The sequence below is a fragment of the Anabrus simplex genome, chromosome 10 (genome assembly GCF_040414725.1).
Source record: "Anabrus simplex isolate iqAnaSimp1 chromosome 10, ASM4041472v1, whole genome shotgun sequence".
In the NCBI taxonomy this organism is placed as follows: Eukaryota; Metazoa; Arthropoda; class Insecta; order Orthoptera; family Tettigoniidae; genus Anabrus; species Anabrus simplex.
This window is the reverse complement of record NC_090274.1, coordinates 92,394,043-92,466,131: the sequence shown is the minus strand read 5'-3', so window position 1 is coordinate 92,466,131 and position 72,089 is coordinate 92,394,043. Positions and strand designations below refer to the sequence as shown.

Sequence of the window (72,089 nt, the reverse complement as noted above, 5' to 3'; positions counted from 1 at the left end):
TTGCCAAAGGCATTGCAGCTTTAGGAACTCTTGCCTGCGTGATTCCGCACGTGAGCTGCTAGATACGCTTTAATGCTGAAGTATTTCCTCTTCTGTGTGAACTGGTGAACTGTACGACTGCCTTTCTGGCTGACGATTTACCATAAAAATTGCATTAGTATGGCCTCTCGCCTGTGTGAGTCCGCACGTGCACTGCTAGGACGCTTTAATGCTGAAAGATTTGACACAGACACTCTACAAGTGTGGCTTCTTGTCCGAGTGAGTCCGCTCGTGAGCTGCTAAGTACGCTTTCATGCTGAATGATTTTCCACAGAAATTGCAGCAGTGGAGCTTCTCGCCTGCGTGAGTCCGTCTGTGGGCTGTTAGAATGCACTTCTGATTGAAGGTCTTCCTACAGACATTGCAGCAGTATGGCTTCTCGCCTGTGTGAGTCCGCATGTGGGCTGTTAGACTGCACTTCTGACTGAAAGTCTTCCTACAGACATTGCAGCAGTATGACTTCTCTCCTGTGTGAGTCCGCATGTGGGCTATTAGATTGCCCTTCCAACTGAAGGTCTTCCTACAGACATTGCAACAGTATGCCTTCTCTCCTGTGTGAGTCGGCCTGTGGGCTGTTAGACTGCTCTTCTGACTGAAGGTCTTCCTACAGACATTGCAGCAGTATGACTTCTCTCCTATGTGAGTCCGCATGTGGGCTGTTAGATTGCCCTTCCAACTGAAGGTCTTCCTACAGACATTGCAGCAGTATGACTTCTCTCCTGTGTGAGTCCGCATGTGGGCTGATAGATTGCCTTTCCAACTGAAGGTCTTCCTACAGACATTGCAGCAGTATGACTTCTCTCCTGTGTGAGTCCGCATGTGGCGTGTTAGACTGCACTTCTGACTGAAGGTCTTCCTACAGACATTGCAGCAGTATGGCTTCTCTCCTTTGTGAGTCCACATGTGGGCTGTTAGATTGCCCTTCCGACTGAAGGTCTTCCTACAGACATTGCAGCAGTATGGCTTCTCTCGTTTGTGAGTCCGCCTGTGGGCTGTTAGACTGCTCTTCTGACTGAAGGTCTTCCTACAGACATTGCAGCAGTATGGCATCTCGCCTGTGTGAGTTCGAATATGGTCTGTTAGACTGCTTTTATTGCTGAAGGACTTGCTGCAGATATTGCAAGAGTTTAGCTTCTCGCCTGTGTGAGTCCGGGTGTGGGTTGTCAGGTTGCTTTTCTGGCTGAAGGACTTGCTACAGACATTGCAACAGTATGGCTTCTCGCCTGTGTGAGTTCGAATATGGTCTGTTAGACTGCTTTTATTGCTGAAGGACTTGCTGCAGATATTGCAAAAGTTTAGCTTCTCGCCTGTGAGAGTCCGGTTGTGGGTTGTCAGGTTGCTTTTCTGGCTGAAGGACTTGCTACAGACATTGCAACAGTATGGCTTCTCGCCTGTGCAAGTCCACATCTGGGCTGTTAGATTCACTTTCTGACTCAGGGATTTTCCACAGACATTGCAACTGTGTGGCTTCTGGCTGAAGGATATGCCACGAGGACTGCTCCTGAAACAAGGTGCTCCACAATCCGGAGGTTGATGATCTGCGTAGCTCACCTCGGGTCTCGATCTACAGTGAAAAAATTAGAACGATGTTGCCAATAGATCAACCGTCAACTCCACTACAAGTCTTACACTAGCGAAATGCTCCTACTGAAGATTCCACTGACAGAGAGCTTGTTAATCATGAACATCCCATTCCTGGGGTTTAACGTGCTATGAGGTCAAATTCAGAGTGTAGTCGTAAATTCGAAAAGGTCTCACTTTTTACGAGAATGTGTTGAGTCTTTTGTCTCGAATCACGATATCACGCGCAAGAAACATCTGACGATTTAGGACCGTGTAATCTCATAGACAATTCCATTGACAGAATGCATGAGAATAAGTGGTACAGCCTGAAAGGAGAAACACAAACTCTGTAATCCGCCAAACATTTACCTATTGAAATTCGTATGTCTATTCTCGAACACGAAGGACAGAGTATGCTTTGGGGATTTCATCTTGTTCAAAAAGTACTCTGCGGTTTGTGGCAGGCGAGTAATATTTTTTGTAAAAAAGCCCTTGACTTTGAGGTTGTTCGAGAGAGAATCTCAATGTTGGAGATATTAATAAAGTTGAGAACATGGTTTTCCGACTGTCAGCAAGATCTACTGAACAATGGGAAATCATTTAGAAATATTAATTACAGTCGCACAAACATACGCATTGTATTTGTACATTGTTACCATATCATTGCCGCATTCTACTACGTCAGAGTGTGCAGTTAACTCTAAACACATAGCTTGGATGTGCAACCAAACACAGTCGACAGACATATAGACGGACGGTAGTAAGAACAAGGAAGTTCATACTTACTACCATGTACTACATCATTCTACGTCTTAGTTACTGTCTTTAACAGCAGCATGGAAACCACTAATCCAGATAAAATCCTCGAAAAGCTGAAAGATAACGTGCAGATTACAGCTTTCAGTTTCACCTCCAGATACTGCTGTGTTAGATATTATGATGGCGACAAGGAATATGGCTTTGGTAGCAGCGTTTTATAACAATTTTCTGATATAATGAAATATTTGAACCCAAATGCTGACTGTCACGCCCTTGACAAGAGTTCCTCTGCCGATAAAAGGAGCACAAAAATCAAGGCTTGAGCTAAAATTAAAGATTACAGGACATTGAACTGCACCGCAGTGGATATTCCTACTTTGTAAACGAAGGAAAGAGATTCCTTTTATTTCAAAAACCTCAAGGACAAAGTGATTATTTTTAGTGGAATGATAACATCGTTGGGCATCATCCTAGTTTGTGCATGTCTCCCCACCGCAGAGTAGTTCGAGATATTCTAGGAAAGAAGAGCCAGAAATACAAATTTCTTGGTTAAGGGTGAGATTCCCTTAAGCAGGCACGTAGGAAAAGGCGATCACGCAGGCCAAAATACATCGTAAGATGAAGTGATATTTCCCAATTCACATGGGCCGGTGGAAAGCATGACTTCCTCACAAGTAAAGTAGTAGGAGGCTCGACCACGTGGACAAATGAAACGGGGTCATTGATTCCAGATACGACAGACTAGACCACTTGAACACCACACAAAATATTAATATTGCCACCACAAGGCAACAGGGGGCAGAGAATACGACAGTGGTTTCAATGTCATACATATTGTTGCATATCATACCAAGCAAAAGGTACAATATTCTGTGGCAATTCTTCTTTACGTGATTATGTGATTTTTGTGACAAGTGAATTATCAGGTTCTCAATTAGTTTTTCATTCTGTATTGATGAATATACTCCAAGAACTATATTGAAATTCAAGTCACGAGCTTAGGAAAAGTATCCTTCCGCATGTGAGCACGTCCCCTGTTCCCCTTCCCGTCTCGTCACCGTTCTCCATCTCCGCCACAACCAGGTTATCATTAACGCCGTGCGTCCATCTGACAAGTACAGTACTTCATTCTGAAATAGTGAAGCATCAAACGAAATCACTTCCTTTCACACAGCTGTCCTTTGATTACGTCCCATACCTATTTATTCCTTTACTGACCATGTAAAATCTACAGATTACTGACGAATACCGAGGCAAGAGAAGCAAGGTTTATTTTTATTTCATAATGCAATTTGTGTGAGGCAATGGAGACTGTCAGTGTCAGTTTCTCACAGTTAAAAAGCTGAGTGGGATTGCGAAATACAATGCTTCCAGGAATGTTTGAAATATTGTAGTCTCGTCATTCGGAACCCATGATCCTCTCATGACAACATTTCTGCAGGTAGAGGGCGATTACGAATATAAAGTACACATTATTATTATTATTATTATTATTATTATTATTATTATTATTATTATTATTATTATTATCATCGAATACGCCAAGGATCATATTCCCATACCGTGTTAAGGCCCTTCCTGTTTTATTTACGGTGAGTGCAGAGCTGACACATCGATCTTTCGCTGGAGACTTGGATTTTCCGTGGAGTTTAAATTCCAAGCGAGCGGCGTAAACACTGTACACAAAAACGCCGATCAGCTGCGCGGTCTTCTTCACGTTTTCCACAGTCCACAGTGGATTCTAATCTCGTAGGCTACTGTAAACGTTTAAAACAATTTGGTTTATATTTTCTACAATATTTTTCTCCACTTTTGTTAGCTTCAAAGTATTTCACAGGGGACTCAAGCGTCACAGCATCACACACGACTTGCTCACAGCTGGCAGCCATTATGAATACTGAACAGTGAACACGCTGTTGCAGCCAGTATTGCCAACAGTTTTCTTGGATCCATCTTCAACATCACACATATTATGCAAACTTATCAGCAGTGGAATGAACTCGAACTGTTACGAGCTCAACTTCGCTTACCTTATGCATACTTCTCCGCTCCGATTTAGTGCACATTATATTGCGCTGCTTCACGAACTTTCAGCTTACAAGTCTGTCTCACCACTGCTTTGACTGTTGCCCCTCCACGCGCAATCACCGTGACGTCACCCGGTTGCAGTGTTTTCTCGAGCTCGCTTCGCTTCCGTATATATACTCGCCGCTTTCTCTTGTCCGGCGATCAGGTGTGATTGATATGTTGTAATCGGCAGTGAGAGCTTGAGCAGTGTACACGGCTGGACCGTGTGCATTTCAATTTTACTTCATTCTTCTTTACGTACTGGGTGAGCAGACTTTTATTATTATTATTGTCATCCATTCAATTTTGCCCTCTCTTTCTCCATATGGGCTTGGCTAATGCATGGATTTCGAACTCTAGTCCCTTCAGGACTCTACGAAATTTCGCTGTGCCAAACTATTGGCTTTAGACTTGTGGAGGAAATGTGAAGGAAGAAGTGTGCTGGACTAGCGATATTATGGTGACCTTCAACTTCTAAAGTGTTGTGTATGAACTTTGCCTTCCCTCGTTTTGAAGTGGGACTTGACAGCCTGATCATTTCCCTTTCCCTGCTGTTTGTTTCTTGGTTTTCTTTTCCCGTTCCTCTTTCCATTCTCCTTTTCGTCTCCCATTCGTATTTACTCATAATTTGCTAATGAAATTTGGTAACATTGTGCTCTGCCAATTTCGCACTGCGTCTGCTGTTTACATTTCGAATGTTCTAGTATCTTCCTGTCTTAAACAAGTGTGTGTTAGATTTTTGGGGGATATGATGTCGTTATATTGCGTACCATTTTAGGTACTGGAAAGTTCCCTTTAACTTGTATAATTTTTACTTGTTCCTTTTCAAAATTTCTTGCTGTTTTTTGCGCGGCATTCATGTGAACGTTGTCATATTGGAACTTGAATGTAATGAGAACATTAATTTATTCCTATAGCCCTTATCTCGTACCTGAGTATACCAAAGATTTATTGTGATTTGTGTGGTTACCCCTTTTAGTGCCTGTATGAACCAAAATAAGACCTGTCAATAACTTGTATGATTCCCTTTTACTATGGTGTATCAAATGGTCCAATTTTACTCTCTGTTGTGAAAACATTTGTTATCTCTTTTGAAGTTGTTTCAATATATATGTTCATCTTTTCTAAACCTGTGCTTTTGGGAGTTCTCATTTCTGTGTTGTCTTTCGTTTTGCTTAGTATGTACCTACCGCGGAAATTCCCCTTGGGAAAAGGCCCATAATCCTAATCGGCACATGACTTGGGATGTGATCTGCACTGATTGTGGTTATTCGAAGCATGACATTTGAATAGTGCCATTACTCCATTCTACACGTTTCCCTGCGCTCTGCTTTGCTAAGTTCTCTGTGCGGCATACCATCACATATTACTGGGAGTCTTTCGCTTCCTTCATATCGAACTTTCGTTGATATTTGCCTAGCGATTGCTGCAAGTACTTGGAAATACATACTCATATTTAATTATACCAATGTACCGCAACACATGGTAGCAGAGCGTGGTTCCTATTTTGACTGCCCTTATTCTCTTGTGTGCTTTCATTCATGGCTTGCTTTTCCGATAACTTCCCTTTAGGGGACGACTCTTCATTATTATCTTCTCCGCTACCACCAAATTTATCATTGCCCAACCCTTCCGTACCGAATTTAATTTCCTTTTCTTCTGCTTCGTCTTCTCCCTCCCTATACCCGTCTTCATCCAACCACACACCTGATTTTCAATCTGATGATACTAAAACTTCTGTTTTACTACATCACATGGCCCCACCACCTCCTCCTTATTCTCAACCCCCAGTACCTACTACCCCCTCTGTTGATAGTGCACTTAATGTACAAATCATTAAGCAGTCGTTATTACAAGTTCCCCAACTATTAGCAACAGATCCCCGAAATCTTACCATTTGGCTGTTTTCGGTTCGCAAGTTCTTAAACATAAAAGTTGCCTCTTTTCCCCAATTAATTGGCCTCCTGTCCACCAAAACTACGGGTTTTTTTCCAACTTTTGGTTGGATAATATGTCAAATTTTTCAAATTGGTATGAATTGAGACATGCGATACACAATTATTTTTTACCCCTAGAAGTCCATCACAAATTAAGTACCGAGTTCATCATACGCCACCAGCTACCCAACGAACCTGCGCACGACTATTTGGACTCTATCATCACTTATAGTGATGTTTTAAATATTTCATATAATACTTCCGAACTGATATCTATTTTTCAGTTTTATGCCGCCCCATCATTCCGCATGCTTTTTAATGTTCTTGCCCCCCCTGTTTCCCTCTTTCAACTCTACAATCTTGCTCAACAACATACCATACATTCTTTAGGGGATCGTTCCTACTATGCTTCCGTCTCTCCTCCACCTATTACTGCTTCTCCCTTACGTTCTTTTTTGTCTGCAGTACCCCCCTTAGTGTTCGTCCTCCCATAACCTGCTATCGCTGTAAATTAACGGGCCATATTGCCCGTCAATGTACTAATTTGCCTTCGGGAAACGCCCTTCACCCGCGTCCTTAGGCAGTAGGCGTTCACATAGGGAAAATCTGCTGCATTCCTCGCAGCTTACCTCCGTATCCGCATCTTCCCAATCCATTCATAATTCTATTTCTCTTTTACCCCCGAGTTGTCATGTTTGGCTTACTGTTAATAACCTTCCTTCTGTTGCGCTCCTCGATTCTGGGGCGGCAGTGTCACTTATTAGTTCCCGATTTTATAAAGATTTACTTCACAATAATCCTCATTTGAAATATCTTCCATCTCCCCTTCGATTTCTTTCAGTTTCTAATCAACCCTTGCAAATTTTGGGTAGTATCTTGTTACATATTAAACTACAGCACCTTTCTTGGCCTTTCACTTTTCAGATTGTTGAGGACTTGTCATTCCCGGTTATCTTAGGATATGATTTTTTTCGCATACTGGTCTTCTTCTCGATTCCGCCCAGTCTAAAGTTTTTTTTCCTTTTCGGACAAGTTTGTTCCGTTGATTAACATCTCTGATTTTCCTTTTCGTTCACATTCCCTACTTCCTGCTATTAACTCTATTCATTCCGACCAGGTTCAAGCTTTGCTCACTGAGTTATCTCACGTTATTACCCCTAATTTGGGTACGGTTAAGAATTTTTTGCACATATTGATCTAGTGGATTCTACTCCTGTCCGCTCTTCTCCTTATTTCCTTAGCCCTCCTCGGATGAACGCTTTAAATCAGTTGATTCAGATAATGCTTAAAGACAATACTATTATTCCATCATCTTCCGATTATGCCTCACCCGCCTTTGTGGTGGATAAGCCTGATGGTTCTGCGAGGTTTATTGTTGATTACAGGAAGCTCAATGCGAAAATCGTCTACGACGCCTATCCGATGCCTACATTAAATTCGGCATTCCAACATTTTTCCGGTTCCAAATTTTTCTCAATTTTCGACCTCAATTCTGCCTACAATCAGCTTCCCTTAGATGACCTCAGTTCTCGGTATACGGCGTTCATTACTCCTAATGGGCTCTATCAATTTAAAAAAGTTCCTTTTGGCCTTAATCTAGGCTCCCAAATAATGCAGCGTTTTGTGGACTCCCTTTTTGCGGACATTAAGTATAAGTATCTTTTTCCTTTCGTTGATGATATCTTAGTTTTTTCTCCTTATTTTGAATCGCATTTGTCTCATGTACGCGAAGTCCTTACTCGTCTTCGCAATGTCGGTCTCACCGTTAATCCCTCTAAAGTTTTGATCGCCCAAACCTCGATTAAATTTCTCGGCCACATATTGAGCTCTGATGGTATTGCTGTTGATCCTGACCGTGTCTCCGCCATTAATAAGATACCCCCTCCTACTAACTTGAAACATTTACGATCCTTTTTGGGAATGGTCGGCTTCTACGCCAAGTACATCCCTAATTTTTCATCCATTGCTGATCCATTGAATAAACTCAACAGGAAAGGGGTGAAATTTCACCGGTCCCCTCAGCAACAAATGGCCTTTGATCTTCTTAAATCGAAATTATCCCATGCTCCCCTCTTACAAATTCCGGACTTTAATCTTACCTTTGAACTATCCACTGATGCCTCGGACATTGCCATTGGCGCTGTCCTTCAACAAACTGTTAATGACCGTACGCTTCCTGTTGCCTATTTTAGCCGCCTGTTATCCCCTGTTGAACAAAACTATTCTACTTACGAAAAAGAAGCCCTGGCTCCTATTCTCTCAATAGAACACTTTTCTGAATACCTCGACCATCGTGAATTCATTGTCAGCACTGATAACCAGGCTCTTTCTTGGCTACTACATAATGCCCCAAAAATTGGTCGTACTGGTCGTTGGTTACTCCGCCTGTCTCGTTTCAAATTCTCCTTAAAATTCGTTTCCGGTTATAATAATTCTGTCGCCGATGCTCTTTCCCGTCTCTTTGATGACCACCAGCTTCAACCCTCCGAACTTGATTCCCTTCCCATTAACTCTGTTATTTCCGTCTCTTCTTTAACTAACTTTCCCCTCTCTTTTCAATCTTGCTTGCACCATCAACAGCTTGACCCGTACTGTCAACAAATTTCTCAAGAAATTACTTCTCCTAATTATTCTGGCCCATTTCGGGTCCATCACCAACTCCTTCTTTTTAAACCTACCCCTAAAGCTACTCCTCGCCTGGTTCTTCCTTCCACTCTCCGATTTCAATATTTTCATGATTCGCCTATGGGCGGCCACTCTGGGAGAGCTAAGACCTACGCTCGCCTTGCCTCCCAATTTTTTTGGCCGCAAATGCGTAAAGACATTTTTTCGTGGGTTCGATCTTGCCCTTCTTGTCAGAAACATAAACCGTTAAATCACCTTCCTTACGGCTCCTATGCCGCCTCTCCTGCTACTTACTCGTCTGAAAAGTATTACATTGACATTGTTGGGCCTATTGTCAAATCCTCTAAATCCAATTCATATATTTTTACTCTGTTAGATGGTTTTTCTAAATTTCTTATTGTTCGTCCTTTGAGAAATATCTCCTCACAAATTGTTATCAATCTTTTGTTCAATTATGTCTTTCCTATCACTGGTCTCCCTAAAGTTCTCATTTCTGATAATGCTTCGATTTTCACCTCTAGACAGTTCTATAATTTTTGTTTTTCTCTCGGCATAAAAAAAGTTTGCACTTCCCCGTATCACTCTCAGGCAAATATCATTGAACGCTACCACCGTAACCTGAAAACGTTTCTATCTATTTTCCACTCCCACAACCAGAAATCATGGGACACCGAACTTCCTTCTTTTGTTCTGGCCCTCAACTCCACCATTAATTCCTCTACTGGTTGTACTCCGGCTAAACTCTTTCTCGGCCGTGAATTGAATACCCCTCTTGCTCTAACGTGGGATCTACCCTCGCTTTTGGACGCCCCCTCCGATTGTCTTAATCATTCCCAATTGTATTCCGCTTATCAAAAGCTCCTTCAGGCCAGCAAAGTTCATAAGAAACTGTGTAATTCTCGTGTCCTACCTTCTAAATTTAAATTGTTTGATTTAGTTCTTCTTCAAAATCACCCCCTCAGCTCTACACCTCAGAATATTTCTGCTAAACTCTCCCCTCGTTGGATGGGTCCCTTCCGTATTCTTTCTTTTCCCTCGCCTAATACCGCTCAGCTCCAGTCTGTGGAATCCCCTACTGACCTCCGAAAGGCTCATTTCTCTCGACTAAAGCCGTTCCATACCTAATCCCTATATTCCCTTTTTTTTGGTAGGGCGGGAGATGGGTATTGATCAGCTCTGTTATCACTGTTTTTATCTCCTTGGTTCTACGGTATTATTTTGCTGTCTATCACTCTCCTTCCTTCATATTTCTTGTTTGTTTTTTCTTTTTGCCTCTGCTCACCCAGCTCACCTCCCACTGCCTAAATTTTCATGCCTGATCCTCCCCCTCTTATAACTAAGTTTTTTTGTTTGTTTGTTATCCCTTCGGGATATATTATTGATAAATATTGTAATTTTCTATTGTCAAATTGTCATGCAGAGCACTAGATAATCATGTTTTATTACTAAAATTATCCGGTTCGTTCCCTTGCCCTCTCCTCCCCCCTCGTCCTTTTCCCCCTTTTCTTCCCTTATCCTCTCTTGTTACTTATTCTCTTTATTTTTTCTTTCCTATTATGCTGCATCATCCTGCCTGTCCCTGAGATGGCGCCTCCTTGGGACTTCGTGGGACCTGCCGCTTCTCCTGTCTTCATCTTTACGTTTCGTCGGTTCTGCTTCTTCGGCTGTCGTCGTTTCTACCGTAGTCGGATCTCCGTCACTCTTCATCTTCGTCCGCATCGTTTTGGATCACCTGTACTGCTTTCACCACCCTCAGCTCTCATCGTGCCGTCTCGTCAACTTTGGACACCAATCCTTCGGATTTCTTCTGGTGGTGGGAGTATGTTACGAGCTCAACTTCGCTTACCTTATGCATACTTCTTCGCTCCGATTTAGTGCACATTATATTGCGCTGCTTCACGAACTTTCAGCTTACAAGTCTGTCTCACCACTGCTTTGACTGTTGCCCCTCCACGCGCAATCACCGTGACGTCACCCGGTTGCAGTGTTTTCTCGAGCTCGCTTCGCTTCCGTATATATACTCGCCGCTTTCTCTTGTCCGGCGATCAGGTGTGATTGATATGTTGTAATCGGCAGTGAGAGCTTGAGCAGTGTACACGGCTGGACCGTGTGCATTTCAATTTTGCTTCATTCTTCTTTACGTACTGGGTGAGCAGACTTTTATTATTATTATTATTGTCATCCATTCAATTTTGCCCTCTCCATATGGGCTTGGCTAATGCATGGATTTCGAACTCTAGTCCCTTCAGGACTCTACGAAATTTCGCTGTGCCAAACTATTGGCTTTAGACTTGTGGAGGAAATGTGAAGGAAGAAGTGTGCTGGACTAGCGATATTATGGTGACCTTCAACTTCTAAAGTGTTGTGTATGAACTTGGCCTTCCCTCGTTTTGAAGTGGGACTTGACAGCCTGATCATTTCCCTTTTCCTGCTGTTTGTTTCTTGGTTTTCTTTTCCTGTTGCTCTTTCCATTCTCCTTTTCGTCTCCCATTCGCATTTTCTCATAATTTGCTAATGAAATTTGGTAACATTGTGCTCTGCCAATTTCGCACTGCGTCTGCTGTTTACATTTCGAATGTTCTAGTATCTTCCTGTCTTAAACAAGTGTGTGTTAGATTTTTGGGGGATATGATGTCGTTATATTGCGTACCATTTTAGGTACTGGAAAGTTCCCTTTAACTTGTATAATTTTTACTTGTTCCTTTTCAAAATTTCTTGCTGTTTCTTGCGCGGCATTCATGTGAACGTTGTCATATTGGAACTTGAATGTAATGAGAACATTAATATATTCCTATAGCCCTTATCTCGTACCTGAGTATACCAAAGATTTATTGTGATTTGTGTGGTTACCCTTTTTAGTGCCTGTATGAACCAAAATAAGACCTGTCAATAACTTGTATGATTCCCTTTTTCTATGGTGTATCAAATGGTCCAATTTTACTCTCTGTTGTGAAAACATAAGTCGAACAGGTAACAAAAGCACGTTGATAATCGATAATGTGATTATCGATACTTAGCGGTCGAATTTCGAACACTGCATCTCGTATTACCAGCTACTATCGAAAGTCAAACAAAGCCGATTTGACCGCAGAAGCGAAGCCAAGCGCGGATATTCAAAATCCGTACAATAACGTTGTTCATGCGTACAACCGTAAAACACACTCAAAATCCGTACTTTTTACGAAAAAAACGGAATAATTGGCAGGTATGCAATATGACCCAATCGATATTCCCATTTTTTTCATGTGACAGTTTGCTGAACACACAGCAATACTGGCTGTTGAATCCAATAATTTATCCTTGCAATCCCGTCACCAAAACCAATTTAAATGAAATCGAACAATGTCTCAATCTCTGACAAATCAAAATTAATGTCAGCAAAAAATGTAATTTTTTTTCCTAATCGTAAATGTACATGCCGTGCCACTAACAAACCCTTTCTAACCTTAAATAATCAACCCCTTGCTGCAATGACCACACTTACCTACCTAGGCATAACGTTTCAATGTAATTTTCAATGGAATGTACATTTGGACAAAATTTATAAAAAGGCATCCCACAGGATTCACCTCCTCACCTGGCTATTAGGTCAAACCTGGGGATAAAAAGCCATACAAATCACTCCTCCTACCAAGCATCACTTCCCGCTTCTGAGTCAGACCATAGATACATTTAAACTCAAAATGAAATTATTGAAATATACAGATCACACATCTCAGGGAGGGGTTCCCCTTGTTATTTTTTTCCTCAGAAATAATGACAACATGGCTTATTCACATGGAGAAGAATAAACTACTAATTTTTTGTCATCGATTGTATACTGAAATTTGAAATATATAAAAATGTATCTAAGTAAAAATAGAAAATAAATATATTTCATATTGTTTCACACCGAGAAAAACAATGTTTCCTGTTCTCTTATTATATTTGTAGTGATTCAATACTTTAACAAAACTATTCTTATTTCTGACAACGTATTTTACAAAAGCAGAAGAGTTTTTTAATTTACTTCCATAAAACATGTGAAATTAGCGAACAACCATAACTGAAACAAATATCTGTAAATGCAATTGGCCAAAGAGTCCGTGTGTTAGACTGATGGCTCGCTCCCGTAGTGGGCAGAATGAAATAACTATTAAACTGAAAAGACTGGTTCATCTCTCTTTGCCTCTCTCTGTCTTTAGCAAAATATCTACCATGAAACAACCCACCCCGGGTTATATTTGCAAGGATTGTGGAAGAACCTTCTTCTGGGGGTACAAGAAGACTGCCATAAGATGTCGTGTAGTGCAACTTTTGGTGCAAACAGCGTAAAAGTCTGTTCTACAACCTTTCTAACGACAAACATCTTGAAGAAGTTTGTAGTGTACCTTCATCGAGAAAGAAGTTTAAAGAGCACAAACATAAACCTTTACAAATTATTTCAAACTCTACTTCATTGTCTAGGTTTACAACAAGTTCACATCTCAGGAGGAAGAGAAGCAAGATAAAGAAGAGGAGAAACAGATGATCTCAATGGTGTTTACCTTCAGAGTTTTATATTTTATTTCATTGCCTAAGCCTACTACATGTTCTATCGCAGAGCAAAAATCTAAAGAAGGAGAGCAGCAGGAAGAGGTACAAAATGAAGAAGGCGATGAAAAAGAAGACGACCAAGAAGGTCTCAACGCCTTTTTACCAACAAAGCAAGTTAAATACAGTTTTCTACATATCAACTGTCTGCACGTAGTCCGAAATGTTAACAACAAGCCTCTGTTACTGTATGCAGATGTAAGACCCGAACCTACTCGTAGAACGCTTGTAAGAGATAAGAGCCGATCAAGACTGTCATTACACAAAGTATGAAGCAGAGAGTCTAGAAATAGGGCAAGAATTACATTGTGTGGGTATTACTGAGTAATAGATTTTACAGTACAGTCAGTACAGTACCTTTCTTTTTTTCTGTAGTATACGGTACACTATAATGTTGCAGACTCTTCAATAACCTACATCTCTTAGGGTGTTATCTACAACTCTACAGGTCTCAAGCCTGGATAAAGCAAGAGAGACACCTGAAATAGTAGGCTAGCTAAAATGGTAGTTTAGGGGGAAGTATAAATGTAATTCTTGCATAACAACGTTAGTTGTCGCTTTATTGATCTATACTACATAACTAAAGATGTAAAACATAACGTTTTAATCATTCTTGGCCGAACTTGAGTTTTCAAATTTTTGTACAGGCTATATTAACACATACACTGACTTAGCAAATGTCATGGGATAGTCACCTAATAGCGTGTGGGGCCTCCTCTGGCCTCTGCAGTGAGACGCCATGGAGGTGAGTCGACAAGTCCCTGGTAGTACTCTGGACGCAGCTGACACCAAATCGTTTGCAGAGTGGCCGCCAATGCTGTTCGTGCGTGCAGGATCCATGGCACGGAGCCTATGTTCCAGGACATCCCAGATATGCTCGATAGGGTTCATATTGGGGCTGCTGGGTGGCCATGGCACTCGTTGGACCTCCGCTGCATGTTCCTGGAACCATTCCCGGGCGACGTGGGAGCGATGTGGCGGCGCGTTATCATCTTGAAACACCGCAGAACCGTCTGGGCGCTCGAAGGCGAAAAATGGGTGGAGATGGTCTCCGAGCAGCTCAACATACCGCGTACCATTCAAATTCTCTTCCAGGACAACTAGGGGGCCCATTCCATATCAGGAACATGCACCCCAGACCATAACAGAGACACCAGCGCCCCAGACCACACTTTCAAGGCAGGCGGGATCCATCGCGTCATGTGGTCTGCGCCATACACGGTGCCTCCCATCGGCATGGTGCAGTTTAAATCGTGATTCGTCCGACCATATCACATTACGCCATTGTTACAGTGTCCATCCCTGGTGACTGGCGACAAATGCGCGTCGTTGAGTGCGATGACGTTGGGTTAACGATGGCACCCGAGTGCAACGCCGGCTCCCATTCCCCATAGAACCCATGTCCCTACGGACTGTCCCCTGGGAGACGTGTCTAGCACGGCCTGTGTAGAATTGAGCCGTGATTTGTTGCACGGTTACCCGTCTGTCACTATTGACAATCCGTCTGAGATGTCGCCGGTCACGGTCATCAAGAGTGGCTGGACGACAAGTCGTTCGTCTGTTGTGGACAGTGACATCCGCATTCAACCAGTCACGATACACCCTGGACACGGTTGATCGAGTGAGGCCGAAATCGCACTTCCCATCCGTCGGGCACCGACCAACATACCCCGTTCGTACGGTGTCAGGTCACGATGACGTTCCGTTACACCTGTCACATGCACAGCCACTGCTCACAAGGTCTCCTGGCACAGGGGGTGTGTGGTGCGCTATCCCATGACATTTGCTCAGTCAGTGTATATTCATGAATATAAACTTAAATAAGTTGTAAGGAGAGAGTTGCACACCTCATTAGTCCACACTTTTTAGTCACTGGTCATTAGCCTGCACTCATTAGTAACTGCTAATACTCTCTTGCACAATGGACCCCTGATCATTTGCAATTGCTTATTAGACCCTCCTCATTAAGTCATGCTTAACTGACCCTTGCTAATTAGCGACTGCTCATTGCTGATGACCACGCAGTTTTCAAGTCTTACCCCTTACCTAGACAGTTAACCAAATTTGGAAGATGGATGGGTGTTTGTACCATATTTAGAATTAGATGACATTTTCTCATCCTAACTCAGTCTATAAACACTAGATATGGCAACATGGCACTGGCTGAGTGGTGGGTGTGTGACGGTAGTGCTCCTCAATGTTTTGTGATTATGGTTGTAACTAGTTTGAATAACGAAGTGAAACTGTGTGTCGCTGGATTACTAAGGATTGAAGAACTGATGTACGTATTAGATTGTTATTGATCTTATTTACTGATGTATTACCAGTCAGGTTTAAGTCATTTGAGGAAGAATCTGTGTATATAAACACTGAGGTGAAGTGCTACCAACTTGAACATATTTCCAAAGAGTAGTGAAGTGCAGTTACCCTGAGCCTACAAAATCAATTTCTATATCGACCGTGATACCATTCTTCACCACCTGCTCTGCTCTTGTGTAGCATGTCAGAAGGCTGTTTCTAGGCAAAATATAAATTGTAAGATTCAGAGAAGTAGCTGTCAAGATTGTTTCCATTGCAAATGTGTTAATGTAGGAGACGTAGATTAACATTTTTTTAGATCTGAAAATCAAATCTGGAGGTGTGCCCGTTGTGAAAAGGAAAGACGAAATAATGTAGATGGCTTGGAAGTAGCAACAACACAATCTATAGGGGACATCTATCAGCTGTTACTCGAGGTGAAGAAAGAAACTGCAGAGGTTATGAAATCAAGTGTAGAGGTTAAGAGAGAGTTAGGCAAAAGTTTGGAGTTAGCTCACGTAAAGTTGGATGAGAATGCAACAAATCAAATCAATGCACGGAGAAAATGAAGAAATTGAGAGAAGAAAAATTAAATCTTAAGAAGCAATTAAAAGGCACATAAACACAGTTACATGAACTCGATCAGTATGGTCGTCGTAACACTGTTGAAATTTTAAGCATACCTGAATGAGTTAATGAGGATGTTTATGAAATTGTTAAGCATGTCGGTCGCGTATTAAATGTGGGGATCAAGAATGAATCGATTGATGCATGTCATAGTGTTACGTGCTCCTGATCTCAACCTTTCTCTTACCTTGTGCATACTTCATCGCTCCGTTCCTGTAGACATTATACTGCTTTACTTTGATTCCGTCTGCTTGCTAGTCTCCCTCACTACTGCTTGGGTTTTCGCCCTTCTTCGCGTCACATCGTGACGTCATATCTCTCCAGTCCTTTCTAGGCCTGCCTTTCCTGGCCTATATAACTCGCCGCTTCCCTTCGACCGGCGATCAGGTGTGCTTCGCATATTGTAACTAAGCAGTGCGAGCTTGTGCTTTCCGCGCGGCTGGTCCGTGTTGGTTCTAACCTGACTTCAATCTTCTTCTTCAGACCGGATGAGCAGACTTATTATTATTATGCTTTCATATTTGCCCTTTTCTTGCATCGATAGGCTCTGCTACTGTTTTGGATTCTGAACTTTAGCCCCTTCAGGACTCAACAAAAATTATGGTGCATTAAATCTCGCTTCTCTGACCTATTATCGGAATGTCAAGGAAAAGGAGTTGTGGATCGCAAACCTCATAAATGACCTGGAACTTCTTTCGTGTGGTTAGTGAACGTCATTTTCCATCATTTTGAACTGGGACTTTGCAGCCTCATCCCTACCTATTTTTCCATCCCTTTTCTTTCGCTTCCTTATTTTACTTTTACTGGTGTATTCCCTCGTCCTTTCCTCCCTCCTTTCTTTCCATGTTACTTTATGAAGATCTTAAAAGCTAACCAATGGTAATATCGTGGTCTGCGAATCCGATAGTATACCTTCTCTTTACTTGTCAAACACTCCATCTTCTTTCCTATTTGAAGCAAAGTGTGTTTATTTGGGGGAAAAAGACATTGTTTTACTTGGTCTCTTACTAGCTTAGGGAATGTTCCATTCTACTTGTGTTAAAATTGATTACGCTTCCTAAAATCTTCTTCGTAGTTCGACTTTGAATGACTTCAATTCACGTAAAATTCTACTGATATAGTCATTATGCACCTAAACAAAGAAAATATTAATGATAACTTATGTTTGATAGTAGTATAATAAGCGGGTTCTGCGGCCTCCTCCGCCGCCCGCGGCGCGGGAAATTTGAATTCGGGCGGGAAATTTGAATTTTGGCGGGAGATTTGAATTTGTAAACAAAGCCACCTGCTTTTTGACAGCTGTCATCGACAACAACGCATCGCTAACCTCACTGCTGCCATCTTGACGGGCCTAAACCTCACTAGTTCCAACTTAACCTAACTAGCGTGAGGTAAACAAAGCCACGTGTTTTTTGACAGCCACGTGCTTTTTGACAGACAACAACGCATCGCTAACCTCAGTACTGCCATCTTGACGGGCCTAAACCTCAGTAGTGCCAACTTAACCTCACTAGCGCGAGGTAAACAAAGCCACGTGCTTTTTGACAGCCACGTGCTTTTTGACAGATTTGTAAACAAAGCCACGTGCTTTTTGACAGCTGTCATCGACAACAAAGCATCGCTAACCTCAGTACTGCCATCTTGACGGGTATAAACCTCAGTAGTACCAACTTAACCTAACTAGCGTGTGGTAAACAAAGCCACGTATTTTTTGACAGCCACGTGCAGCTGTCATCCGCCATCTTTAAACCACAGAGCACTGTGCTGCCCTCTTTCATCACCTGTCATCGGCAGTGCTGCCATCTTGACGGGTCTAAACCTTAGTGCTACCAACTTAACCTCACTAGCGCGAGATAAACAAATCCACGTGCAGCTGTCATCCGCCATCTTTGAGCATCGTGCTGCCCTCTTTAGCTACTTACCTTTGAAATGTGGTACGTCATCCGCCATCTTGCATCCGAAACCTCAGTGCTGCGCTCTATGTGGTGGCGGCAAATTCCACGTGCTCTTGTTTGGAAACAAAGCCACGTGCAGCTGTCATCCGCCATCTTTAATCACCATGCTGCCCTCTTTAGCTACTTACCTTTGACAGTTGTCATCCGCCATCTTGCATCGCAAACCTCAGTGCTGCACTCTATGTAGTGGCGGCAAATTCCACGTGCTCTTGTTTGGAAACAAAGCCACGTGCAGCTGTCATCCGCCAGAGAACACCGTGCTGCCCTCTTTAGCTACTTACCTTTGACAGCTATCATCCGCCATCTTGCATCGCAAACCTCAGTGCTGCACTCTATGTAGTGACGGCAAATTCCACGTGCTCTTGTTTGGAAACAAACCTATGCGCTTTTTGTCAGCTATCATCCGCCATCTTCAATCTAGAGAGCGCCGTGCTGCCCTCTATGTGGTGGTGGTAAATTCTACACGCTTTACAAACCCATGTGCTTTTCTGACAGCTGTCAACCGCCAGAGAGCACCGTGCTGCCCTCTTTATGCCGGTGGCAAATTCTACGTGCTTTTTGACAGCTGTCATCCGCAAGAGAGCACCGTGCTGCCCTCTATGTGGTGGCGGCAAATTCTGCGTGCTCTTGTTTAGTAAACAAAGCCACGTGCAGCTGTCGTCCGCCATCTTTAATCAATAGAGCACTGTGCTGCGGGTAATTTCGTCATCCGCCATCTTTAATCTACAGAACACTGTGCTGCGGGTAATTTCGTCAGCTGTCATCCGCCGTCTTTAATCTACAGAACACCGTGCTGCTCTCTGTAGTAGCGGGCAATTTGAAAAGTTCTGTTAGCTATCATCCGCCATCTTTGAGCACCGTGCTGCCCTCTATGTGGTGGCGGCAAATTCCACGTGCTCTTGTTTAGTAAACAAAGCCACGTGCAGCTGTCATCCGCCATCTTTAATCAACAGAGCACAGTGCTGCTGGCAATTTCGTCAGCTGTCATCCGCCATCTTTAAACACCGTGCTGCCCTCTTTATGGCTACTACCTTAAGCACGTAGTAGCGGGCAATTTGACAAAGTTCTGTTAGCTATCATCCGCCATCTTTGAGCACCGTGCTGCCCTCTATGTGGTGGTGGCAAATTCCACGCGCTCTTGTTTGGAAACAAACTCACGTGCTTTTTTGACAGCTACTATCCGCCCTGCTCTCTGTAGTAGCGGGTAATTTGAAAAGTTCTGTTAGCTGTCATACGCCATCTTTGAGCACCGTGCTGCCATCTATGTGGTGGCGGCAAATTCCACGTGCTTTACAAACTCACGCGCAGCTGTCATCCGCCATCTTACATCGCAAACCTCAGTGCTACACTCTTTAGTTGAAAAATGGTGGTGGATAATTTAAAAAGACAAATTCTACAGCCTTTAAGGAGTCATGTATAGCCACCATCTTGTGCAATTAGCGTCGAGAGATGGCTGCTGTAGAATTTGTCTTTTTAAATTATCCACCACCATTTTTCAACTAGAGTGTAGCACTGAGGTTTGCGATGTAAGATGGCGGATGACAGCTGCGCGTGAGTTTGTAAAGCACGTGGAATTTGCCGCCACCACATAGATGGCAGCACGGTGCTCAAAGATGGCGTATGACAGCTAACAGAACTTTTCAAATTACCCGCTACTACAGAGAGCAGGGCGGATAGTAGCTGTCAAAAAAGCACGTGAGTTTGTTTCCAAACAAGAGCGCGTGGAATTTGCCACCACCACATAGAGGGCAGCACGGTGCTCAAAGATGGCGGATGATAGCTAACAGAACTTTGTCAAATTGCCCGCTACTACGTGCTTAAGGTAGTAGCCATAAAGAGGGCAGCACGGTGTTTAAAGATGGCGGATGACAGCTGACGAAATTGCCAGCAGCACGGTGCTCTGTTGATTAAAAATGGCGGATGACAGCTGCACGTGGCTTTGTTTACTAAACAAGAGCACGTGGAATTTGCCGCCACCACATAGAGGGCAGCACGGTGCTCAAAGATGGCGGATGATAGCTAACAGAATTTTTCAAATTGCCCGCTACTACAGAGAGCAGCACGGTGTTCTGTAGATTAAAGACGGCGGATGACAGCTGACGAAATTACCCGCAGCACAGTGTTCTGTAGATTAAAGATGGCGGATGACGAAATTACCCGCAGCACAGTGCTCTATTGATTAAAGATGGCGGACGACAGCTGCACGTGGCTTTGTTTACTAAACAAGAGCACGTAGAATTTGCCGCCACCACATAGAGTGCAGCACGGTGCTCTCTTGCGGATGACAGCTGTCAAAAAGCACGTAGAATTTGCCACCGGCATAAAGAGGGCTGCACGGTGCTCTCTGGCGGTTGACAGCTGTCAGAAAAGCACATGGGTTTGTAAAGCGTGTAGAATTTTCCACCACCACATAGAGGGCAGCACGGCGCTCTCTACATTAAAGATGGCGGATGACAGCTGACAAAAAGCGCATAGGTTTGTTTCCAAACAAGAGCACGTGGAATTTGCCGTCACTACATAGAGTGCAGCACTGAGGTTTGCGATGCAAGATGGCGGATGATAGCTGTCAAAGGTAAGTAGCTAAAGAGGGCAGCATGGTGATTAAAGATGGCGGATGACAGCTGCACGTGGCTTTGTTTCCAAACAAGAGCACGTGGAATTTGCCGCCACCACATAGAGCGCAGCACTGAGGTTTCGGATGCAAGATGGCGGATGACGTACCACATTTCAAAGGTAAGTAGCTAAAGAGGGCAGCACGATGCTCAAAGATGGCGGATGACAGCTGCACGTGGATTTGATTATCTCGCGCTAGTGAGGTTAAGTTGGTAGCACTAAGGTTTAGACCCGTCAAGATGGCAGCACTGCCGATGACAGGTGATGAAAGAGGGCAGCACAGTGCTCTGTGGTTTAAAGATGGCGGATGACAGCTGCACGTGGCTGTCAAAAAACACGTGGCTTTGTTTACCACACGCTAGTTAGGTTAAGTTGGTACTACTGAGGTTTATTCCCGTCAAGATGGCAGTACTGAGGTTAGCGATGCGTTGTCGTCGATGACAGCTGTCAAAAAGCACGTGGCTTTGTTTACATATCTGTCAAAAAGCACGTGGCTGTCAAAAAGCACGTGGCTTTGTTTACCTCACGCTAGTGAGGTTAAGTTGGCACTACTGAGGTTTAGGCCCGTCAAGATGGCAGTACTGAGGTTAGCGATGCGTTGTTGTCTGTCAAAAAGCACGTGGCTGTCAAAAAACACGTGGCTTTGTTTACCTCACGCTAGTTAGGTTAAGTTGGCACTAGTGAGGTTTAGGCCCGTCAAGATGGCAGCTGTGAGGTTAGCGATGCGTTGTTGTCGATGACAGCTGTCAAAAAGCACGTGGCTTTGTTTACAAATTCAAATCTCCCGCCAAAATTCAAATCTCCCGCCAAAATTCAAATTTCCCGCCCGAATTCAAATTTCCCGCGCCGCGGGCGGCGGAGGAGGCCGCAGAACCCGCTTATTATACTACTTTTTATCGTCTGTTGTTCCCATTTTTCCTGTACCTGTGTATACCAAAGGTAATCTATTTTACTCACTCTTGTATAATATGTTATCTCTTTTTGGTGCTACTATAATACAATCTGTTACTTGTTTCTTGTATTTATCCTAGTGTACCTACTAAAAGGCTGACGTCTTGCGATATTACATTGTGGTTGCTTGATCATGATAATCGGACGGTTTAGTTACCTCATACCTACACTCTGCTAGGTCTGGTGTTCTATCACTGCACATTAGCGTATGGTTGATGGGAGTCATTTCCTCCCTCTTTTCTTAGGAATCATTATTATTATTATTACTCTGATTACCAACCAAAACGTAACATATGGTAGCAGACTACTATCTGTTTTAGTGTCCTCATTTTCTATCTCCTTAGTTGTTTTTTGTTCTTTATCATGGCCTGTTTTTCGGATAACTTCCCTTTAGGGAAAGATTCCTCTTTACTATCTTCTCCGATACCACAAAATTTATCACTACCTAATCCTCTTCCTTTTCTTCTTCTTCTTCTTCTCCTTCTATATAGCCGTCTTCAACTAATTATACACCTGATTTCTTATTTGACGATAGTAAACCTTCCTTCTCACAACACCCTATGGCTCCCCCTCCCCCTCCCGATACTCATCCTCCTGTACCTACTACTACTTCGGTCGACAGCTCCCTCAATGTACGAATTATTAAACAGTCACTACTTCAAGTTCCTCATTTACTAGCGACAGATCCTCGTAGCCTCACTATTTGGTTGTTTTCAGTTCGAAAATTTTTAAACATAAAAGTTGCTTCTTTCCCGCAATTAATCGGCCTCCTTTTTACAAAGACTACGGGTTTTTTTCTACCTTTTGGCTTGACAACATATCTAATTTTTCAAACTGGTATGAATTAAGGCACGCTATACATAAATATTTCCTACCACTGGAAGTTCGGTATAAATTAAGTACTGAATTCATCAGACGTCACCAGTTACCGAATGAACCTGCCCATGATTATTTGGATTCTATTATTACTTATAGTGATGTCTTGAATATCTCTTATAATACTTCTGAACTGATTTCCATTATACAGTTGTATGCTGCCCCAACATTCCGTATGCTTTTCAATGTAGTCGCTCCCCCTGTTTCTCTCTTTCAACTCTATAACTTAGCCCATCAACATACTATTAATTCCTTAGGTGACCGTTCATATTATGCATCCGTTCCTCCACCCACTATTTATTCCACTCTGTCACATCCCTCTTTGCCTTCGGTTTCCGCCCCCACTGTTCGCCCTTCTATAACTTGTTACCGTTGTAAATTACCAGGCCATATTGTTCGCCAATGTATTATTATTATTATTATTATTATTATTATTATTATTATTATTATTATTAAAGCGTCTTTATTGTGGCGAAGTTAGGGCTCCCGGCCCTTTCTTACACTTAACCACTTCATGTATATACAATGTAATTTTTACATAAAATTTAAACATATGAAATTTTTACAACCTAAAGTATAACTAAAGCAACTAAAGTATCACTAACTAAACTAAGGTGAGTAAAGTATAACTAAATTATATACAGGAACACATTGCAATAAACAACCATATTCACTCTCATTCATGCATCCTATTCACACTCAAGAAAGACTACTCAGCCTTCGGGAAACGCCTTCCACCCGCGTCATTATGCAGTAGACGTTCATTTGGGGAAAATCTGTCTCGCGTTACTCAGCCTACCTTTTTGATATCATCTTCCCAATTCACTCCTGATTCTGTCTCCTTCTTACCTCCTACCTGTCATGTTCTGGTAACTGCTAATAATCTTCCATCATTTGCTTTACTTGACTCAGGTGCGGCTATTTTTCTTATTAGTTTCCAGTTTTATGAATCTCTAACTGAAATAAATCCTCACATACATTATCTTTCATCTTCCACTCGTTGTCTTTCCGTTTCCAATCAACCATTGGATGTTATTGGTACTGTCTCATTGCATATTAAAGTGCTACATTTTTCTTGGTCTTTTACCTTTCAGATCGTAAAAGACTTATCAATTCCTATCATTTTGGGTTACGATTTTTTTCTCATACTGGTCTTCTTCTTGAATCAGCACACTCTAAAGTTTTTTCCCTTTTCTGACAAGTCTGTTCAATTCACACCCTTAATTACCCTTCTGTTTCACATTCCCTCTTTCCTAGTATTAACTCAACTCATTCTGATCAGGTTCAAGTCTTATTCACTGAGTTCTCTGACGTCATCACCCCCAACTTGGGTACTGTTAACAACCTTTTTTGCACATATTGATCTCATAGATTCTACTCCTGTTCGTTCTTCCCCTTATTTCCTCAGTCCTCATCGAATGAGTCTTAAATCAGTTAATTCAGAAAATGTTGAAAGATAATACTATTATTCCTTCATCTTCCGATTATGCGTCTCCGGCCTTTGTTGTTGATAAGCCCGATGGCTCTGCGAAATTTATTGTAGATTATAGGAAACTCAATAATAAGATAGTCTATGATGCTTATCCTATGCCTAAATTGAACTCAGCCTTTCAACATTTTTCGGGTTCAATTTTTTCTATTTTTGACCTTAATTCTGCCTATAATCATCTTCAGTTGGACGATATTAGTTCTCGGTATAGTGCATTTATTACTCCCAATGGTCTGTATCAATTCAAAAAGTTCCCTATGGTTTGAACTTAGGTTCTCAGATAATGAAACGTTTCGTGGATTCTTTATTTTCTGACATTAAGTATAAATATTTGTTTCCTTTCATTGATGATATTCTGATTTTCCAACCCGATTTTCAATCTCATTTGTCCCACGTTCGTGAAGTCCTTACTCGTCTTCGCAACGTTGGCTTAACTGTGAATCCCTCTAAAGTCTTGATTGCCCAAACTTCTATTAAATTTCTCGGACACATTTTAAGTTCGCAAGGTCTTGCCGTTGACCCCGAGCGCGTCTCTGCTATCCATAAAATCCCACCTCCAACTAACTAAAAACATTTACGTTCCTTCTTGGGGATGATTGGGTTTTATGCGAAGTACATCCCTAATTTCTCTTCTATTGCTGAACCATTAAACTTTCTCAAAAGAAAAGGTGTTAAATTTCATTGGTCCTCCCGTCAACAAATTGCATTTGATCTTTTGAAATCTAAATTATCCCATGCCCCTCTTCTACAAATTCCCGATTTTAATGTAACTTTCGAACTATCTACTGATCCTTCTGACGTTGCTATCGGTGCCGTCCTACAACAAACCATCAATGATCAGACTCTTCCCATTGCATATTTCAGTCGCCTTTTATCTCCCGTAGAACGTAAATATTCCACGTATTAAAAAGAAGCCCGTGCACTTATTCTTTCTATTGAACATTTCGCTGATTACCTTGACCAGCGCGAATTTATTGTGAGTACCGATAATCAGGCTCTTTCTTGGCTTCTCCATAATGCACGGGTCGCTGGTTGCTTCGATTGTCTCGATTCAAGTTTTCTCTCAAATTCATTTCTGGGTATAATAATTCTGTCGCTGATGCCCTTCCTCGTCTCTTTGAAGACCTTCAGGCTTCTGAGCTAGATTCCATTCCTATCAACTCTGTCATTTCCGTTTCCTCTTTAACTAATTTTCCCCTTTCTTTTCAGTCTTGTTTGCAACATCAGCAGCTTGACCCGTACTGCCAACAACTTTCTCGCGACCTTGCCTCTCTTAATTATTCTGGCCCATTTCGTTTCCAAAAGCAATTACTCATTTTTAAACCTACACCCAAGGCTACTCCTCGCCTTGTTCTTCCTTCCAGTCTACGTTCTATGGTCTTTCAGTATTTCCATGATTCTCCTCTTGGAGGCCATTTCGGTAGAGCCAAGACCTATGCCCGTCTTGCCTCTCAATTATTTTGGCCCCACATGCGCAAAGTTATTTTCTCATGGGTCCGTTCTTGTGCCTCCTGTCGGAAACACAAGCCTCTAAATCATCTTCCTTATGGAACCTATGCTGCCTCTCCGGCTACGTATCCTTCTAAAAAATTCTATATCGATATTGTAGGCCCAATAGTAAAATCCTCCAAATCTAATTCGTATATTTTCACGTTATTGAATGCCTTTTCTACATTTCTTATTGTTCGCACTTTGCGAAATATTTCTTCACAAATTATCACCAATCTTTTGTCCAATCATATTTTTCCTATTACTGGTCTCCCTAAGGTTCTTGTTTCCGACGACGCATCGATTTTTACTTCTAAACCTTTTTATAATTTTTGCTTCTCCTTGGGTATTAAAAAGATCTGCACCTCCCCTTATCACCCCCAAGCGAATACTGTTGACGTTATCATAGGAATCTTAAAACATTTTTATCTATTTTTCATTCTCAGAATCAGAAGTTATGGGATACTGAACTTCCATCCTTCGTTCTAGCCCGCAACTCTACCATAAACATTTCTACGGGTCATACCCCAGCTAAACTTTATTTTTGGTAGGGACTTGAATACCCCTCTTTCTCTTACCTGGGATTTACCTTCCCTTTTGGATACCCCCTCTGATCGTCTCAACCATTCTCAGTTGTAACTTGCGTATCAAAAGCTCCTTCAGGCCAGGGAGGTACACAAAAAAGCTTGTAATTCTCGTGTCTCAACCCCTAAATTTAAGTTGTTTGATCTCGTTCTTCTCAAAAATCACCCGGTTAGTTCCGCAACCCAAAATCTTTCCGCCAAACTTTCTCCTCTTTGGCTGGGTCCTTTCCTTTCCTTCTCCGAATACTGCCCAGCTCCAGTCTCTTCAGTCCCCTATCGACATTAAAAAAGCTCATTTTTCCCTATTAAAACCATTCCATACATATTTTTTTTTTCTCGTAGGGTGGGAGATGGGTATTGATCGGGTCTGCTGTCACTTTCCCTTTTTTCTTTCGCTCTCTTATTGGTTTGCTGTCCATCACTCTCTCCTCTTTTATTTTTTTACTTTTGCTTTTGCTTCTGCTCACCCGGCCCTGCTCCCACTGCTTAACTCCATCATGCGTGATCCTCCCCCTCTTCTTGTAAAATTTTTCTTTATTATCCCCTTTTGGGATACATTTATTGATTAATATTACTATCTTGTATTGTAAACTCATCTTGCAGACCACCAAAAATCATATTTTACCGGGCGAGTTGGCCGTGCGCGTTGAGGCGCGCGGCTGTGAGCTTGCATCCGGGAGATAGTAGGTTCGAATCCCACTATCGGCAGCCCTGAAGATGGTTTTCCGTGGTTTCCCATTTTCACACCAGGCAAATGCTGGGGCTGTACCTTAATTAAGGCCACGGCCGCTTCCTTCCAATTCCTAGGCCTTTCCTATCCCATCGTCGCCATAAGACCTATCTGTGTCGGTGCGACGTAAAGCCCCTAGCAAAAAAAAAAAATCATATTTTATTGTATACGATCCGCATTGTTCCCTTGCCTTAACCTTCTCTTCCCCCCCCCCCCCCTTTTTTTCCTTAATCCCCTTCTCTTTCAAGTTACTTATGTTTCCCTTTTGTTCCTTTTTTTGCTGCATCATCCTGCTTGTCCCTGAGATGGCGCCTCTTCGGGACATCGTGGGATCTGCCTCATCTCCTGTCTTCACTTTTCGTCGCATCGGGCTTCTGCTTCATCTGCTGTCTTCATTTTCTTCACATCGTGGGATCTGCGCCGCCTTTCGTCTTCATCTGCGCCACATTGGACGAACTGTGCCACCCTCGTCACCATCTTCATGTCGTCGTGCTGCCTCGTCACATCTTTGGCACCAATCCTTCGGATTTTTTCTGGGTGGTGGGAGTATGTTACATGCTCCCGATCCCAACCTTTCTCTTACCTTGTGCATACTTCATCGCTCCGTTCCTGTAGACATTATACTGCTTTACTTTGATTCCGTCTGCTTGCTAGTCTCCCTCACTACTGCTTGGGTTTTCGCCCCTCCTCGCGTCACATCGTGACGTCATCTGTCTCCAGTCCTTTCTAGGCCTGCCTTTCCCGGCCTATATAACTCGCCGCTTCCCTTCGACCGGCGATCAGGTGTGCTTCGCATATTGTAACTAAGCAGTGCGAGCTTGTGCTTTCCGCGCCGCTGGTCCGTGTTGGTTTTTAACCTGACTTCAATCTTCTTCTTCAGACCGGATGAGCAGACTTATTATTATTATTATGCTTTCATATTTGCCCTTTTCTTGCATCGATAGGCTCTGCGATTGTTTTGGATTCTGAACTTTAGTCCCTTCAGGACTCAACAAAAATTATGGTGCACTAAATCTCGCTTCTCTGACCTATTATCGGAATGTCAAGGAAAAGGAGTTGTGGATCGCCAACCTCATAAATGACCTGGAACTTTTTCGTGTGGTTAGGGAACGTCATTTTCCATCATTTTGAACTGGGATTTTGCAGCCTGATCCCTACCTATTTCTCCATCCTTTTTCTTTCGCGTCCTTATTTTTCTTTTACTGGTGTTTTCCCTCGTCCTTTCCTCCCTCCTTTCTTTCCATGTTACTTTATGAAGATCTTAAAAGCTAACCAATGGTAATATCGTGGTCTGCGAATCCGATAGTACCTTCTCTTTATTTGTGAAACACTATCTTCTTTCCTATTTGAAGCAAAGTGTGTTTATTTGGGGGAATAAGACATTGTTTTACTTGGTCTCTTACTAGCTTAGGGAATGTTCCATTCTACTTGTGATAAAATTGATTACGCTTCCTAAAAACTTCTTCGTAGTTCGAATTTGAATGACTTCAATTCACGTAAAATTCTACTGATATAGTCATTTTGTACCTTAACAAAGAAAATATTAATGATAACTTATATTTGATCGTCTGTTGTTCCCATTTTTCCTGTACCTGTATATACCAAAGATAATCTATTTTACTCACTCTTGTACGTTATCTCTTTCTGGTGCTACTATAATACAATCTGTTACTTGTTTCTTGTATCCCCTTCCATTTATCCTAGTGTACCTACTAAAAGGCTGACGTCTTGCGATATTACATTGTGGTTGCTTGATCAGGATAATCGGACGGAGTAGTTACCTCATACCTGCACTCTGCTTGGTCTGGTGTTCTATCACAGCACATCAGCGTATGGTTGATGGGAGTCATTTCCTCCCTCTTTTCTTAGGAATCATTATTATTATTATTATTACTCTGATTACCAACCAAAACGTAACAATAGGTTGAAGAGGCAACTGCATCAAGCTTCAGGTGCCATTGTAGTGAAGTTTGTACACCGTAGTGTCAAGAATGAACTCATTCAAAATCGCAGGGTTAGAAGGGATTTAAATGGGTCTCATCTCGGATTCTCTGAGTATGAGACGGTGTATATATATAAATCATACTTTGATGTCCCTACGAAGAAATGTCCTTGGACAAGCTCGAAAAATTAAGGAAGGAAATTATGATTTTCTATGGCGAGAGCATCGAGGTAACATTATACTCCAAAAAAAAGAGGGTGATCAGCAGGTGAATGTGTAGCAAGTGTGTTTGCAGAAAAATGATTTTAATATTTACTGTAGGTAATAGGGTTAACAGTTTTATGTTAACAATAGTGAATCAGAATACTATATTCTGGAGATTATGGAAACATGGTTATAATCTCGTGTTGCTAACAGCGAACTATTTAGTAGGGATTTTAATGCCTATAGGAAGGATCGTAGCGATACAAAGACAGGACATTAGATTTTGGTGATACTGAAGCAGTTTGTGTAAAAATTATATTTAATGGTCACAGTTATATAATAATGTCAGTGTATTTTCGAACTGCAATCAAACTGGAAACATATGTGGACTTTTATAGATTGTTTGAAGTCAACAAGGACCTTTTAAATTTAGATCTTATTATAGCTGCTGACTTTAATTTGCCATTAATTACTGGTGAGCAAAGTAATCTTGTAAATTTTGGACCTGCATATAGATCCTTAGCTGAGTTTATATCATTCTATCAGTTGCATTAGGTCAATAATATGCATAATGCAAATGGAAATACACTTGATTATATTATTACAAATGTTACCACATTAACAGTGTATAGAGATGAGTGCCCCTTAGTTAAGGAGGATAGTTATCATCCTGCAATTGTAGTCACACTACTATTAAACAGAGAGCGTAGCCATGTTTCACAACAACCTAAACAATATAAGCAGACTTTAGAGGGGCTCATTTCTTTCAAATGTATAAAATGTTTGAGCAAATAAATTGGTCTAGGATTGTAGAATTTACAAACGCTGAACAGGCTGTTGAGTGTTTTTATGCTCAGGTTCACTCCGTATTTTGTGAAATGCAACCAATGAAGAATTTTACCACAAAAAAATATCTTAAAGACATAATAAATAACAGGAAACTGAAGGAAATCCATAGAAAGCAAGCGAAATGTTCAGAGTATAGTAGGGTAATATTTAGCCAGTTAAGGAGAGTAACGAAATATATGATCAATAAAGTGTATAAGAATTATATTTCTAGACTTGAAGAGTATATCAAAAGTGATGGCAATCAGTTCTCTTCCAACTCAAGTCTCTCTATGCTCCTCCCCTCCGCTCTTGTGGCTCCCATTCTGCTTCAAGCCGTTCTCACTCTGATAGTTGCACTCAAACCGCCAAGTTCGTTTCACATTGTGCAAGGTGAGTACTTTTTCCGCCAGCCTCGTTTCGTCATTTTACTTTTTCACACGTTAACTCAAACTCTCAGGTTCATTTTGGTTCCGATTGAATTGCTCCTTTGCATCACAGCAAGATTCAATATACCTCAAGATACATCCTACAGCTCTGACAACATTTAACCTTCGCTGTGGACTTTTGGAACAAAACTTCCCTCTGCGCTAATGTAGGTCCACATCTTCTAGAACCTAACAGAAAATCTGGACTTCGTTTATGTCCAACTTAACCATTTTAAATGTGCAACCCCGTCAACTAGTGCTGTTTAATTCTATTTCGAGATAATAGTTGACAATGACTATGTTTAAAAGCTTTTATTGTCACTATTTATATAATTTTGTCGCATACAACTGTCCATTTTATATGTATATTATTTTCATCCCATTTTTAGGCCACCATTTCATATTTCATCACAACGCATCAATCTGTTTTAGCAATATAATTTACACTTGTCTTGGCTTGGCTGATGATGATCCTTACGGGACCGAAACTAGTGCCTTATAATATGTAATGTTATTTAAACATTGCATGATTTATATGTATTGAGAAGGTGGAAATAATAAGTTTTTGTATTTACTTTACGTGTTACAAGATGAAGTGAGATATGAAATAATGAAAAAACTGCCGCAATACAATAATAATAATAATAATAATAATAATAATAACGGAAATCCCGTCAATATCGCACAAATAAAAAACTGAAAGACAAAATGAAGCAAAATAATTTAATAGTGACGAAAGCAGATAAGGGCAACACTACTGTCGTAATGCAAAAAAATGAATACATAACCAAAACCAAACAGTGTTTCCTAGATAGTACTTTTCAAATTAAATGTAAAGACCCCACCACATCCAAAAAATCTGAAAATGTAATTGAAGAATACTCACCTTCTTTTAAATCAACACAAAATCGAAAAGTTAACTCTAATGAGCGCGAAACTACCGACCGCAAATGCTTTGCCGAAAATTCATAAAGTAAATGTACATACGACACCAATCATAAATTACATATCTAGCCCAACTTACAAATTGTCGCAGTATATTCATACATTCCTGAAGAAACATTACACATTTTTAGCCAAAAAACAATACAGAACTCTATAGAATTTTGCAACATTACCAAAAAACTAGAAATGAAGCCGTACCATAGTCTAGCATCATACGATGTAACCAACATGTATCCTAACATACTTACTCACAAAACAATAAACTTATTTGAAAATCATTTTTAAAAACCACAGAAACTTCAGCGTCCTCAAAATTGGAGTTTATGATTTTACTTGAATTCACCATCAACAATAATTATTACAAATTCCATACACTATTTAACAACAACAACAAAGTCTTCCTGTGGGATCTCCTGCTTCAGGTATACTAGCAGAAATCTACATTGACCATTTAGAGCACCAAGAGGTAAGCAAAACTGAGAACATCTTTTCCTGGTGCAGATTTGTAGATGACATTTTTGTTATTATAGACAATAGATTCACCAATGAGACAAATGTATTAGAACTACTAAATAAAATAGACCCACATATAAAATTCACAATAGAAAAAGTAAATGGCTGCACTTTGAATTATTTAGATACAGTATATCTGTCACTAGACAGCATGATCTCTGACATATCAAGCATATAGGAAACCCACACTAACCTCCAATACAATTAGAATAGACTCTATCCACCCTAACACCCACAAAAAACAGCCTATCACAGTATGGTACATAGATCATTCAATATAACTATTTCCCACGAAGAGCTGAAAAAAGAATTAAACACGATTTACAAAATAGCCCATCAAAATGGATTTAATAGAGAAATGGTCAATAAAATCAAAGAATAAATATCAACCCAAATGAAGACTAACAAGAGCTAATGACTCCAAGAAAGATTACGAACTTTACACATACAATAATACCCATGTTCATTCCATAACTAATATTTGTTTAAAATGCTATTTCAAATTAGCATATAAAACCATGCATAACAGTGCCAACATCAAATCAGTTAATGACAATAGTAGATAGAGTTGTTCAGGAGTGTATTGAATGAAATGCGACAATTGTGAGGGTAGATAAATTGGACGTACTGGAAGAAATTTCTTTATCCGTTACAATGAACACGTCATCGCCTTAAAACGTAATCACTTTTCATCTATAACTCAACATAACAAGGATTATAAGCATAATTTTACAAATATCAAAATCAAAATGCAGATTCTAAGTATGATCCCCAAGGACCCTCCACCTAATAAAACGGAAGAATTTTACATTAGTATAGATCAACAGGCAAACCCAAATATTAATTTAAATGAAATTAAAGATAGTTAATATCCTCTTTAATACAGTTATCCCGATTTTAAAAAACACCTATATAAAAATAGTTAAGAAACAGAATCCAATACATATCAAGGAACCTCCCAAAGACACGCCCAGCTCTACCTCACTTTCCCCAATCATTATCCCCTATTGCCCCTCCACTCCCCCTCTCCGTCACCTGTACCTTACCTTCCCCAATCAATACCCCTCATGCCCCTTCGCTTCCCCTCTCCGTTACCGCAAGTACCGTACCTAGATGTACACAGGGCAATGCACAATGTGCTCCCTAACTGTACACATCGACCAGTCAACAGTACTATGTAAGTAAGCACTTATTCCACATGTTCAATAGACATTCTATTGACAAAACACTTATACTTCCTTTTTCTCTGTTCTCGCAGATTACTAGCATGTCCAACAACACAGCTAAAAGGAGGGAGCATCTGCACTTATTCAATATCTTATAACGACATTAGTAAAAAGGAAATTAATGACACACCACAATATTTCAATGTAAATCATCCAACATTCTCAACTGTATGAACGCACAACATAAACAATTCACATCACTGAATATTCTAGAATGCTTGGTACAAACATACCTGAGAATGTACACAATGCTTTACCAACATTAATATAACTCCAAAGTGTACCACAAGAATACTGTGACATTTTATGTTATAGAACATTGTATTTTAATGTGCTGAGTGCTACTAGTTTTTATCATATCCATATCTTGGAATATTCTGGAATGCTTGGTACAAACATAACCAAGCACATATGCAACGATTTACTAACATAAATTAAACTCCAAAGTGTACCTCAAGAATGCTATAAACATTGTAAGTGTAAAAATTGTATTTTAACAAATTACCTGTTACTCACTAACAGTACACCAGAATTTTAAGTAACGTATGCATGTCATAAAATATCAATGCTTGTTTTTTAAACCAGAGGACAGATAATATTTTAATATTATCACTCATATCATGTGACTTCCTTCATAAGGTATGGGTAGTAATGTTTGTAAATTATACGTTATGTTTCCTTTGAATCTCATGACCAGCTGAGGATGACCTCTTTGAAGGTCGAACCCGGTACTGCATAGTAATAAGATATAATAAAGTATTGATTAGGTGGATGGTACACTTCCTTTGTAACTGTGAATACAAGTATCAATACGCACATGAAAATGATAGATTATAATATAAAATTCTGCCTTTGTTTCCAACCCTTCAAAGCGCACATGGTTGAATTCGGATTTCATGACAACAAGTGTTCCTCCACCTGGGGTTTCCTAAATACTGTGTACGACTGAGGCATCACTTCTTTGTCATAGATTGACAAATTTAGCCAGGATTCACTAACATACACAACTGGTGGGTCTAAAGCAGGAAGAGTGGCCAGAACTGCCTGTCTACACTTCACATATTTCAGGCTGTGAGCACTAAATCAAAACACAGTAACTGTCCTGTTATGTGCAGTCCAATATTCAGAGTTGCTAACATCATTATTTACACTGCCTGATGTAATGTTAAAAAATGATTCTGCGATTGATGAGAACTACATTTCCAAAATGACCATGTCTTTACCCCTGAGTTAATTTTCTATAGTAGAGAGGTATTAATCATTGCACATGTCCTCCAGACTAGTGAGTGAAAAAATGTAGATGTCACAAATAGCTGATTCACATGATGTTTAGAATGACTCGTTACACAGGAATTTGAATGCGACTTTTGTGTTTGGTACTGGGTTCAATTCCACATCTCCATTACGACCAACTGAATACATCACAAAATGGGGAAATGATACGGGCAGTTTGGCAACTTTGCTCTCTTCGGTAACCCTCAAACCCCCCAGACGTCCAGTAACCATTCCTACGGCGGACTGTACACCTTCACGTCTACACCATGCCCAAGAATTAATCTCACAATTAGATACTACTAATAAGCACTTATTAATTTCTAAATCTGTGTACAATTCTCTGTTTGTCAAGCAGTACTTTGATACTACTTTTGTGGATGTTATTACACTTTATACCATTAAAAGCATGACACAAACTCGACAACTCGTATCACTACGGAGCTGCTTGCCACCACCTTGAACTATTTTCTGGTTATTTTAAAGTGATGAGCTGCAGATTTAAGTATTCAAGAATTGCATTTTTGCTAAACTAAACATCTGAATCCTTCCCTTTCATTCAACACAGCCAGACATGAGGCAGTGTCACCAACATACCTATTCCAGAACATACTTTCCACCTGCCTGAACAATGAGGATGCCGAGGCCAACCTCTCAATCTGTATCAACCCCACTTTTGCCTTTGTTTACTCACTTAATTTCACTATACCAAGATGCATTTCTAAAATAGGTTGCTTACCTGTTACTCATGACCATATTTCAGTTTTATTGATTTAATAATTCTTGAAATATTGTGATGAGTGAGTGGTGCTTTGCATTTGTACCATACATTGCCCATGATTGTGCAGAAATCAGCTACTACTTACACTGTCAGATGTAAGAACAAAGACTGTGAAAGAGCAACAGGAGGCCAAGTTAAATGTTGGAGATCAATAAAAACTTGACATTTAGACACTTTCATATCTCCAAACTGCATGGAGCACTGTTTAGAATGAGGTGATAGAGGTGAAGAAGAACAAACAAAATACAGATTATGGATTATAACACACCAGCCACTGTGGATCATTGCTGGATTTTCAGCCACTGGATCCCAAGATCAAATTTTCAAAGGTCAGACTAAATTCTGAGTCTGGAAAGCAAATTGAGTACATCAGAACATGGTCATCCAACTGCTAATAATTAGGTCTTGAAATATAAGAAAGATTCCAGGCAGGTTTTCGATGTCATTCTTCCACCTGCAACTAGATTTAAAAATATGTACCTAATAACACCAAGATAAATATCTACTATGCCATCATACGAGCCATTATATGTAATGGCTTTGAAACTTAACAAGCCACAGAAGGCGAGAGTAAATATATCAATATCACAGAAAGAAGGTATATGCGAAGTGTCACTAATGAAGGAAATAGGGATATCGAAAGAAGAATCATAAAGATGTACAGAGGTATGAAAGGAGACAGAATACAGTATCTAACACACAGAAGGTTGATTCTCTAGACTGGTCATGTTTCAAGAATGGCCAACAGCAAAGTCATGGTCAACCAGACATCCCAAGAACACCTATTACAATATGGAGAAAAGAACTGGGATGGTAATATTAATAATCATTGTACTGGCTCAGACACTGAGTGGTGCCAACTAGGCGGCCTGCTGATCACTAGATACCACAGGCTGACTTATTTTAATTTAGTGGAATATTCTCATGAGCCATGATCAAACCAACAAATTCGGACCATGAATGAAGTAGAGGAGACAGAATTAGAGAATGATCTGGATGGACCTGGGCTCGCCTTGATGCAAGATATTCGGATATCATGGACTTCACTCCACCTTTTGTCTGCAGAGGGAGCTACTGAACATATCAATAGCAAAATCCATACTGTCGAGGGTAAGGGGTGTAAAATCTAATTAAGATAAATAGTACTTACTTGTCTTCTTCTTTGAAACAAGCGACCAACTGACCTACTGTGTGTTCATCTACAGTTATTTCATTCTTAATATTGCTGGAAGGCTGTAAGGAATAAATATGCAAAACAAAGTAAGAAATGTTGAGTAAAGAGATAACTAGAGTAAAAGTTTATAAACAGACATGACATAGCTGACAAAATAAACTGCATAGTTGCACAATAAAAATATCAATTTATTCTTCCAAAGTAAAAAGGAAACAAGCAAACAAGTGTCAAGACAAAATTATATGAAGAATAGGAGCAAGAAAAGGAACTCGTAATAAGGTAAAGAGGAGAGCACTGGAAGAGGGAGCAAAAGTAGAAGAAAAACCTGAAGGACAACAATAATCTCAGCAATTTTTTTCTTCTCTTCCTACAACCTCCCGTCATCCTGCTCATCCTATTATGTGTTCTTAAATAACTGGTCACTTGTTTGTTTCTTGTGTTCCCACAGATGACTGATTGTCAGATAACAACCTTTGGATTTTAACATGAGAAAGGTCAATATCTTGCATACCATGTTCAAGTTTGTGCAACAAATAGTCAGTTGTTGGACTTTTCATTGACTCTAGACAATCTGAAGGCTTTATTAATATAGACTTACAATATTAAGTTCAGATTTTAAAGGACAATGCTGGCCGTGTTTTCTATGGATAGCAAGTACACCGCATTCCCGGAAGCCCCAGAATTGATTCTCAGACAAGTCAGAGATTATTATCAGACTCTGACGGCTAGTTGCTGGTCCAGTCAGGCTGTATGAGAACAAAGAAGTTGTTAATTGATAGAGAGGTAGAGTCCTTAGTCTAACAAGCCAAGAATAATGGCCAAGAAAATTTGTTTTGCTCACCACACACCAACTTATAAACTGTAAGTCAGCAGGCTGAGCAGGGGTCGCTTGACAGGGTAATGCTCATCAGAGCTGTAGAGCCACAGGTTTTGGTTTGGTCTTAAAAGGACTCTATTCAGAGAGTTTAAAATAACCTACTATGTTTTATAAAAAAGAACAGAACAGCCTAATCTTTTTTTTAAAATTATCATTCAACTGAAGTAGTCTAAACTTGACTTTGTATGCAATGTTCGATTAATATTATCTCTCGGGTTTTTTGAAGGAGAGAAACCTTACACTTTGCTTCCTCACAAGTGAACCTTCCACAGTTCTAACAAAGGTGAAAGGATTCAATTTAGTTAAATGTCATAGATTATTTCATCAATAGAGCAATATTCAAATGAATTCATCAATCTAAACCTTACTAAACCGGGCGAGTTGGCCGTGCGCGTAGAGGCGCGCGGCTGTGAGCTTGCATCCGGGAGATAGTAGGTTCGAATCCCACTATCGGCAGCCCTGAAAATGGTTTTCCGTGGTTTCCCATTTTCACACCAGGCAAATGCTGGGGCTGCACCTTAATTAAGGCCACGGCCGCTTCCTTCCAACTCCTAGGCCTTTCCTATCCCATCGTCGCCATAAGACCTATCTGTGTCGGTGCGACGTAAAGCCCCTAGCAAAAAAAAAAAAAAAAAAAAAAAAACCTTACTAATGACAGTTGAAGGATCATAATTAATGCTGTATATTTTGAAACTAACAACAAGCAAAAGAGAAGTAACTCCCAATTTTCTGTGTAGCAAATGTTTCAAAAATATCGAGAAACCAAACCACATGGGTTACACTTCCCTGGAAACTATCAAGGCACAATTATTCTCAGATGAGTCTCTTCAGGATCAGCTGCATCTATGGATATGCTATGAAGCACATGTAAAACCATATTAACTTCAATGTAAAATGTTATACCGGAAAGGCAAACCCATTTGTTCACAACAAAAAAGCTTTAAACAACAATCTATATTAACTTCATGAGAAGAAACATGCTGGAAAAAGGCAATTCTCCAGATATATCTGTACCGGGCGGTACACCACCGCGCAGCTAATTCAAACATTGCGCCAGTTGAAACTCCTCTACTGGAGGAAGCCTGAACTTTAACCACCATGTTAATTCTAAAGTTTCTCAGAAGATGTCACTACTGTAAATTTTGAAGAGTTCTGAACTGTGTCTTTTTTTATTTATATTTGTTTTCTCTGTAGTGAGAAGTGTGAACATTCTCTTCTAGATGGCACTACTGAAGAACTACAATTGTGCACCCTGGTGCAAAGTGAAGGAACTGGTTTTTTTTTAGAAATTTTGTGTTCATAAGTTTGTTCTTTGTTAAATTTATTTCAGTCATTTTTTGGGTTGGCAGTATAACCCTTCTCTTTCCGCTTGTTTTGAATTTAGCCAATCCCAAATTTCTTTAATTAATTTTTGACCAATAATGTGTGTCTTCTCCGATATGGATGTGTTGCTTGATCCTAACCAATAAAGTTGAGGGGGGCGTGGGTTCGCATTAATGAAACGTCTCAAATTTTCCGCGAGGATATATAAACTGCTGATTTTCTTGTCTCCTGGCCACTTCAGTAACATCTTTCTTAGTGTGATTATGTAGCAGGGGGTGGGAAGCACCTCTTTCTTCAGGCGGCAGTTCATCCATCAGGTAATGGCCTTTTAACAACGTCTTCGCTTGCTAGCTCAGAAGTTTAACCCTCGGGGCAGGTTCGAAACTTTTATCATGTAACCTTCCTTTAAAATGTAAAAGACACTTGGTATAACATTCCGTCTCTTTAACTATAAATTGGGATAGAGAGTGCTAAACCCTCTCGAGCTCCCACTCCTATTGTTTTGAGGTGACCTTGTTTTCACAACCGTTTCTTCCTTTCTTATTGTAATTAAGTCTTCTCATACAAGTCACCTCTTTAGTATGGGATTAGCCCTTGTGTATGCGGCCTAGAGCCAAATAGGTTTTAAGAAAGGTGTATTAGAAGTGCAAGTTACGCCTCCACTCAAATTGGTATTTTGGGGCCATGTAATTGAACTGTTTCTTTATTGAATAGGCTTCAGTAGGTTGGGTATCATTACCCCTGTTCTTGTGTGCCCGAAGGGCAGCTTGAAAGTGGAGTTTGGAGTGGCCTTTGAATTGGCTTAAACTTTGAGAGCAGGTTGCTCTTTCTTAAATTTGACTTTTGTGCCTCGAGCAGGCTTAACTGGTAATTGGGAGCTAGTGCTCCTTAGCATGATTGGGGTCCTGCCCCTTTGTTGAACCTTGTTCATTAGTAAAGTTGGGCTCATTCCCCAGGGATTGTGAATCTGGGGCTCGAAGCCCAAAATACATTAATAAACTGTAATTGTACATTCTTATCTTGTTGATATATAACTGAGTTCCTGTTGTACTTGTTATTTCTTGATCTCGAAAAGAAAATATAACCTTTGTTAAATTTTAAATTAACTTTAATTTCGTAAGTTGAGACCTATTCATCCCAGCACCTTCTTTCACCTCTGCTGTTCCACAGGAACCCCGGAACAATATCCATAATATATTTTCAATGGACTGGTCATATGAAGATTAAGTAGGCAACAGGTGAATGAAAACAGAAATGACGTACAATTAGCTCTAGAAAATGAAAGTGAACTGGAGTATGGGAGATAAGATGGTTGGAATTTTAAGAGTGACAACAGTGCTGATGAGACGCCATGCTATGGAATCTAATAAAGTCACTGACAGCACACGTTAGTTGTATACCTACCTTACCTCACATCACACGCATGCAAACTGGCATAAATCACACGCATGCAAACTGGCATAATGAACACAGCCTAGGGTGAGCTGGCAAGAAGCTTGCAGAGAAACTGCATAGCCTTACGGGCAGTGGCACGGTGGGTAAAAGTCTTTAACAAGGGACACCAATAAGTGGCAGATGTGTGTCAGCTAGGTCATCCTAGTGTCAGTGAAGCAGAAGTGCATATTCTTGCCATGTTAATGGACACTAGACGATGTCATATGATATGTGAGCTGGCCCAAGACACCGGGTTAGCGAATACGACTGTGCTTCATATTAGAACGGAAATGCAGAAATTATTACAATATGATGCTGCTCGTAACCATTTGGAGTAATGTAAGTACAAAGAAGAGGTGTTCTTATGCAATATCATTTTGCTGGATGAGTCATGGGCTAAATTGTATGAGCCACAACTTGAAATCCTGATCGAAATAATGCCATCATTACGGGAAAGCAAAAAGATTGGGAGTTTGTGAGAACCCCAGCCATGTGAAAGTTATTCTTATAATCATGTATGACTGTGATGGTTTTATCCTAATCCACTATGTTCCTCCACAGTATACCGTCAATGCATATTACTCAACATTTTCCCTGACAACGCACGGCTGCACAGTGTACAAGGCTGGCTAATTTGTTAGGTCGATGGGGATGGGAATTGCTGTACCGTATACTATAGTCCACAGACTTAATCCATTGTGACTTTGACTTGATTCACAAGATGAAGGAACCACTTCGGGATCTTCGCTCCAGAACTGTTCCAGAGATTGGTCAGGCAGTAAACTGCTCCATTCGAACTATCAACATAACAGGCGCTGCAATAGATATACTATGATGTCCACTTCGTTGGTAACAAGATGCACACAATGCTGGCGACTACTCTGAAGGACGGTAAAACATGGTATAACATTCATATCTTTTCTATGAGTCGTAATTGAATATTTGCTACTATTAACGTTCCAACCCAATAAGTTTCTCTTTACAACTTGCTTGATGGTGCTCCAGCACAGATAGGTCTTATGGCAGTGATGGGGGGGAAAGGGCTAGGAGTGGGAAGGAAGCAACCTTGGCATTAACTCATATGCGCCGACTTACAGAACCGTTTCTTACGCCGCCAATTTGAACTGAACATCGACATACAGAACTGTTCCTTACCAACCTATAAACGTTTGGAGTTTTAGTTACTAGAAAGTGATAAGTCTTGTGCTGCATGCACATTACTCTTTGAAGTTCAGTTAAACTTCTACACTAGTGTTCAAATGATAAGCATAATCAATAATCGAGGCCATAACACCTGATAGGAATGTCAGACGGATTGCTGAACAAACGGAAGCTGAATCACACACTATGTCACATAAATTGTACAAAAAAATTCTAAAAGCTTCTGATAGTTAAGGTACATTATTGCCAACAACTAACAAAAATTGGCAACGTCTTCCACAACAAAATATGCTGTTAATAGGATGTATGGTTACACCTAATGGCCACACATGCTTCGCAGCTATGTGGCATGCTCTCTTGTGGAAGTCAGACCCATTCCTCCGAAAGGACAATTCGAAGGTCTTGGAGATCCCTTGGTAGAGGCTGACAGGATGCAATTCACCTCCCCAGTGCATCCCAGGCATGTTCTATACATTTCAGATCCGCAGTCCTCGCTGGCCAGTCCATGCGATGAATGTCTCCCCGAGCCACAACTTCATCCATCAGAGCAGCGCGGTGCGGTCCGGCATTATGATCCATTAAGAGGACGTCTGGAACAATCGCACGTCTGAAGAGTTGAACAAGTGGTCTCAGTACCTCATGTCCGTCTCTCCTAGAGCTAATGGTGTTCCTCGGACCACCCATGAAGATGTGCAGCTTCCGTACGGCCATTCAACTTGATACCGCCCCACACCATGACGCCACCACCACCATACTGGTCCTGTTCCACGATTTTCCTGTGGTTGTATCGGCTACCAGGTTCTCTCCAGATTAATGTGCAATGGGAACCGTTCTGCAAACTGAAGCGGGATTCATCCGTGAAGAGCACATGCCTCCAGTTTCGATGTTGACGGCTCCACAGTAAATGGGCCCATCTCTGTGCTGGAGTGAGTGGGACGCACACCGCTGGATGTCGGGCAAAGAGCCCTGCTGTTCTGAGCCTCCGGTACACAGTTTACCGGGAAATGGCAACACCTGAGAGAGCTGAAAGCTCCGCTGACAATTGTCTTGCAGATGCATTCCGATTTCGTTGGGCGGTTAAGCCAGGATATCGGTCCTGCTCTGGGGTGGTTACCCTTGGTTGACCTGGTACTGGCCTACAACTAACATCTCCTGTGTCTCGAAATCGTCTCCAAAGCCTGGAAATGAAACTTTGTGGCACATTCAAGAAAACGGCGACTTCAGTCTGTGTCTGGCCTGCATCCAGGCGGGCGAGTATTCTACCCGGCAAAACGGGATCCAAATAGTGTCACTGTGCCATTATGTTGTCACGTTCACAACGAGACTACACTCGGAACACTACAACAGGGCAAACAGGACTGAGGGAGTATGGGGCACAGGCACTGGCTGTGTTTATCTTGCGGTTACGCCGCTAGTCAAAGCCGGGAACACTCCTTTCCTATAGAGAGCGAACACGTAAGGTTGGTAGGTGCATATCACAGAGATAAGATTTTTAAGGTTCAAGCTTTCCAATGCAAATTACGAGTTGTATAAGCTATTATTTACAACATTTATTTAATAATGGTACTTGTTTCAACATTTAAAAGTCATCATCAGTCATGAAATACATTAGTCACACAACTGAGAAAGGACAAGATAATACATGACGTTATGATACATTAATACATTCATAGTTTTTTAACAATAAAAGATTTAAACGTTTTGACGAGTTATCAACGTATGAAAATTTATTATTTACACTGTGTGCTGAATAAAATAGTCAAGAACTTATAGCTATCAATTGATACACTCTTCTTGTTGATCTGTTAATGTGCTAATACTCAAATCATCACGTCATATTTACGGTTGCATTTGAATCTTTTGTGATAATTTGTCCGTCCTTTAAGACAATTCTTATTCAAATGTTGTCAAAGTGAAAACATAATTTTAGTTGATAACACCTTGTTCCTGTAAACAACTTGAAGAAATATGCTTTAGTTTATCTCATTACACTCGTCTCGAAAGCCTCGTTGTGTTCATTAAAATTATACAATGATCTATTAATAAAATTATAAACTAAGAAATTGTGAATTGTAATTGGTTACCTTTCCGTCTTCTCTTCTGATGTAAAACAGGCGAACTAAAATTACCCAGTTGAATCTTAAGGATTACAATCAGCCTGAAGCGAAATCAAAACAAAGGAATTGTAATTATTAAAATATAATGGACCTGGACAAGCTAAAGTGTGTGTAATATACGGTATATGTGGCTCACCTTAAACAATGTGTTGAGAAACTACAGTTTGTGAGAAGGTACGGACTAATACTGACGGGTGGAGTGTAGGGAGGTAAGTAATATCTGGTTGGGATGAGGGGGAGGGGGAAGAGTGGGTTGGGGAGGAGAGGATAGGAGGAGGGGTTTAAGGTGGGTCCTGTGAACAGTGTGGTAGGGGTTTGTAACGTGATAGGGCATTGTGTATCGCGCTAAATATTGACCGTCTATTCGGAAGATCGACACATCTAAAGACTTTAATTCGAAAATCAAAGAGAATATTAGTTTTCCTGAGATTTCGTTCATATTTGAATTGGAGTTAAAGAACTGTTCCAAGTGAATGAAGCATTCCTGAGTAACGTCGAGAACAGGGCCTTTGTTTACATTCATAAGAGCCTCTACCCTCTTTTATGTTAGTGAAGGTATGCTTGAAATCTTGAATGTGTTGTCCGACTGCCGAGTATCTATTATGTTTTATGCCATTTACATGCTCCATGTATCTGATTTTGAAGCTCCTCCCGATCTGTCCGATATACGAGGACTCACAGTTTTGACTCTGGAATCTGTAGACACCTGATTTTTGATAAATATCAGTTTTATTAATTGAGCTGGTATTATATATGGTGCCCATATTTCTGTTATCAGTTCGAGATGCAATTTAGTGTTACGTTTCTCCAAATATTTGTAATGCTGTAAATATCTTCATTGAAATTAAAGGTTGAATAATGATCAGGTTTAGTTTTCTCTATAGTTAAAGTTGAATTTAAGCGATATTTGCGTTTATTGATATTGCGCTCTATAAATGCAGTATCATACCCGTTATATTTAGCTATAGGCGAATTGTATTTAGTTCTTTATTTAAATTTTCTTTATTTAGCTGTATACTGAATGCCCGGTCTACCATACTGTGGTAGGTAGCACATTTGTGTGCTTTGGGATGGAAAAAAAATTCTTTCTTGATGGTAGTAGCTGTCTGTGTCGTTTTCCTGTAAATCATGTATTCTATAGAAGAAAGAAGTCTGTTTAACGTGAGATCTAGAAAATTTATGCTTCCATTTGACTCAGATTCCAGAGTAAACTTTATCTGCGCATCAATATTGTTTAAATTGTTAAGGGTGGAGAGTATCATCTATAAGGCTGGCCCAAAATTTTATGTTCGTTAAGTCACTAATGTTATTAATTGTCGTATGCTCTAAATAGTCAATGTATATTTCCACTAATTTCCCTGAGGCCGACAACCCCATAGCCAAACCATCCTGCTGATATATGCAATTATTAAAACAGAAGAAATTATTTCTAACTGCTAGATTCAAAATTTCCATGAAATCTTGGACTTCGAATTTACTGAAGTTACTATATTTATTTAAATTATGTTGGATAATAGGAAAAAGTTTCTTAGTATTGATACTCGAATACAAATTTGTTATTTCGAAATAATGCAACGCGTGGAAAGGCTGTATTTCAAAATTATCGAGTTTTTTAATTAACTCAATGGTATTTTTCACAGACTTATTTGACAGAAAATTGTAATTCTTTCCTAGAAATTTCTGGATAAACTGTGTTAATTTATACAATGGGCTTGGCCTATAAGTGGTGATGGGGCGTAGGGGGACGCCGGCCTTATGGATCTTAGGTAAAGCTTTCGCTACTGGCAGTCCGGGGTTCATAGTTTTTAGTTTGTCTTCTCTTGTATGGTAAATAAAAATGACGTATTTTTATGGTTGATTTTAGGAGACGTTGTATCTGTTGGGTCGGATCCTTTTTAGTCACTGTAAAAGAGCTCTTCTTGAAAAATTCTTCGGTTTCTTAGGTGTAATCTGTTTCTTCCATTATTACTGTCGTGTTGAATTTATCTGCCTTGGTGATAATGAGGTTCTTATCTTTAATTTTGTTTTTGAGGTTTATTACCTGTTCCCGATCTACAAAATGTTCCTGGTTTCTATTGTTACTAGTAGGTAATGTTGTTCTTTTTGATACATGGATTTTGTTCAGTTTTCTCCTAATATCCAATCTGACCTCAAATTTCATTTCCGGGGGAATTTTATTAACAGCTACTTCTGACTCTACAATCATTTTGGTAGTGGCATTGATTATATACGTGTTCAGCAAATTGTGTTTCGGACCTTTTTCTAGTATCTTGCTTTCCGGCTCTGTTAGTTCTGTTTTTGACAAATTTGTAACAGGAGGGTGAAATTTCTCAATCAAATTGTTTAAATGGTTATGATTTTCTGTTTTCGCATTAGCCTAAAGTGTGTTGAGCTTTTTGTCTAATAGGAGCTGTTTTTGGGCTAATCCATTCTGTTTATAAATTATATTATTAAAGGGGAAATAATTATTGTTTCATACGAATTTTAATATCATAATGAATTCACCAACTTCTAATTTACTAAGGCCACTGTGTCTACAAAAATTGTCATAAATAATATTAACAGTTTTTTCTGTCGGAATATTCGGGTACATATTTACTACATCAAACGAACACAAAACCTGATTTGGACGCAAGCTAAATTTATTCAAAATGTCACACAAATCAATGGAGTTTCTTAGGTGTTGCTTATGATTAAAAGTGCAATGCTTTTTCAAAAAGTTATGGATATATTTGGAGACTTTAAACATGGGAATATTTCGGTAATTGATTATCGGGCATACCGGAAGATCTTTTTTATGAACTTTGAGCAATGCCCTAGCTACTGGGATCTTAGGGTTCATACTGATAAGTTTTTGTTGTTCTTGTTCGCTAGGATGCGTTGTACTTTTGTTAATGAGTCTTTATAGTTGTTATAGTTGTTATTATTAAAAATATTCAGTTTTTTATATATGTATTCGTATCTATCAAAACAATTGTTGTCTTCTATTTTCGTTTTTCATGTCCTGTATGACTAAAAAGGACCCGATCCAACAAGGTACATCTCCTAAAATCAACCCTAAAAGTACGTCATTTTTATTTACAGAACAAGAGAAGACAAAACTAATAACCATGAACCCCGGACTGCCAGTAGCGACAGGTTTACCTAAGATCCATAAGGCCGGAGTCCCCATATGCCCCATCATCAATTATAGGCCAAGCCCATTGTATAAATTAACACAATATATCCAGAAATTTCTAAGAAAGAATTATAACTTTCTGTCGAATAAGTTTGTGTAAAATACCATTGAGTTAATTAGAAAACTAGATAGCTTTGCAATACAGCCTTTCCACTCGTTGCATTTTTTCGACATAACAAATATACATCCACGTATCAATACTGAGGAACGTTTTCCTATTATCCATAATCATTTAAATAAATATAATAACCTCAGTAAATTCGATATCCAGGATTTCATGAAAATTTTGAAACTAGTAATTAAAAATACTTTCTTCCGTTTTAATAATCGCATATATATGCAGGATGGCTTGGCTATGGAATCGACGGGCTCAGGGATATTAGTTGAAATACACATAGACTATTTAGAGCATACGGCAATTAATAACGATAGTGACTTTGGGAACATAAAATTTTGGGCCACGTTTATAAATGACATTCTCGTTATCCTTGATGAAAGTATTACTAATGCAGGCTCCACCCTTAACAATTTAAACAATATTGATCTGAGTCAAATGGAGCATACATTCTAGATCTCACGTTAAAGATACATCCTTCTTCTATAGAATACAGTATTTACAGGAAGCCGACACAGACAGCTAGTGCCATCAAGAAAGGTTTTTTCAATCCCAAAGCATACAAATGAGCTACCTTTACCAGTATGGTAGACTAGACATTCAGTATACTGCTAAATAAGGAAAATTTAAATCAAGAATAAAAAACAGTTTGCTCCATACGTAAATATAACGGGTATGGTGATGAATTTATAGAGCGCAATATCAATAAATGCAGATATCAATTAAATTCAACTATTACTATATAGAAAATTAAACCTGATCATTATTCAACCTTTACTTTCAGTGAAGATATTTACAGCATTACAAATATTTTGAAGAAACATAACACAAAAAACCGTATATCGAACTGATAATAGAAATATGGACAACACATATAATACCAGCTCAATTAATAAAACTGACGTACATCAAAAATCAGGTGTCAACAGATTCCAATGTCAAAACTGCGAGTCCTCGTATATCAGACAGACCGGGAAGAGCTTCAAAATCAGATACATGGAGCATGTAAATGCCGTAAACCAAAATAGATTCTCGGAAGTCGGACAACACATTCAAGATTTCAAGGATAAATTCAGTAAAATAAAACAGAAGTTAGACGTTATTATGAATGTAAACAAAGGCCCTGTTCTCGACATCACAGAGGAATGCTTCATTTACTTGGATCAGTTCTCTAACTCCAATTCGAATATGAACGAAATCTCAGAAAAAACTAACATTGTCCTTGATTTTCGAATTATAGTCTTTAGATGTGTCGATCTTCCAAATAGACGGTCAATATACCCTATCAAGTTACAAACCCCTACCACACTGTTCACAGGACCCGCCTTAAACCCCTCCTCCTATCCTCTCCTCCCCACCCCCTCTCCCCACCGGATATAACCTACCTCACTCCACTCCACCCGTCAGTATTAGTCCGTACCTTCTCACAAACTGTAGTTACTGAACACGCTGTCCAAGGTGAGCCACATATACCGTATATTACTCACGCTTAAACTTGGCCAGACCTATTATATTTTAATACTTATAATTCCTTTGTTTTGATTTCGTTTCAGGGTGGTTCAAATCCTTCCGATTGAACTGGGAAATTTTAGTTCACCTGAATTACATGAGAAGAGAAGCGGAAGGACAACCAATTACCATTAACTGTTTCTTACTTTTTTTAAATACATCATTGTATAATTTCAACGAGCATAACAAACCTTTTGAGACGAGTGTAATGAGATATACTAACGTATATTTCTACAAGTTGTTTACATGAACAAGGTGTTATCAACTATAATTACGTTTTCGCTTTGACAACATTTGAATAAGAATTGTCTTAAAGGATGGATAAATTATGGCCAAAGTTCAAATGCAACCATAAATATGACATGTGATGATTTGAGAATTAACACATAAACAGATCAACAAAAACAGTGTATCAAGTGATTATTTTAAGTTTTTAATATTTTACTCAGCACACAGTGTAAATAGGTGTTTCAAAGGACTTTTATACGTTGATAACATGTCAAAACTTTTATTGTTAAAAAACTTATGTATGTATTTATGTATCATAACATCAATTTTAATTATCATGTTCTCTCACCAAATGACCTTTTATGGTTGATGATGACATGTAAATGTCGAAACCAGTACGATTATTAAATGAATGTTGTAAATAATATCTTATACAACTCGTAATTTGTATTGAAATGGTTGAACCTTAAAAAACTTATCTCTGTGATCCCAGTTCAATATGGGAACAAAAAATGTTTATATCATTGAATAGGTGCATATGTCGTGCGATTTGCGGTCTGTTACCTGTTGCCCTGCTTACTTGTAACTTATGCTTAACTTTTGGACACTAGTGTAAATGGAGTCCACCCTTCCCAGATCACAGAATACTATATAGAAAACAAAATGCTATCTGCTTGCGCTTGTTAGTAAACAAACATTATGTAGATACCTTCAAGAGGTTAGAAAATGATAATGAGAATGATTTTTGTTGATGATGCTTGTTGTTTTAAGGGGCCTAACATCGCAGGTTATCGCCCCAGAATGATTTTTCTTCAGGAGACCGTGCTATTTCTTACACTAATAATGTTAGTGTTAGGGAAAATTATTCTAACAATGACGACAGCATGGATGATGGTGGCGTGACTGCTTTACGAGATGGATCGTCCACATGGAATTTGTCACGTATTTCCAATACACTATAAACAATTCCATTCACAGGTGTTTCTGGTCTCAGTGCCACTCTTTTGAGAAGACTATCAGATGTGTGTTCAGAATTTCTAGCGGATGAGTTCTGGGAAATGATTGCGATAGGAACCAATGATTATGCTACTTTTCAGGTGAATAATTTGATGAGAAAAAATTGGAAATATGACAATAAATGGTATCTTTGCACGGCTGAAGAGATAAAAGCGTATTAATTTCTGATGATTCTCATGAGTCGGGTAAGAAAACCTAAACTCAAGTTGTGCTGACCTAACATGAAATTTCAGTTAGTAAAATATTGTCAGAGACTATAACATTTCAACTACTCTCTCAAATTTCACGATTTCTGCACTTCCCTGGTGACATGTTTACAGATCCAAATGACTGTCTAATAAAATCAGACCAGTTATTTCATATTTGCAAACAAATTTTCAGAATATCTACAATCTTGACAGAGATATACGTATTGATTACAGTGTTATGAAATTTCTAGGTGTATTCCCATATGTGCAAAATATTCCTTCCAAAAAAGCCAGGTTTGTTATTAAAATTTATAAACTCTGTGAAAGTGCTTCTGGATACTGTTCCCAGTTCAAAATTTATACTATCGTCGCCATAAGACCTATCTCTGTCGATGCGACGTAAAGCAACTACGAAAAAAATATTTTATACTAGACAGGCAAACAAGGTGTTATTCCGGTAATGAAAGAAGCAGTGTTGGAACTAATGGAAGCAAACTTGAACCAAGGTCATATATTATATCTTGATAAGTGGTATGTTTCTCCTGAACTTTTTCGCACCTTGTTGGAGAATAGAACTCATGCTCTGGGTGCCTATATGCTGTAACGGGAAGAACGTGCCTCCAGAGTTCCACACAATAAAATTGACGAAATGTGAGGCTATTAGTATGACAGCTAATAATATTCTCGCCATTAAATGGAAAATTCTAAGTTCCCATTGAGGGAATTAGATATTTTTCACCAATAGAGCTTGTCAAAAAGAAATCAGATGTAAGGCTTTTCAGGCGTTTGCTCTATTGTGGAGATTCATCGCTCATACGCAGTTATCAGACTGTGCCTCTTATAATGGCCTTCTGAAAAGTTCACCTGCATACACATCAGCGTCAGTGGGTAGGGTCTGACACATCCCGCTCTGATGAGTCTAGTGTCAGACCTAAGACGAAACGCTGGTTAATAGAGCAAACGCCTGAAAACCCTTACATCTGATAAAATAGAAAGACAAATATGATGTGCATTTACTTCCAACTCTTGATAAGGACTTGGACTTTGTAGTGAAAATTCAAAGAAAATGAGGTGGAGGATAGGAAGTAGTGAAAAATCCCAAGGGTATTGGAAGATACAACAGGAAAATGAACGCACTATATCGTCAAGCCCAAGTCCTTGCATGTTTCCCCATAACGCGATGGACTATCAAGGGTTATAAAAAGATAATGCTGTATCTCTTTGATATGCATATCTTCAATTCATTCATACATTGTGATCATGAGGGTTACTGGCAGGTGACTGCATTATACAGAATTTCTCACAGCATTTGCCGAGCGATTGTTGCAGAGTGCTGCTCTCCTGCCTAGCACAACACAACGAAGAATGCCCAGTCAACACAGACACATGCGGCTTCAGGCAAATGTATGGGGACATTTTCCAGCGCCTATTCCTCCAACAGAAAGGAAAAAACATCCTTCTAGGCCCTGCAAAGTATGCAAGAGCCATAAAGTAAGGTCCAAAGTGAGGTGCCTATGTGAAAAAATGTGGTATTCTACACAACCTGGAGAACTGCTTGAAAAAATATCACATGATGATTCACTACTGAAGACTGAGAAACAGTTAATGAACAGTTAGGCATTGACCTGTGATGTATATAGCTTTGAAAAATGCAGCTTTCTGACCAATCTTCAATATAAAAAATTAAACCATAATTTTTGAAAATAAATAGCTTTCTGTCACCACAGTCAGGTTCCAAAGATTTAATTAAAGTATAGTTTCAGAATTTGTCTGGTTTAAAGGGGAAATCACATAAAACCATCTTTAGAAGAATGGTTGAAAGTGCAAGGATGTTCAAGGCTTTATGGTCCTAGGAAAGGTAGAAACTGCATGCAGGAAAATCAAGGAAGCCTTTGGATAAAGGAAAACTAGGTAAAAAAGTGTAGTGATGGGTGATTCAACAGTACCAAATGAGTGGATATGGAGGAACATAACCAACAACTTGTTGATAATCCTATGAAACTGAAGTCCAATGTTTGGGCTCATTTTGTATGTGCACCTTTCCCACTGCATCCAAGCACATACCCTCAACAAGATCTCAGATGGAAGAAACTTATAGCAAAAAAGACAAAGCAGAAATATGGCAGGAACATATCAAAAACCAGTATCAAGGTAAAGAAGTAGATGATAGGGTTCTGGAAAAATAAGAGGCTGTTGATGCTGATGAAATGGGAGTCCCAATTTTGAGGACAGAATTCAAGAAGTTTTGAAAGACCTAACTATAAAAAAGGCACAAGGAACTGATGACATGCCCTCAGAATTACTGACTGCTTTAAGAGAAACCAGCATGGTGAGGTTATTCTCTTTAGTGTGCATGATGTATGGAAAAGGAGAATTGCCATATGATTTTTGGCAGAATGATGTTATATCTATTCCCATGAAAGACGGTACTGACAAGTGTGAAAACTATTGCACCATTAGTTTAGTATGGAAAGACAATTTGACACTGAGTTGGAAGGCATCAATTTGTCTACAGAAGAAATGTACAGACACATGAAGCAATCCTGATTTTACATCTGATCTTAAAGGATTGAATGAAGGACAAGCACAGATACATAGTGTCCGTAGAACAACAAAAGGCATTCATTACCTGGTACCGAGAAAGAAGAATAATTTACAATCTGCAATAAATCAGTCTACTGTGATAGGAATCGAAGACTTTAAGAAAGATGCAGTATTCTATAAGGGAGTGAGGCAGGACTGGAGGTTTCCCCCCTTCACAATGTTCATATATAAGAAGGAGGCAGTAAAGAAAATCAAAGTCGAATTTCGAAAGGGTATCACAATCAAAGGAGAGGAAATCAAATCTCTCAAGTTTGCTCATGATATTGTTATTTCATCTCAGTCAGCAGAAGATCTGAAGAAAGTGTTGAATGGGACAGACAGAGTCTTGGGGAAGGAGTACATGATCAAAATATATAAATCCAAAACGAAATTAATGAAGTGCAGTAGAACAAAGTCAGATGACACAGGAAAAATTAGATTAGGATATGAACTTCTAAAGGTAGCAGATGAATATTGTAACTTGGGTGGTAAATAAACTAATGACAGCAGAAGTAATGAGGACATAAAATGCAGACTGCAGGCTAGCACAAGCAAGGAAGGCCTTCCCCCAGAACACAAATTTGTACCTTTCAAACAGTGATAAACAGATTACTGAGATGTTTTTGAACACATTTGTCTGGAGCACGGTGTTGTATGGAAGTAAAACATGGACAATAACTAGCTCCGGAAAAAAAGAGGGTTGATGCTCCTGAAACATAGTATTAAAGATGAATGCTGAACGTGAGCTGGGTAGATCGAATCACGAATGAAGAGATACGGAATTACACTGCTGAGAGATCAATTTGGCTAAATTTGACAAGAAGAGATAGAATGATAGGACACATCTTAAGACACCCAGGACTTGTTCACTTGGTTTTTGAGGGAAGAGTAGTCGGTAAGAACCGTAGGGATAGACCAAGATATGAATATGACAAGCAGATCAGAGCAGATGTAGGATATAGTGGTTATCTAGAGACAAAAAGGACACCACAGGATAGGGGCACATGAAGTGCTGCATCAAACCACTCTTTAGACTGATGAATCTCAAGCAATAACAAGGGAGTAATTATGTCCTGGTTAACAGAGATTGCAATTCGTTTCCAAGAGGACATGCCGAGAACCCAGTTATATTCATTAATCAAGATGAACAAGCCAGCCCAGTGCACTTATAAAATATACTGTATTTAAGCCAAACATGGTCATAATATATTAAACCTTTCTCCATATCACCCAGAATTGAATCCCATTAAGCTGATATGGGCAAGTGTCAAGAACGGCATTTCTGAACCAAATGTTATGTACAGAATGGAAACATTACTATAATTTACGGTGAAAAAATTACTTCTATTACAAATGAGGACTAGAAGTAAAATTTGTGAGCATGTAAATAAATTTGAAGATCAGTAATTTCATGCAAAGCTTTATTGGACCATGATAAACATAAACATGGGAAGTGAAATGGACAGAAATAGTGACATTGATGGAAGCAATACTGAAACCGCAAGGGAAAGTTGTAATAAAACCACAGTTCTGCCAGCAGAAGTGAAATAGGCATGGATACAGAATATGATGAAACCGTGAGAAGGGCATTCTCTAAGAGATTTAGTATACCTAGATATAGTGACAGTGAATGATCCATAGTCTTCTATCAACTGATTAACACACTGAGTTATGCGTGACTTGCAGTTATGTGTGTAATTATTGGAATGATTTGTGAAAGGCTTCTTAACAGGAATACTTTAATTTACAATGAGATTGTTTGTTTCATAAGGCATGCATTTGTAAAATATCCTTACTTATACTCTCCTATGTATGCTCGAACTTAGTCATTGTCACATTCCATTACAGAGCACTTCCTGTCCTGCACATAAATGAGTGTTCTCCACAATTTGCAAAAGCTGTACCCAAAGAATGTAACATTGTCCTCAACACAACAAAAGCAATGTAAAAAGGAAACCTACATGATCAGAAAGCTTTCTGATGTACAACATACAGGCAGACAGGGTAAAAGATATGGTATATCTAGGGAGTAACATAGGACAATTGTGCTGAAATCAAATGCTGGATAGAGAAAGCAGAGTCCATCTTCATTAGCATGTGGCAACTCCTATCCTGAAACAATCTCACAATAAAGCGCAAAAAGAGAATAACAAAGTGCTGTGTCCTCTCCAACCTACTAAATACTGTAGAGCCCAATACATTTTATTACCATCAGAAAATAGAATCCAAAATTTCATGATGTGGATATATACTGACAAATTGTGTAATTCCTGTGGGTTATTTTCATGTCGCACCAACAGAGACAGGTCTTTTGCCGACAAAATGATAGGAAAGAGCTAGGAGTAGAAAGGAAGCAGCCATGGCTTCAATTAAGGTACAGTCCCAGCATATTAATGATATGAAAATGGGAAACTATAAAAACCATCTTCAGGGCTGCTGACAGTGGGGTACTCCACACAACGAGCTGTCGACCTGAGCTTATCAAGATAATTTAACTCAAGAGGCTGATATACATGTATCACATTATGAGGACTCCTAAAAAGGACAGTCTGTCACAAGTAATACTGAGGAAAAAATTTAGGCAAAAGAGGACTTAGAAGAAGACGGACATCTCGGATCAACATTTCGAAGAAATGGGTTGGAACTCTTTGACAGGTGACAAAAGGAAGATAGCCATGATTGTAGCCTAAATCTTGTTAGGATAAGTAAGCAGTATCAGTGAAGAAACCAGCCACCAGAGGCCATGCAGTGGAGGGACTTTGAACAATAATAGCTGCTATATAATACCTAGCATACATTTTCACACTACATGAAGAAAATATGAAAATCATTTCAAAATATTGGAAATCTCACTATACATCTTTACAAGGATCACCAGAATGTCTGCTTTAAAATGAGGAGTTACTCAATGATGTCTATTCAGCAGTTTGTTACAATTTTCATTATCAGAAAAATGTCATCAAAATATTAGATTATTTCAAATGTGTTCACCTGTGTTTCTCCTGGCACTGCCAACTGTGATTTTGGTTCTTCTTTCAAGTGCACCTCTTCAAATATGATCTTGTAATTGTCCTGTGGAGAAGTTAATATATTAGGCAAATTTTTCAGACACATCTGGAAATGTATTTATATACGAGTGCACTTAACAATTCATCATTTCCTAGTTAATGAGACAGTTTCCATTTCAAATCTTCATTATCATATGTCATAAAATCTAAATGTTGAGAATCCATAAAAACATGACAACTAAGAGACCTTCAGGAGTTGAGGAATGACCTGCGTGTATGATCGGAGTTATTTTTGAAGAGTAGAACAATTATATAATATAAAACCTTCCAAAATAACAAACAAATGATCAGGAAAACGTACAGACATACTTACAAATATTCTGCTCATTGTAAACAAACCAATTCTCAACTATTAAGAACTTCAATATATATCACTGTTATCTTTGACATTCTGTACCAGCAAATAAAAATCAGCTGGAAAATGTATCTTCCATATTTTCTCTTGTATATGAAGTGCTCAGCCTGAAGGCAGGGAGGATCCTCAACAGCTCTGCCATCAGCCGCCATAGAGAGCTAGGTGTCACTGAAGAGGCAAACTAAGGAAATGAAGACTAAGGCAGTTTTATATTGCTTTCCTCTTCGGTACCCTGTCATATGCTTTCTTTATATCTACTAAACATAAACATAACTGCCTATTCCTCTCGTAGCATTTTTCAATTACCTGGCACATACTGAAAATCTGATCCTGACAACCTCTCGGTGGTCTGAAATCACGCTGGTTTTCATCCAACTTCCTATCAACGACTGATTGCACCCTCCCTTCCAAGATGCCAGTGAATACCTCAATAGTTGTTGCAACCCTTCCTGTTCCCTTGCTAATAGATGGGTGCAATTACTACTTTTGCCCAATCTGAAGGTACCTTACCAACACTCCATGCTAATTTTACTACTATATGAAGCCATTTCATCCCTGCCTTCCCACTATACTTCACCATTTCATGTCTAATTTCATCTACTCCTGCTGCTTTATGACAATGGAGTTTATTTACCATCCTTTCCACTTCCTCAAGCATTATTTCACCAACATCATTTTCCTCCTCCCCCTGAGCTTGGCTGTTCACAACACAATCGTATGTCCGATTACTACACGTCCAAGTGTGACAGAAACCCAAATAACTCGCTCAACTATACGAACAACAGGCAACGGATTGAAGGTATCGGAAAAAATGATAAGCTCTGAACCCCGTGGAATCTCGTTAAGTTACGGTGGATAATAATATGTCGTGGTACGAAATACAGAATTAAGTAAATATCGCAGTTTCTTCAAGTAAAGTTTAATAAATGTAAATAAATGGCGAGAATATCAATGATAGAAATGTATCGGAGGCCATGGAATGAGTGGGATTAAATGGGCTAAGTTCAATCTGTACATGACGGCCATACCTTGCCTATCTAGTCCGATACGATTCGATAATTGAGACTGGTGATGAAATTGTCGATTGGTAACCGAAATATTATGTGACGGATTATTAAATTAATTCCTTTCCCGACCTAAATGATTATATAAGAGTACTCTGTATCAAGAAGTCAGGTGTTTGTCAAAGACATATGGAAAGCTAGGAAATATGGAGAAGTCTTTTAAAAGCAAACCGTCTGTTATTATTGTAATCTAGTATTAGATTTTGTTTCAAAATAAGATAAGTTTACAGTTCTGTTGAAAATTTATAGGGTATTAGAAGTGTTGCACACGCATACGAAGGAGATTAGAAGTGAAGCTAGATTGTAATACAATATTCTCAACTGTAATAAGAAATAACATTTGTAAAGAAACGAGATGCGTATCTGGTTCTCTCAGAACATTAAGGCAAGTGTTGTATTGTGAATGATATTAATGCGAGTAACTCTATACTAATAACTTATTACGAGTCTCAGGTATCATGAAGCCAAGTACTATCGGAGATGACAATGAGATTGTGATGAATCCCTGCATGTCTTGCTAAGTTACAGTATACGGTCTCAACTGACCTGACGAAAACTGGGATCGATACTGGTGGATGAGAGGTGTCTTCTTCCTGAAGCCAACGAATGATGAGTACTCAAAGTCAATGTCTTATTATCCCGCTATGTAGCTGCTTTTAAGTAGAGTAGTATGTTTTACAATGTTAAATTTGTGACATGCCAAATTACACAACCTGAAGGCAACCGTTTTATTCGTCAATCATTGCCTTACGATGGGTAGGAATGTTGGAAGTTGTGTCGTGAATGATCCTGAATTATGATATATCGTACGCTATGTCGTGTGAATCTAAGCGGTCGCTAGTAAATGTTATGCAGACAGATTTAGGCATGGATAATACCCGTGTTAAGATAGTGTCATTATGAAGAAATTTCAGTTTAATTTATGGTTCGAATATATATTAGAAGGAATCGGTAATAACATGTGCGTGATTTAGAGTCATCTGCGATCATATATTTATGTTAAACGTAGTGTTCGCGAATGTAATTGCAATGTAATGTGTGATGTTGTTGCGATGATATTGTGTTAATAATGGTGTTAAAATGTAAAGTTTTCGTAATGTGAAGTGCCTGAGTATATTTTTAATGAAATGAGAATTCGTTGAGCATGACTTGTGTGTAATATGATGAAAGGTTTATTGTGACAGGGTCGTCGAAATATGAAAATGATCAACAGGGGCGATTTCTCCGAGCATGCTACGCTTGCTGCGAAAAACGCAATATTTTTCTAAAGCAGGTGAGTTAAAAAAAATTACAATATGTATCGTATCTGTAATAGATCTGCATTATACAAATCGCATGTTGCATATATCTTGGCGAGTCCAGCGAGGCTTGCTCGTGTCTTAGGAGCTTCAGCGCAGCTGTCGACACAGCGAGAAATGTATGCGCGCGCAGGTTTCTTCTCTCCAAGGCCGGTTGCAAGCTGTCACGCTTGTAATATGTAGTTGGAAGCTCTGGTCTGAGAGCTACAGATCTAGGGTGTTGTGTCAGTGAGTAGTGTACTGTAAGTTCCTGACCATCTATTCTGAATGATTTGACGTGCTGAAATGGGTTCCGAACCGTGCATTATTGACAGCTTGTTATCAAATCCATTTTCTCGGAGGACTGTCCAAGAGAAAACAGACATTATTAAGAATGGCAGGCCCTGTCCGGCGCTGCCAGATTTAAGACACAGCACAGGGAGAAAAATAGAGAATATGTACGTTCGTTTTCTGTATCTCAATATAATAATACGCACTGGTTGACAAGGTCCAAGAAACTGAATAGACTGTTTTGCTGGCCGTGTTTACTATTTTCTGCTGATAACGGTGTGTGGTGTAAAAGTGGTTTTGACAATTTGAACACCTTGACACTGTCCATTACAAGACATGAGAAATCTGCAAACCATATGAAGTGTTTCTTGCAGTTAAATAGCTTTGGGCGTACAAGGATCGACCACCAGCTGTATGAAGAGAAACGCATCAGTGACCAACTTCATAATGAAAAGGTAAAGAAAAATCGTGACATACTTAAACGACTGATCGATGCAGTGTGTTTCTTTAGCAAAACAGGATCTACCATTTCGTGGACATGACGAGTCTGCAACTTCCGTAAACAGAGGGAATTACATCGAACTTCTACAAATTATAAGTGAATATGATCCTCTTCTGGCAGTTCATCTGAGAGATTCCACCATTTTTAGAGGGACGTCGTTTGCAATCCAAAATGATTTAATAGCAGAAATTAGTTCAGTAATTGTGAGAAGAATAAAGGAGGAGCTTAAACAAGCAAGTTTTATGGCAATAATATTGGACGAAACGTCCGATATTATTAATAAGTCTTAACTCTCTACCTTACTCCGTTTTGTAGATGAAAGTGGTGAAATTCAAGAGAGGTTTCTTGGTTTTGCTGACGTTAGTAAAGATCGCACCTTAAATCATGTTCGTGCTATTTTAAAAGAGTTCAGTTGTGAGGAAAAGATTGTGGCTCAAAGATATGACGGTGCTGCTGTCTTAGCCGGTCATGTGAATGGGCTTAATAAACTACTTCAGGACCAGCATCCATATGCGACATTTGTGCATTGTTATAGCCACTTATTGAATTTAACACTACAGCAGTCTGCTTCAAAAATCAAAGAATGTACAATTTTTTCCAAACAATGTCAGGACTTGCTGCTTTTTTTTTCAAAGTCTACAAAGAGAGCAGCTGCTCTTCGAGATGGAATTTTGCTTCACCTCTTATTAATACTGTGAAGGTCGTCGCCATAAGACCTATCTGTGTCGGTGCGACGTAAAGCCCCTAGCAAAAAAAAAATACTGTGAAGGAATATTATGATACGCTGGTGAAATTATTTCAACATGTACAGGATACTTCGGACGACTGGGATGAAGATACTACATTGAAAGCACAAGGATTTTCGTTCTTCTTGCTTAAGTTCAACACTAGATTACTGCTGGTAGTGTTCTCCAAGAATTTTTCATTCTCCGATACTGTGTTCAATATTTTACAAACAAAAAGGATGGATGTTCAGTACTGTGGCAAGAAGGTTGAGGAGCTATTTTTAAATATCCAGTCTATGAGAGATGAAGATTTTGATAGTTTGTATGGACATGTTGATACTGAAATTGATGTTTATGGAGGACAGCCATGCTCTAAAAATCGAAGAATTAGTGATGAACCAGAAAAACCAAAATACAAACGTCTATTCAATGAAACGTTTCGACAATGTTCGCTTAAAAACCGATTAAAGTGTGATGTATTCATCTTCTGATTTGAAAGAGAAAAGTGTTTCAGACTTAATGCAGATTATGCATACTAAGAAATTGTACATGGGTATGCCAGAAATTTTCAAGCTCATCAAACTTGTAGCAACAATTCCTGCTACTACATCCTCTGCAGAACGTTCTTTTTCAACACTGAGATGCATTAATACATATTGCAGATCGACTCAAGGTCAGGAGAAGCTATCATCATTAGCCATGTTGTCGACTGAAAAAGGATCGCTTGCAGAAGTTAGATTACAGTCCTCTTTCTATGATGAAGTTATTGATGGTTTTGTAAAGAGAAGCCGCAGAGTAGAGTTTGTTTTCAAGTAGGAAGATCTAATAAATAGTTGCAATTTTTCTGTGTGCATAGTTTGATTTTTTACTTGTTTAAATTATATAATCGCTGGCTTGTCATGATTTGTTTATAATTATAAAATGTGTCTGATTGTTATTCCTTTGGCCATTCTTGAAGGTGTGACGTAACCAGTTTGAATGCATGTTCATGTAACCGATGATTAAAATGTTCATGTGATTGAGCGATTATTGGGTTTATAAATTTTATTCATTCAGAACTATGCATGTCCCACCCCACCAAATTTCACGAATGGAAGAGCAAGCCTGACTTTCATGACCAGCATTCGCCCCTGATGATCAACGTTATATGGATCGTCGTGAATGTGTTACTGGGATTAAGTATTTTATAGAATGATGCGATATAGAGGTCCTAGTGAGATTTATTGTAGTGGAGATTGATTTAGTCGTGCGTATGAATTTGATTTTGCTGCAATGAATGGTAATAACTTAGGCATAAGGCGATATTTACAATGACATTTCGAGAACACTGGTAGAATGACCGTCTAAAATATATCAATTAAATACAGTATATGTGATTGCGCACAATGTTGAAGTGATATAAGGTCTTCACGAATTAATGACACTAGATAGTTGAGAACCATATCACAAATAGAATGCATGATCTTCATTTATATATGGTGAGTAGATTAATTGTTCTTGCTAGCTGAATTTCTTGACGCTTAGAGCTGATGTAGTTTTACAGGTTGATTTCAAATGTTTTCAAATGTTCATTATTTAGGTGGAGATGCCGATGGAGCTCAGAAGAGATCAATTTCATTTCCTATTTGTCCAAGTTATTGTTTGAAGGATTACGATGTTGTCTTATGTTATTCGATCATTTTCTTGACCTGAATGATATTGATGAGCATAGATTACCGGTGCAATCAAGTTGTTAGGTAGATTTTTAACAAATTAAGCGATGATTTAAAAATAACGGGATGTTGAGATTTTTATTTGAGGTCAGTGAATAGATATGCAAAGCCAACAAGAATTTATGACTTTTTTTTATCCATCAGTTTGAAGATGTATGTGGTGAATGATGGATTTAGTTAAAATTGAAGCCTTCCGCATTGTAGTACGGATTTTCTTTTAATTTTTCTAATTAATTTGAAGTTATCATTGATGTTGTGAACGAAATATTGACAAGAGTTAGAAGTTAAGATTGTTTCCTTTTAATTAACGTAACATTCAATCATTTCCAACATCAATTTGTGTTGCTTTTTTATTTTCTTAGCATTGTAGTTGTTATTTTAAATATTTTTTAGTCATTAAACGGAAAATCCTTCCATGAAAAGTTATATTTTCGGTGTTCTCATTTGATAGTATAAGGTATGTCAATATGATAGCCAAAATTAAGTTATTAATTAGGAATCGTCTTCTTACGTCAGTCGAATCAACTTAGAGCCAACGATACGATTCTGTGAGCCAACTCAATGACCTTTCACGTCCATAGAGTGGAATCTCTTGTATCTCCGAGTGACACCGGCCGAGGCATAACTTTATCATCAAGAACCCTGAATTTAGAGATGCGAGAAAGGTCACAGTAATCTTTCCCTAACTATTTGCTGCTCCTATTTATCATGCAATTTAAAGCTGGGTGACATTGTTTTAAAATAGCTAAAATATTTAGGGATAATTACTACACCTGAAATGGATAATTAAAAGAGAATGCTGCTAAAATAATCAATATATAGATACACAGTTGTTACAAATTTTTTTTTTTTTTTTTTTTTTGCTAGGGGCTTTACGTCGCACCGACACAGATAGGTCTTATGGCGACGATGGGATAGGAAAGGCCTAGGAGTTGGAAGGAAGCGCCGTGGCCTTAATTAAGGTACAGCCCCAGCATTTGCCTGGTGTGAAAATGGGAAACCACGGAAAACCATTTTCAGGGCTGCCGATAGTGGGATTCGAACCTACTATCTCCCGGATGCAAGCTCACAGCCGCGCGCCTCTACGCGCACGGCCAACTCGCCCGGTTTACAAATTTTTCATATAGATTACAGTCATTACTAATATCCATGGTTTATCAGAATTATGCAGCTTTCCATGTCAATTTAACCTGTCCTACCAGCCTCTTCTTCTCTAAGTAGTGCAGTGTTTTCCCTAGAAATTTTTTCAGCCAGGTATCAGGAATGAGTGGCTAGGTGGGGAATTCTGTGCACTAAAATGGATATGAAATTTTTTTTAATTTATTCCTCTCATGGCATTCATATTAACAGACAGATAACAGTAAGTGCAATATATAACTATTTTAGTATTTAGAAACTGAGCAAGACAACAGAGGATTTTGAACTTCTTGTGTTCTACTTCTCATTCATGATCATTCAATACCGGGCATTACAATTCCATTGCTGTGGAGTGCCATACGGGTTTGTGACATCATTCAAAACCACTAAACATTTAAACTCCGATGTAATTATACTGAAAATAATGAATGATCATTCAACCAAACAGTTTTTCAGTATGTAATTAGTGCACATCTAGGTTATGTTAGCTGGGCGGTCTGTAACCATGGCAGGGCACTTCACCCATCAAGAGGTCTTAGGGATAGCTCTGTAGTTCAACTAATATTTAGAACAATTCTTTTATCACCTGAACATAAACCTCTAGACATGCTCCCAAATTAATTAATGAAATCCTACAGGAATTTGTTTCTCAAAAGATAACAATCAGAAGGTTGTTATAACATTCCTTCAGTTGTGCTAGATTTCATAGAACATTAATAAAGCTGGCCCCGTTGTTTAGGGGCAACGCGGCCCTGGATTCGATTCCCGGCTGGGTTAGGGGTTTTTAATTGTAAATGACTAATATCCCTGGCCTGGTGACTGGATGCTTGTGTCATCCTTAACATTCCTTTTCTCACATTGAACACTCCATACTTCCTCCCTTCCAATTACACAGGGGTTCATATCACATGTTGCAATAAGGGGCAAAAGATCTCTATAGGTCAATGGCCCGAATAGCAGTAAAAAAATATAATAAATAAAGTTGTTGCAGGACCTACAGCCACACAATCAGGTTAGGTGATACCAGTGTTGTAAAATCATGGACAAAAAAGAGGTGGTCAACTATTCTGCCATTAATTGGTTTTTCAGTGCAGTTTAAGGTGAATTTTCATTTCAATGGAGTAGCTAAAAATCTCACTATCCACATGACCCCTTTAAATTCCTTACCGTAACAGGGAATAATTATTCTTCTCCCCTAGATTTATCCCCCTGTGCAATCTCAAAAGCAACACTTTAGGAAGCCTTAAGAGCATCAATCAGGAGAAAAGAAGAGTAAAGATCAATACTGATCAATGTCCCCATATAAATGTTATTTTAAATCTGTTGGTGCCAAAGAGGATAATACAGAATTACCAATACTGCATTAATGTACTCAATCCCCTCACGACTTTAGGTGAAAAATAAGCAACCAGTCACAATCAGTAATTTTATCATGAACAGTAACCTAAATGTCACTGTAGTAGTTTTACCTAATGAGAAGAAAGTCTGCAGCACTGACAGGATCGAGAATCAGCACTATTTTTCAGGTACTCATTTCTCAAACTCATTGGAAATCTCACTGGGGCCTTGTAGGTAAGATAAAGAGGCTCATTCTTTACAGAATAGGACCTGTTCAGTTAATTTACACTGAAAATAATCAGTGTTACATAACCAATCGTTAAACTATCCATGGGAAAAAATAATGAATACAAGGTTCCAATGCGAACAACTATTCACTATTTCCAATAACAATGAATGACATCCAGCATACCTATAATACACTACGGGTGACGGTTTGGACTGTGCCATCAATATATAATCAGTTTCTAATTTTTTACAATTATTTCACTAGTACATGTTTCGAGAGACCCAACTCACTTCATCAGCGATTTCTACATTATAAATCAATATTCCCCATACCTTAAGGTCTAACATAATTCATCTATACAAAAGACATCATCAATATATACTATTATTTATAACACATACACACATAACGACCATTTCTTGATAATGTTTGTCGTAATGGAACACTTTAGAATTTTTTTTTTGCTATTGGCTTCACATCGCACCGACACAGATGGGTCTTATGGCGACAAAGAGATAGGAAAGGGCTAGGAGTTGGAAGGAAGCGGCCATGGCCTTAATTAAGGTACAACTCCAGCATTCTCCTGGTATAAAAATGGAAAACAACAGAAAACCATCTTCAGGAATGCCGACAGTGGGATTCGAATGCACTATCTCCTAGATGCAAGCTCACAGCCGTGCGCCCCTAACCGCAGGGCCAATTCACCCGGTTTAAAACATTTATAGAAAGTTTAACTGGTTATTCTTATGTTATGTAACACTTTAAAACATGTATTAAAATGTCAGATCATTTACATAGAAAAATCGATCAGTGATAAAATGCTTCTTGCTACTGTTTTTTCTGTTGCCCACTTAAGCGTAGGCCTATTAAAAAATTAACTATTATACTACCAAAGTTTATATTTGTGCCTTGATATCCTTAGAACACTTTCTAGAATGAACTGGTTTACCATTGAATTATTTCACTTGCAAAGATCTAAATGTGTAATTTATTATATCATGTCAGATGGAACCTTTCTATGTTGGTGTTGGGCTGGATTTTTGACAGAGCGGATCAAACCTCCCATCATGTTCTTGAATTCGCGGCTATTATTTGCTATTCTTATTGTAAATTATCAAAGCGTTTGAAGACTACCCACTCACCAGCCTAACACTTATTGATTCTATGTCATGCAAACTAGCCTTAAGGTTTTGAAACACTAAGATGACAGAAATTGTTCCCTCGAGAGGATTAATGTATTTGAGCACCTTTAATACAAACAGGGTGGTAAAGGATTTAATATGCCAAGTTGAAACCAGCAGGCAAGCCATCCACATCCTGAGCTACTCAGACTGCCATTTTTCCTGACATAAGCTACAAAGCAAAGAAAGATGAAGAGAAACCCACTTCTTCTTCAGCTTTCAGACATGCTGTGCCAAATAAAAGGTGCATACCTGGAAATTCTGCATTTGTGTAATCATAAAAAGTATACTTAGTCAATTTGGGATTAGTATACAAATATACATGTGCCTTAAGAATAGACAGCAAGATACTCATATATATCTCGAACTTCAGATAAAAGTTGAGTTATGTAACCAGTCAAACTCAGACGACTGCTAAGGGTTTAATTGTAATCACTATAAAGTTACCTGGAATTATACTTACGCATGAAGTATTTGAAGTTTCCTCTGAGCAAATTGGTTCCTCTTTTATCTTTACTTCCAAGTCCATTTTAAATAGCGTGAGAAGGTTTAGACGGTTTTGGGATGCAGATTACCTCCACAGACCTTGCACTGAAACATGAGCAACAAACACTATTATTGTTGTTTTGTAGTCAAGTCTGTAGTTTTAGGTAACTTGATATTGTGCTCATAGCCACAAGACCTCCAGTTTTACCTGGAAAATAAACCTCAAGGATAAACATTTTCAATGAAAGAACAACCCAACCCACACAATGGGATTAATTTGCACACCCTTATGTAGAGAGTGTGACTATGCAACTTGCATATCGCCCACTACGCTCGGAGTCTAATGACTGGTTTGATGAACCTACCTTTCTTTTTACGACTTGTTTACATCACACTGACCAAGATAGGACTTAAGGCATTATGGCTAGGAGTGGGAAGCAAGTGACTGTGGCCTTGAGTAAGGTAGAGTCCCATCATTTCTTTGGTGTGAAAATGGGAAAACACAGAAAACTGCCTATACGGCTGCGACTCCCTTCACACTCCTAGCCCTTTTCTATCCCATCATTATCATAAGTCCTATCAGTGTCAGTGCAATGTAAAGACAACAGTAACAACAACAAAAAATCTACAACCAAACATCCAAGCTATCCATCTCCTGCTCAACTTACAGGGCAAATGATACACTTTTAGCCACTGTGAAGACACAATCACCGCGCCCTGCCCCCCGCTAGCTCTATTTTGTACTGCTCAATATAAACCTCACTCCCTCTACACTAGAGTCCAGCGGTGATTCAGATACAATATAAAATTTGAAAGTCACCATTAGGAACGTTCTGATATAGTACATTCAGTTTTGTTTTCAATCCACAAAACCTCGGACAGTAAGTGGAGAGCCCAGTCTTAAACATAACACTTACAAATTATGTAAATCATCCTGGACGTTAAATACAATTGTGGGTAATACCTGTGCCTTATGTATTTTAATAAGCCAGTTTCTTATACAGATATAGCCTTAGTTCGTCTCTCAAAGTACAGTAATCACCTGGGCTAGCAGCCCCTTTAAGAGCTACCAAATGATATGTTGAATTCAGTAGCAGTTTAGCCAGATTCCTTATTGATCAAACAAATTACTTGACAGAGGATAGCCAGGTACTCATTGGCAATTTTATTCAAAAAGTTGCAACCATTATTGATTATGCTACAATATATACCGGTACTGTATGTCCATTACACCAAACAGTTCCGAACTGGTTATGAACTACTTTGTTACAACAGTCCCGAACTGGCTAATAGTGCCTTCAACATTATTTCAATGAGCATATACGAATCAGAATGTTTCCAGGGTGACTGTTAATAATGGTTTGTTGGAATTATTAAATGGTATTTGTGAACTGTATCAATGCCATCTACGAATTCTTACAAAACATTAAACAATGGATGATGGAACAGCTCACTATTCCAATGAGAAATAGGCCTACTGCATTTAGTTACACCATTTACTAGTCGAATCAAATGTGCATGTATACAACATGCAGTCCCTGGTATTGAACGCGCACTGCTGGCATTGGCTCTTGAAATGGTTCTGAATGTAGTTAGAACAGCATAAATTCAGAACTCACAGTTCAGAAGCAGTTCTGAGTTTCTGTTGGAACAGCATGTACACTGGCACCAAAAAAGTATTGGCACAGACACCTTTTGGCATATAACACAATTGTATAAATACTAGGAACATCGTATGTATACCACTAACACTGTCGGTGTCCATGGCTAAATGATTAGCGTGCTGGCCTTTGGTCACAGGGGTCCCTGGTTTGATTCCCGGCAGGGTAAGGAATTTTACCCTTAATTGGTTAATTTCGCTGACAGGGGGGCTGGGTGTATGTGCCGTCTTCATCATCATTTCATCCTCATCATGACGCGCAGGTCGCTTACGGGCATCATATCAAAAGACCTGTATCAGCGAGCCGAACTTGTCCTCGGTCACTCCCGGCACTAAAAGCCGTACGCCATTTCATTTCGCAACTAACCCTTACTCAATAAAGGAAATAATTTGTATAAACTCTTTTCTAAACACAACATAAACACATGTAATCTATTAAATTAGGGTTTGCTCCTGCTCAAAAAAGTATTCATTCATTCTTTTATTTCAATTAATTCCAACGAGCCTGCAGGCTCATACATAGGAATTGTACAGGACATTACATACTGGCGGGCACTTACACATCAAAATATAGTTTGTGTATATAAGATAATTAGTAAATGAATGAACATATAAACACATACAATATATAAAATATGTACATCATCAATATGAGGATTACAGAGAATTATTTCTGACTGTATTTACATTTACGTAACATGAAAGTTGCAAAGGTATTGGCACACTGTATTGAACCCTTGAACTTACCATTCCATCGTTGGTCGGCCACGGCTGCTACAGTAGAACAATTTAGAACTCTTAAATCCTGGGTCGTTGCGGGAATAAATTCGGTCACGATCTTAACCAAACGATGGGGTTCAGAAGAGAGCCTAACTACTTGAAATGAGGAGCAAAAATGTGCTTACTAACTTTTATTCAATTGAAAGAGCACGATAACATCATTAATTTAATATGCATTCTTGCAAATAAAAAAAAAATTATTGATTTTGAATGTTCCAAACACAGTCACATTACATAACGTCAATTTGTTTCTTACGATGTCGAAGAGTTGCTTCGGAGAAGCTAATATGTTAGTGGACAGCGAAACTGAAAAACTGAAAAAGAGAAGACCTGAAAACCGGGCACCTATTATTCCAAACGAGAACTGAGAGTTAATCCACACGATCCGTGGAAAATCTGACTTTCAACAAATAGAACGCCTGATTTTCTCTCAATTAAGGTTATCCACCAGTCGAATACCCTTCACGGATACGGAACACCCGCCGAATGGACCCTTAATCGAACCAAACTGACTATCAGTTGCTTTGGATAGGTTGCGAAATATTATGTGAAAGCATGGTGTTCACTACAAGTTAACAGCATCATTCACAATTGAAATAAAATTCCACCATGTATTTGTCATTCATGACACCCTTAAGTGATAAGGTAATCCCGATGCTAAATGTGCATTACCCCAAACAGCTGTTCGGAAGGAACCAACAACAACAGGATCCGAGAGGATCTTACGTTATGTCGTTCTAAAGGAACAAAACTGCGAAATGCAGGAAACAATTACTAATCATGCATTTAGAAGAAATGCCAAACACTGAAGTTAATTAAAAAGTGGAAAGTCACTTGAAAAGTATTATTATCGAACCGATTTTCAGGTTAGAAATGGGTTTGTTATGCTTAATAAAATTACCAGTCCACGCTAAAATTTACTACAACTTTAAGGAATTCTTTCCCTTGAAAAACAATGCTACCAGTACAGATCTCTCTATTTACTGTCTGTCCCAACACACTACTTGTAAAGTGATTACTTACTTACTTTAACTATGAATAAAAATGAAAGTACGACAAGATTGAAAATAAAATAAAATACTGGCCGACGAATCGAAACCGCATTCACAACTCAAGTCTCACTCTAATACACTGAGTGTCAATATGCACACTATCAAACGAAAACGGACGTTAAAACGAGAAAACAATAAAGTCCGTAAATTAAATTAACATCTCGAAGTCATTAAAGCTTAACACGCACGAAGAATTACAGCAAAATATTTAATCTATATCGAGCCGATATCCAACACTTGGACAACCCTCACTCGTCAACAGCAGTCCCGTTATCTCAATGGAGAGCTACGCATTGACCCTCTTCATAAATCATATCGTACTGTAACTGCTACCTTCATCCAGGCCACTTCAACAAAAAAACAAAAGAAACATCTAAACTGAGACTTGAGTGTGTACAGCTACCATCCCAGACCTATCGTCGGGCTCACTTGAAATCTGTACACCCTAACGCTAATCATTATGTACATGATGCCTTCCAAATTCTATCGTCGGGCGTCAAAGTGGGTCGTACTACGTCTCCCTTAACATATCAGGCGAACTAACAATTTCAAACACCTCCGACATTTAATACTAAATCTGGTCAGACAAAATACGCACGACGGAACCACGTCTCTTACTATCAAATGAATGCAAGTCGAAAAAAACACAGTAAGTCTCTACCATTACAATACGTGAACTCAAAAATAAATATACGTGACGAACGATTCTCCACCTCGAACACAATCCCAGCCTGTGCACTGAAGTGTTAGGGAAGCAAATGAAAACTCCCAACACACATTTACCATTTAGTGGATGCCTTCAAAATAATAATCATCACTACCGCATTCGAAATTCTCAAATCGTCTATCATCAATTCCAACCATATTATCAATGACCTCTCCAGTGAACAAATTCGATACAACCCAACCATGGGTCCAAAATGCTCTTTGATCCTTGAGGTCGCTCATTATCTTATTATCCATACGGGCTTTACGTAACAAAAATCACTGGATGTTTACTACCAAGACTTTAACATTTTACTAGAGTCGTTTTCACTTGGAATCTTTCTATAAATTTACGATGCTTCACACCATAGTCGTCTCAAATTCGGATTGATTGCGGAGAACAATACAGCATGCCTCAACACAGCCTGTTTCCTAAATACTTCCTCTACAAAAATATAGCTTGTCTCAAACTCCTTCTCCTCGCTTTATTCCAGCGGTATCTCTTTCATCTCCACATACATATAAATTCATCGCTCTCAATCCCTTCTCCTTCAAGACCCTTTTTCATACTTCGATCCCCTGGTGGAAACGACAACCATTATTAAACACATCTCTTACTTTACTATTATTACGACTTTCGAACCTCGAGAGTCCAAGAGCACCCAGCGACTTTTCGTATAATTGATATACACGATGTCTCAAAATTTCCTTCCCATTAATGACTGTGACTCTAACAAATTTCACCGAAATCATCTAAATATGCCTGCGATCCTTGTAAAAATATACTGGTTAAATGCATTTTAACATAGAAAAATTTCCTTATCCCGCGGTAGACATTATTATTATTATTATTATTATTATTATTATTATTATTATTATTATTATTATTATCTACCAACATTTCTGAATTCAACTGACATCTGAGATTAAGATATTCGCCACGACAAATTTACACTTATAACGTTCCAAAAATCCACGCTTTGGATGATATCTCATCGAACATTCAACACAAAATTTTAAGCGTCGCATTTTACCGTTCTTGACATGAACTTTACACACTGAAATTTTCACACGCTGACCAAAAATTACAACCCCTTTCGCCTGATAATTACGAATATCAACCCGACAATCATCTGGAAAAGTTGGTTGGGACAGACAATAACTAACTAACTACAACATAATATAAAATAGACAGACCTGCACAATGGTGACATTCCCAGCATTCTGATTACATCGTCACCAGCTGACCTCGGGCTTAGCCGCTCATTTTCACAGATAACATTTTCATTTCCAACATCTCACTCATACAAACACTACCCTTCACACACACGATATTAAAATTACCACATAAAGCAGGCACTTTCTCTGTAATTTGCACCACGAACTTCCCTCGTTCTGCAGTCGACTACAACTGTCTGATGCGTTCCCAGAGTGGTTTCTCTCTCCGTTACTTCAATAACAACAGGTGTTCGGCAGATAAGGGAGCAGAACTACTCTGAATAGCTTCCCCCAAGACTCTGCTTCACTTTCAAGCGTACATGAGATGATATAAATAAAACCTGCTGTGTATATTTCAACCAGCCTACACCTTCCTAGTTCGTCGGCAAACGTTCAGAACTTTCCCAATCACTTTTTCTTCTTAACCAAGTATATGGACCTTAGCCACGGACATGTATTTAATTATTTGTCGGTCAATCTGGCGCGAATTTCCAATGGCGACGGGCGCAAGCTCCCGCGGCTTCAAGTTCCAGATCGACACTGAAAAATCTACGGTGGGGGGTTTCTTTTATAATCTCAGGAGGGACGCTATCCCCTCTATGAGGCTTGATTGTGTAATCTGCCAATTTTGCGTCTAATAGACCGATTTTGATAAGACTTGTCCCAGAACTCCGGACAGACTTGCACTTATGTTAGATGTTAATTTTATAATTTTTCTACACTCACAACAGGGGAAATAAATTATTTCTGCCCGTACGTTTCGCGCGTTTTCTTCCTCCCCTGACCTTGGCACGTGTAGCTGGTTCGCTGATCTCACGCTAACATGTACTTAAGGCTTAACTTCATTTAAGTTTTTCCCTAGTGTCTCTGTCTTCACGGAGGGTGTACGAATAATTTTGCTTATTTATTTCTTTCTTTACTGTATTGTCAAAGTCCCTCGTTGTATAGAATTCCATGAATTTAAAGAATTGTCGGGCACTCGAGTTCCACCGAGGTGTCCCGGCAATTCACGAGCTTGCCGTGAGTGAGAACCTTCCCACGCGACATCAGGGCTCTTAGGAGCGCAACATGGCTGCCTTCAAACATAAAAGTACTT

The 72,089-nt window shown here is 39.3% G+C and overlaps 2 protein-coding genes across 2 annotated transcripts; both read right to left on the bottom strand.

The window, feature by feature from the left end:
• Window positions 1-234: 234 nt before the first annotated feature.
• LOC137502344 (zinc finger protein 271-like) lies at window positions 235-1,446 on the bottom strand. The gene has a single exon (XM_068229350.1). It carries the CDS (start codon window positions 1,444-1,446, stop codon window positions 235-237), a length of 1,212 nt encoding a protein of 403 aa, XP_068085451.1.
• Window positions 1,447-35,645: 34,199 nt separating this feature from the next.
• On the bottom strand, window positions 35,646-65,858 carry LOC136882066 (uncharacterized). Its single transcript, XM_067154570.2, has 5 exons — window positions 65,787-65,858; window positions 65,556-65,683; window positions 55,205-55,285; window positions 36,460-36,542; window positions 35,646-35,769 (listed from the first exon to the last, which is right to left on the bottom strand). Exons 2-5 carry the CDS (start codon window positions 65,619-65,621, stop codon window positions 35,679-35,681), a joined length of 321 nt encoding a protein of 106 aa, XP_067010671.2. The 5' UTR covers window positions 65,622-65,683; window positions 65,787-65,858; the 3' UTR covers window positions 35,646-35,678.
• Between the last annotated feature and the right edge of the window lie 6,231 nt (window positions 65,859-72,089).

Bases quoted from the DNA above. Each gene is read 5' to 3' on its own strand.
- LOC137502344 (XM_068229350.1), bottom strand. From the start codon at position 1,446: ATGTGGACTTGCACAGGCGAGAAGCCATACTGTTGCAATGTCTGTAGC.
- LOC136882066 (XM_067154570.2), bottom strand. From the start codon at position 65,621: ATGGACTTGGAAGTAAAGATAAAAGAGGAACCAATTTGCTCAGAGGAA. The intron at 36,543-55,204 runs GTGAACACATTT...TATTCCTTACAG, and splicing joins CAGTGCCAGGAGAAACACAG to CCTTCCAGCAATATTAAGAA. The intron at 35,770-36,459 runs GTAAGTACTATT...TTTTAAATCTAG, and splicing joins TGTTTCAAAGAAGAAGACAA to TTGCAGGTGGAAGAATGACA.